We start from the raw sequence: 59,038 nt of genomic DNA on the forward strand, positions 1-59,038 counted from the left end.
TTTATGTTTAGGGTCGTTGTCCTGCTGGAAGGTGAAACCCCGCCCCAGTCTCAAGTCTTTTGCAGACTCCAAGAGGTTTTCTTCCAAGATTGCCCTGTATTTGGCTCCATCCATCTTCCCATCAACTCTGACCAGCTTCCCTGTCCCTGCTGAAGAGAAGCACCCCCAGAGCATGATGCTGCCACCACCATATTTGACAGTGGGGATGGTGTGTTCAGAGTGATGTGCAGTGTTAGTTTTCCGCCACACATAGCGTTTTGCATTTTGGCCAAAAAGTTCCATTTTGGTCTCATCTGACCAGAGCACCTTCTTCCACATGTTTGCTGTGTCCCCCACATGGCTTGTGGCAAACTGCAAATGGGACTTCTTATGGTTTTCTGTTAACAATGGCTTTCTTCTTGCCACTCTTCCATAAAGGCCAACTTTGTGCAGTGCACGACTAATAGTTGTCCTATGGACAGATTCCCCCACCTGAGCTGTAGATCTCTGCAGCTCCTCCAGAGTCACCATGGGCCTCTTGGCTGCATTTCTGATCAGTGCTCTCTTTGTTCTGCCTGTGAGTTTAGGTGGACGGCCTTGTCTTGGTAGGTTTACAGTTGTGCCATACTCCTTCCATTTCTGAATGATCGCTTGGACAGTGCTCCGTGGGATGTTCAAGGCTTTGGAAACCTTTTTGTAGCCTAAGCCTGCTTTAAATTTCTCAATAACTTTATCCCTGACCTGTCTGGTGTGTTCTTTGGACTTTGTGGTGTTGTTGCTCCCAATATTCTCTTAGACAACCTCTCCTCTGAGGCCGTCACAGAGCAGCTGTATTTGTACTGACATTAGATTACACACAGGTGCACTCTATTTAGTCATTAGCACTCATCAGGCAATGTCTATGGGCAACTGACTGCACTCAGACCAAAGGGGGCCGAATAATTACGCACACCCCACTTTGCAGTTATTTATTTGTAAAAAATGTTTGGAATCATGTATGATTTTCGTTCCACTTCTCACGTGTACCCCACTTTGTATTGGTCTTTCACGTGGAATTCCAATAAAACTGAATCATGTTTGTGGCTGTAATGTGACAAAATGTGGAAAAGTTCAAGGGGGCCGAATACTTTTGCAAGCCACTGTAGATCCAATATTTAATTTATTCGAACTGTACTTCTCTTTTAATTACATCAACTGCTAAATGTGAGCACCCCCCCTCTATTTTTAGTACACATAAAAGATTTTAAAAACAATCAAAACCCATTATTTTATCAACATGGGCCTAAGGGTATTGTAGAAAGAATAAGATTTGGAAAATTGTCATTCTGTGGTGCTTGTCGATAACAAATGCAGTCAGGTTCATTTTTTTCAAAATGGAAGCAACGTTCCAAGGTACACAGTAATCTATCATTCCCCTCCACCACCACCACCACACACAGTGGATAAAATGTTTCTTCACCTCTAAAACGTTATGAAAACCCTGATATGGCATTTTTCTACATAATTATTGTATCCCATTATAATAACGTATAGTATATTTTCCGTATACTCTTTCTAAATGTAATTGTTGTGTATTATACAGTATATATAACAAATAAGATTTTTATTTTTCAGGTCGATGCGTAAAATAGCCTATAGAGCATTCACCGTTTGGATTTACACATTCTTGGGATTTTGCAACAGAAAGCCAATACCATCCTGTGTGGTTCGGGAAATAAGAAGCAAGTTTCCAGATCCCAAGGGCAAATATACCGGGTTTCTAAGTGCACGTGACTATTTTGCCGAAGATATGGCTTATGACACCGACTAATTGTTTTCTACATGTTTCTTTCATTACAGTTAATTAAAAATAATGGTTGTGCACTTTATCAATGTTTTTAGTAACATATGTGTATGTTGAAGAGATACAACAGGTATGGGACCTGTTATCATAAATGTGCAGGCTACAGAGTTTTCCTGATAAAGTATTTTTCTGAAAATCTGAATCTTCATACCTTATATTACTGTTTTTATAGTATAAATAAGGAATGAAGATTCCAATTTTCAGAAATAGATGTACTCTGTAGCCCGACCATTCTGGATAACAGGTCCCCTACCTGTACAATGTAAATTACATAGTAAAATTGTATTGATGACAGTTGAAAAAAAAAGTGCAAAGCACCATTAATACATTTGTAAATAGTTTTATTTTGAAACAAAATATTTTCAGTTGTTTGAATGTATTGGACTACTGTGTAATATCCAACAGATGATTGTTATATAAAAAAACATAAGTTGTTAAAAATCTTTGTCTCGTGACTTTTATTACTTATCTACATTACTATAAAGGTAATATGGAATATTTATGTGCACGTTGCTAGTCCTTTGACATATGTCAGGATTTTTCAAAGCGGGACAAATATCGCTCAATTACTTCCGATTTTGCTGGTCTTTCACAAGTAGCAATATTTTTGGGCATCCTTTTTGACATAGAAAGCCATTCATTGGTGATCTCACCAGTCAAGATTTTTATTGAATCTGAAATGATCTCAATATCTTCATTATGTTGTCCGGTTTGCATTTACCATTTTTTAATTGAATGAATATCACTTGGAAATGGATGTAGAACCACATCGGGATATTTTTCTTTTTCACCTGTTCGGTGAGGACACCCTTTCACGATGCAGTATGGCATTTTATCAGGGATCTGTTGAAACAGAATAGGTAAAAAGTGTTATTAACTATACTCATCATGTAATAAGGTGTTTGCAGTACTACCATTATTATAAAGCAACATTTATCACATTATTTTCTAATAACTGACTCCTTATCTAAAGATAATACCACGCGGCTAATTTTCAGGGTACAGATAAATGCTTGGCAATATTCTGCAATTATTGTACTATTAGTCTTTTCCTGCTAATAGACTTGAAAAAGCATCAGGCTTGCTTGCACACAATGTAGACTTATTTAGTAAAAACCATTATTATGCAGTCAGTTTTTTTAACCAGCTATTATGTGTATCTGCTACTTTCAACAACAATGTTTATACAAGAGGAGAAGTACAAGCAGTCCAGTGTGGCAATTAGCAAAAAACAACATTTCTAAGTATATAAAAGTTTAAGAGTTATCAATAGGTTACATTATATATTGATTGGTGATTAATTTTTAAAAAAATTATGGTTATGGTTGCTATGGTAATAGTGTATCAACCTGAGCGTTATAAGTATTAGAAACAGTAATATGGTTATGGTAAGAAAATGGAAAATGGAAGCACACTGTCACACATACAGTGGTGTGAAAAACTATTTGCCCCCTTCCTGATTTCTTATTCTTTTGCATGTTTGTCACACTTAAATGTTTCTGCTCATCAAAAACCGTTTACTATTAGTCAAAGATAACATAATTGAACACAAAATGCAGTTTTTAAATGAAGGTTTACGTTATTAAGGGAGAAAAAAAATTCCAAATCTACATGGCCCTGTGTGAAAAAGTGATTGCCCCCCTTGTTAAAAAATAACTTAACTGTGGTTTATCACACCTGAGTTCAATTTCTGTAGTCACCCCCAATTTCTGTAGTCACCCCCACCCCCACTGATTACTGCCACACCTGTTTCAATCAAGAAATCACTTAAATAGGAGCTACCTGACACAGAGAAGTAGACCAAAAGCACCTCAAAAGCTACACATCATGCCAAGATCCAAAGAAATTCAGGAACAAATGAGAACAAAAGTAACTGAGATCTATCAGTCTGGTAAAGGTTATAAAGCCATTTCTAAAGCTTTGGGACTCCAGCAAACCACAGTGAGAGCCATTATCCACAAATGGCAAAAACATGGAACAGTGGTGAACCTTCCCAGGAGTGGCCGGCCGACCAAAATTACCCCAAGAGCGCAGAGACAACTCATCCGAGAGGCCACAAAAGACCCCAGGACAACATCTAAAGAACTGCAGGCCTCACTTGCCTCAATTAAGGCCAGTGTTCACGACTCCACCATAAGAAAGAGACTGGGCAAAAACAGCTTGCATGGCAGATTTCCAAGGCGCAAACCACTTTTAAGCAAAAAGAACATTAAGGCTTGTCTCAATTTTGCTAAAAAACATCTCAATGATTGCCAAGACTTTTGGGAAAATACCTTGTGGACCAACGAGACAAAAGTTGAACTTTTTGGAAGGTGCGTGTCCCGTTACATCTGGCGTAAAAGTAACACAGCATTTCAGAAAAAGAACATCATACCAACAGTAAAATATGGTGGTGGTAGTGTGATGGTCTGGGGTTGTTTTGCTGCTTCAGGACCTGGAAGGCTTGCTGTGATAGATGGAACCATGAATTCTACTGTCTACCAAAAAATCCTGAAGGAGAATGTCCGGCCATCTGTTCGTCAACTCAAGCTGAAGCGATCTTGGGTGCTGCAGCAGGACAATGACCCAAAACACACCAGCAAATCCACCTCTGAATGGCTGAAGAAAAACAAAATGAAGACTTTGGAGTGGCCTAGTCAAAGTCCTGACCTGAATCCTATTGAGATGTTGTGGCATGACCTTAAAAAGGCGGTTCATGCTAGAAAACCCTCAAGTAAAGCTGAATTACAACAATTCTGCAAAGATGAGTGGGCCAAAATTCCTCCAGAGCGCTGTAAAAGACTCGTTGCAAGTTATCGCAAACGCTTGATTGCAGTTATTGCTGCTAAGGGTGGCCCAACCAGTTATTAGGTTCAGGGGGCAATTACTTTTTCACACAGGGCCATGTAGGTTTGGATTTTTATTCTCCCTAAATAATAAAAACCCTCATTTAAAAACTGCATTTTGTGTTTACTTGTGTTATCTTTGACTAATAGTTAAATGTGTTTGATGATCAGAAACATTTTGTGTGACAAACATGCAAAAGAATAAGAAATCAGGAAGGGGGCAATGCCCCCCTCACTCCTCCCCCACAACCCTTTGCTAGTCCCCCTGCCCCGTCTACACTAACTTTCCTATAGAACTCTAGCTCACCCATGCCCCCCTTGTCTAGTTTAAACACTCCTCCAACCTCTTAACCATTCTCTCCCCTAGCACAGCAGACCCCCTTCCATTGAGGTGCATTCCATCACGGCTGTATAGATTGTACCCCAAGGAAAAGTCAGCCCAGTGCTCTAGGAACCCAAACCCTTCCTTCCTACACCAAGACTTTAGCCACGCATTTAGCTCCCTAAGCTCCCGCTGTCTCCCTAAACTTGCACGTGGCACCGGCAAAATTTCCGAAAAAATGGTCTTTACGGTCCCCCACCTACCGTTCATTTTGTTGTTAGTACCGATATGTACCAAGGTCATGCCCAGCCCCTCCCAATAATGTGTCAACCCGATCAACCACATGCCGAACCCTGGCACCAGGAAGACAGCAAACTGTCCGGTTAAAGTGATCCGCTTGACAGATTACCCTGTCCACTTTCCTAATGCTTGAATCCCCTATAACCACCATCTGTTTAGGCCTAGCTCTGCTCTCCTCCCCACCACTACTAGAGAAACTGGTCTCCCAGCTGTTAGAGAGATTAGCTTAATCTAGAACCGCCAGTCCAGAGTTCACACTCCCATCTTCTTCACACAATCTGGCAAATCTGTTGGGATGTGCAAACCCTGGAGCATAGGCGGAGGATGACTTTTTTGTTTGGGGAGGCTAAAGATGGCCCATACACAGACTGACCTACAGCTAATGTGACACTTAGTGGATTCACTGCTGGTGTAAAAAATTAACCTCCCAACTACCTCTGGCAGTTCCCACTGACTCCCAGGGATACTGTGCAAAAGTGCGGGTGGGGAGGATTTTTTTAACCCTAAAATGCTTAGGATGTAAAAGCATTCATACGTGCACTTCTGTTAGGGGTTCTCTACATTTGTGTTCAGTTAGGTTAAAGGGGTAGTTCACCTTTAAATTAACTTTTAATATGATGTAGACACTGATATTCTGAGACAATTTGCAATTGGTCCTCTTTTATTTTTAATGGTTTTTCGGTTATTTAGCTCTCCATTTGGTATTTCAGCAGCTATCTTGTTGCTAGGGTCTTATATACCAGGTAGTGGTTTAAACAAGAGATGGGAATATGAATAGTTAAGGGGCCTGCATGGAAAAATAAAACTGTAGCCTCACAGAGCAATACTTTTTGGTCAGTGAGCCTCATTTGAAAGCTGGAAAGATGCAGAAGCAAAAGGCAAATTATTCAAAAACTATATAAAATTAACTAGGAAGACCAATTGCAAAGTTGCTAGAAATAGGCCATTCTATAATATACTACAAGTTAACTTAAAAGTGAACCTCCCCATTAGATGTGTTTAAGTTAGCTTTATAGAAAGTGAGGCAGCAGGTACTGACATCCCAGGCACGTTATATACAGCGAGACACAGTCTTTATATACAAAACCAGCACATTATATGCCATGAGGAGCAGTGGGTACAGATGGCAGATATTCAGGCCCTGGCACTATAACACTGGCACTGATACACAACATTGGCCCCACTGTAACTTACTATAAATGAAAAAAACAATGACAAAAGTAAAAAAAAAATAGAATGTGCAAAAAATATACAAATATATAAAAGCACAATGAGCTTTGTCAGGGGAAAAAGTTAACTTACCCTCCATCTGTTAGGGTAGGGGATATTATAAATGTCAGATGACAAAAAACAATTTAATTCCAGCTAGTGGGTCAGTCTTTAGAACATATACAGTATAGTACCTGTGGGATGAAAACTGCAGCAAAGTTCAAAGCTGGTTCATGGGTAAACTTACAGTCTGCAGATTCTTCTTTTTTAAGTCTTCATTTCTGCCTGTCTCCTGTTTGCAAAATTTCCCCTGTCTGCATCTGTGTCTTGATTGGTCAATTTTACTGTCTGTCAAGAAAGCTGTGCTCTGATTGGAGAATATACAAGAAGAAAGATCCAATCAGAGCACAGCTGATTAGAGCAGAACCCGGAGCTTGCAGGGACAGGAGAAGATTTGCAGGACAGCGCAGAAACAGAGCCAGGTTTTTTTATTTTATTTTTTTATTTTTAGGGTGCCAGAGCAGGTTTGGGGAGGCTTAGCCTCCCCTAGCCTTATTGAAAATCCGCCTATGCCCTGGAGCAGCCTCCCTTTTCCTTTTCCCCATGATAGCAGGCACCAGATGCTGAAGAGAAGGTCACGAAACAGGCCGGGTCAAACCAGAAGTCAAAGTCGGAAGTCGAAGCCAGAGGATGAATTGAAGAGTGGTCAATACAAGCCGTAGTCAGAAGTCAAAGGATCGGATCAGGTATACAGGAACGCTCAGTGTCAATTGCAAACAATATGATCACTTCGCAAAGAGACTAGGCCTGAACGTCCTTAAATTCGCAATGCGCGCAGCATCAGTTGTGGCACGCGCGTCAGTCAGTACAACTGTGCGGCGTACGTTTATGAAGTTATGCCAAAACTTGCACAATTTATGTAACTTCTTCAAAAACTGCTTCGAAAGCTACATAACTTGCTTAGAACTTAAAGGACAATGAAAGGTTAACATAAATTAAAAGTAAGTCTAAAGGCATTCTTTTTAAGTACTACTGCATATCTAAATTCCCAGATCCCTGCTTGTTTCTCTGAGATATGGTGCTGGCAGCCTACAGCAGTGTGAAGACTACAGTGACATCACTGAAATCTCTCTGTCCTTCCTGTAGGCTGCCAGCTCCCTCAAATTGTGAAATGATGCAGAAAGAAAGATGCTTTGAAAGAATTTTACCTTCTTAAACATTATATGAGGGCTGCATACACAACCTCTCTAATTAGAAGCTAGAGCAAAATGAAACATGGGAGTGTTGCTTCAGTCTCCCACAGGAAGTGGTCACAGCACTGACTAACAGGCTTTACTCAACAGTAGAAGGGAAAACCCCTCCCAATTTCCTCCTTCTGTGTCTCTCTGCTTGTGCTCCTGGGGGGAGAGGAGCGAATAGAGCAGGAACGGACTGCCCCGCCCACTCTATGCATATTCACTGCACTTTAAAGGAACAGTAACATCAAAAAATTGTTTTAAAGTAATTAAAACATAATGTGCTGTTGCTCTACAAAAAAATTGTGTTTTTTCTACAGAAAAGCTACTATATAAATAAGCTGCTGTGTAGCCATGGGGGCAGCCATTCAAGCTGGAAAAAAGGCACAGGTTACATAGCAGATAACTAGTAAATAAGCCCCATATAATTGAGGTTTGTCTGTTATCTGCTAAATAACCTGTGCCTTTTCTCCTTTGTATGGCTGCCCCCATGGCTACACAGCAGCTTACTTATATAAAATACGGTAGTCTTTCTGAGGCAAACACACCAGTTGTAGCAATGCAGGACAACAGTACATTATATTGAAATTACTTTTATACACTTTCATTTTTTGGTGTTACTGTTCCTTTAAAGGAACAGTAACACCAAAAAATGAAAGTGTATAAAAATAATTAATATATCATATACTATTGCTCTGCACTGGTAAAAGTTGTGTGTTTTCTTCATAAACACTACTGCAGTTATATAAATACCCTGCTGTGTAGCCATGGGGGCAGCCATTTAAATTGAAAAAAGGAGAAAAGGCACAGGTTACTAAGCAGATAACAGATAGCATAGATTCCCATTGTATTCTACACAGTTTATCTGGTATCTTCTTATGTAACCTGTGCCTTTTCTCCTTCTTTCAATTTAAATGGCTGCCCCCATGGCTACACAGCAGCTATTTCTGTTAACTATTGTAGGGTTTCTGAAGCAAACACGCAACTTTTACCAGTGCAGGGCAACAGTACATTATATTTTAATTATTTTAAAACATTTTTATTTTTTAGTGTTACTGTTCCTTTAAGCACCTGAGGCTGTGTCAGTGAAGTCTATCAGGGCCTGCACTTTATTATTCATTTTAACTATTTATATGCTTATTATAGAGTAACATCAGCTGTTAATATTGGGATCCATTTACTAAATTATATCAGTGTTTCCTACATGAAATTTCCAGCAGGGGAATGACTGGTTATTAGGCCCCACAGCAACATCATTGGGCCCCTATGCTTACGAAATTTATGCAACTCATGCAAAAACTTATGTTACTCTCAAAGAAAAGTACGTTACTTAAGTATAAACTCCACTGACCCCTCCAATTAAAGGAAAGGCTACCAAAGAGTTAATATCAAGCTGCAGTTGTCTCAATAGTACCCTTAAGTCTCCCCAAATTGCAATCGTTCAGATGATCAGAAGCCAAACAGGAAAAAACGCTGAGCACAAGCAGGCGCCCCCCTTCAGCCCCTGCACAGACACCAACCGGCACAGTCACACCAACCCCCCCGCCGCTCCCCTCCCCTGCTTGCTGCATCCCCGCTACTGCACAGACTGAAGAAACTCTGTCTCCCCGCGCTTCCCTTCAGCACAAGCGGACATCACGTCGCCTTGGCAACCGGAGCACGCCTGCTTGTGCTGAAAGGGAGCACGTGTGGGGAGACAGAGTTTCTTCAGTCTATGCAGTAGCGGGGACGCAGCAAGCAGGTGCGGGGACGGGAGGGGGGTTGGTGTGACTGTGCCGGTTGGTGTCTGTGCAGGAGCGTGGAGCGGGGGCCGGCGTGGGATCACAAAGACGTAGCCTGCAAGTGCTTCAGGAGGGGGGGGGGTGCTGGCAGACACAGCCCGGCTGGGGATGCATGTGCAGTAAAGAGTAGTGAGGTAAAGGAAGTGGACATCCCTATTAAAGATGGCGGCGCTGTTCTCTGAAAAGAGTCTGTAGTATGTAGTAAGTGTATCTCAGTAAATCTTTCTCTAGGCAAGCCAGAAATATAGCATTTCTACATAGCGATAGTAGTACTATTTAATTGTGTGCTTAATTGATTTTGACTTTTCTTGTCCTTTAATATACTGACTTATTAGCACATTCATTATTTTTACTATTATTAGCTACTACTGACTAGTTAGTGGGTCCCACAGCAAGATCATTGGGCCCCTAAACTTCAGGTGTTTATATTGCACACACGTGGGGCGTGGTCAATATTTTGGTACTGCGCACTTGTTTTCATGGGAGGCCCTGTATAAATAACAAAGTTTCTAATGGCGGCCCCGGTTGCAATGGCCTTGTATCAGTAAAATGTGTTGTTGTTATATGATTGCTTGAATAAATGGATATCCCAGAGTCCAATAAAGGAAATTTGACAAATACTGTTGGCAATTTTAGTTTTCAAATTCATCAGTTCACTTACACACAGTAAAACCCCTAATATGAAAAGCTAATGGGAAATCGCAATAACTTAAAACGATTAAAATCAGCACTAGCCCTTTATTTTATACCTTGTAAAAAATGTGGCTTTAGTTTACATTGGGAAACTCTGATTCTACAGTAAAAAAAAATAATTACCACCTCTGGTTACTCTGTATACCATTGTCTGGTAAACTTTTTAAGATTCCTGTTTGTTTAAATTTATTGTGAACTGCTGCATAATTTTCTGGTGCTATATAAATAAATGATGATGCCCACTTTCCCTTATTGTTGTCTACTAAATAAGCCCTTCCCTTGTTCATAAATTGTAAAACATGTAGCCCTCATTTTCAGATAAAACAGTGATCCTATGCCAACAAAAAAACCTAAAAACTCAAAGATTTATGTTCAAGAAAAAACTCAGAAAAGTCCAGTTTTAGACTTAATTCTACTAGATACTGTCAGAGCATGCATTACTATTCTATTGATAACAATGGGAAGAAAGGGATTAATTTGGGCAACAATGAGTAGCAAAAAAGTCACTATGTTGTGATGGATTGCTTATTGTAGCCAACACAATAAAAGCATTCATATTTTTTTTTTTATATAAGTCTGGAACTGGAGGTGGTCCTTGTAAAAAGGTTTTCTTCACATGAACTTTGTAATGTCTAAAAATACCAGAATTACATTATTGTCCATGAAGTTGTATGTTTCATGTCACGATGATCATCACTGAGAAGATTGGCAAATTTTTCCCAACAACATCAAAAAGGTCAGTGGGTTGTAAAGTCAGCAAGACAGCTCCACAGAAAACCATAACAATCTCCTGAAATGGAAAAGAGGTTTATTGTTGATGATAATGCAAGACCTATGCAAACATTAGTCCTATGTCAATCTAGTGCTACGTAATTAAACATTTCTGTTTTTACTATTTGTTGTGGGGAGGGCACTCACCCGCTCCAAAGGACATGAGCCTTAGGTGCTTAGTGAATCCTAGTTACTGTGAATGCAGAAATGTGGCATATTGCCACTCACTACTGCTGATCTCAATAAAATAAATGAGCATTTTTTTTTTTAAAGTGTGCAACTATTTTCACAGGAAATAAAGAGTATTGTTTGAGATGTTGTTTTGTGTTTGTTTTAACTGTAGTAAAGATTGTAGGTACTTACACGTAAAGTAGTTGTTTAGGATTTCTCCCTCCCTGTACTCTATTACCTCTGTCATCTGCACTTTGTACACAATATATGGGATGATTTGCGTCACCTAGGTCATCAGCCACAAACCCAGGAAATCCATGACGATTGGCAATATTGTGCAGTACAGCAAAGGCTACTACAATTTGTGCCACTTTACTGGGGCTGTACATCAGGCTTCCACCCGACTTGTCCAGGCATCAGAAGGTGATTTTCACAACCCCAGCACAGAAGTTTGACAGTGCCAGGGACAGCATGGCTTCTGCGTTGCTAGTGGCTTCAGATAAGGCTCCAGTACCTCATACAGGCCATAGATTGCTGCTCTATTTAACCTATAGCACCACACTATTTCCTCCTCTGATAATCCCTCTAGAGTTGATCTCTACCTGAAAACTGTAGGATGCATCACTCTAGGACGATCACATACTTGATCCTCTTCTTCACAAGTCAAGAAAAATCCGACTGCAAAGTCAATGTTGTGTTGCCAAACGCTCACGAGGTGCAATGTTGTTTAAGTACCGCCTCCCCCAAGTAGGTGTTAATATTTGCACAGCTTCTCGCGATATTTAGCGCGTTTAACGCTTCATGTGCTTTTGTGAATCATGCGTTAGTGTTCTTTTCATTTGATATTTACCACCATGCGTTAAAAATAACACGTCAGTAATGCGCTATTTAACGCATGCGATATGCGGATTATCGCATGCAAAATTACTTTGACGAATCGGCAGTTATTTATCGCTTTAAGCGGGACAGTCCCGCTTTCTATAGCGCATACTGCTGTCCCGGATAGTTCCCCGAATGTCCCACATTTCCGTAATAGATTACAGAAATGCGGGACATTCATAGAACAATCCGCGACAGCGGGATTAGAGGTCTTAAGCTGAGCGCTCCTACTCCTTGCTCTCCTTCTCCGGCGGTCCCTGGCCCTTTTATAAGGTTGCGCCCGTGCGTAATGACGTCACACGTACACACGGGCGCAACCTTATAAAAGGACCTGGGACCGCCGGAGGAGCCGCATAAGAAGAGAAGCAGCGCAAGGAGTAGGAGCGCGTATGGGGGTGCTCTGTGTATGGGGGGGGTGCTCTGTATATGGGGGGGTGCTCTGTGTATGAAGGGCACTGTGTATGGGGGGCACTGTGTATAAAGGGTACTGGTATGGTGGGCACACTGTATGGGGGCACTGTGTATAAAGGGTACTGTGTATGGGGAGCACTGTGTATGGGGGGCACACTGTATGGGGGGCTCTGTGTATAAAGGGCACTGTGTATGGGGGGCTCTGTGTATGAGTTTCCCGTGTGGGGGGGCAAAACTGGTAGATAGTCAGAACTCACTTATAACTGACTGCCTTCTCTCTATATTTGTATTTTATATGTAGGAGTTGCTATATTGTTTTCCTTAGGTAGTACAGTATGAGGGTATAGCATATTTGCGTCTGATCCCGCCATTTCAACTATATAAAAGGAGTATTTTTAGAAAACAATGGGGTGTGTTAATTGGGGAGTGGCCACAAAAGTGGGCGTGGTCAAGAAAATTTGCTGTGCTGCGTGCGCCAAATCTTTTTGTCCCTCTTTTCGGTTTTCAAATGTTGGGAGGTATGGTGTCTATTGCTTATAAATACCAGGAATATAAAGCGGATCCTCTCTGTTCCTGTAAGAGCCTTGAGCAGAAGAAAAACGCCAACAATTCACTGTTTTAACATTTGCACCTGAATTCAAAGCAATTAGTTTCTTATATTATGTCTTAATATTTAGAGCTGACGCTCTGTCGGCAACTAATACGGCTCACAGCCACGACGTTCTCTGACAAAAATAGAAGCCGTATGCAAATAAATATAAAAATATAAGCAGCCGCCTGTCTTGCCTTGCAAAGTCTTTGTTTAGTTTAGATTATACTTGCTTCCCACTAAGGCCAGTCTTGTTCGTCAGCTACGTGCACGTAATTCTGCTGTGGCGTTCAAGTTCGTGACATCACAGTCTCGCGAGATGGGACGTCTATAAGAGCAGATGATGACATCTGTTAGAACAGAGGCAGGCGTTGATGGGGGTGAAAGATTAAATGGCGGTGCTGCTGGACGTTTCAACGGTGATCCGGGATTGCGTATTGTTTTACGGTTGACTTTTGGGCGGTATGGACATATACTTAGATACCTATTATGTAGTATACTTTTGTAAGTCTACCTTGGTCTACTAATGGGACAAATTGCAGGAAATGAAGATCTTTATTAAATCCAACTTGAATTTGTCTCGAGATCTTCAGGTTCACGGGTTATGGGTTTTTACAATCAAGTATATGGCGCTAAAGCCAGTTAGTTCAAATTTTGCATTTTTTTAAATACCCAATGTGTGTTTACTATGTTGGCACTTACGGAGAAAAAAATTCGGCTCTTTCTGCCTCTACAGTCTTCCTTCAGTGTTAACAGCATTGGTATGAATTAAAATACTCAAAACTATCGCGAAAATGTATGTGTATGTTTCTGTGGTAATAAGCCAAATGAACTGGGCTTGCTGGGTTTTTCTTGAAGACATTTTGCCAATCAGAATGAAATAAGAAAGCCAGTTGGATGACTGGTGAAATGTCTTCAAGAAAAACACAAGTCCAGTTCATTTGACATTACTACAGATATACCATGACCTGGATGAATGAGAATCTTCACAAACATATCACGAAAATAAAAATTGAACTTAAACTCTCTGAAATAAGATACTTAACTATTCAAAGTATAATAAATTAAAAACTCTTTTTCTTGTGTCTCTCTTTGTTCTCTATGCAGGAGTCAGAATTAGATTTTGACTGAAAGGTTAAAGAGTCTGATACATCCTTTGGTTGCGCTCTAATGTATTAGAGGTCACTTTTTCAAAATCCCTGGCTTTAATTAAATCCGGTTGAGTCTATTAATCTGCAAGGAAAGAGAGCCCCCCACTCCTAAAATGTCCAGCATGTGAATCCAAAATCTGATCTTGACTTCTGCATGAAGAGAGACAGGTCTCCGACCGTGGTAAGATAAGTTGCCTGAACCCACAAAAGTATCTTACACTGTAAGTTTAAAGCACCATTATTAGACCTATCTGTTGTAACACACCACTTGCCAAAATAAGCAACAGATATATACAGGAAGGGCAGCGCTGTGAGACATTTGTATACTTTAAATTATTAAGGAATGTCAGTATATTATTGGTTGTGGCAACTAAATTGAACTACTTTACAACTGATGTAGATGGTTCTATTACAAAGACAGTGGCATAGTCATACATATTCATTGCATATAGTAGCACTTTTTGTAAACTATTTTGGATAGTTGTTTTAATGCTTTTGTTTTTCTTATCTCCCCAACTGTAGTATTATTTAATTGTGTTGCAATGAATTTAAGCAGTTATAATATGCAGGCAATTTTTAACCTAAATGGAATTGTACATGTACATGTGGATAATGGGTAATAGATTCATGGGAGGAGAGTGTCACACCTCCTAAAGCACTGGTACTGTCTCATCTTGAAAAAAATTCAGTGCAGTTTTGGTGTCCTGTTGGAAATAGAGAGCTGCTAACCTAATGTAGTGAATAGAAGGTCACTGTTTTAGGGACAGGTTGGCTAAGTTGGGGTTATGCTGGAGAAGAGGCACTTTTAAGGGGGGATGTGATTACTTTGTATAAATATACAAGTGGGGCATACAATAATCTCTAGATCAGTGCTGTCCAACTTCTGTTGTACCGAGGGCCGGAATTTTTCCGACCTACGTGGTGGAGGGCCGAAAATGAAAGCCAGTTTTGACCACTCCCCTTTTTGAAACTGCACCCACTTGAAACCACACCCATGTTATCACATGACCATACCCATATTAATGGTTGTAGTACAGCAAAAACCTGCCATACCTGTGTGTGCCATACTCTGCCTTCCCTACCCTGCCTGTGTGCCATACTTGGCTGGTTTGTGCCATACTTGGCCTGTGTGTGCCATACTCTGCCTTCCCTACCCTGCCTGTGTGTGCCATACTCTGCCTTCCCTACCCTGCCTGTGTGCCATACTTGGCTGGTTTGTGCCATACTTGGCCTGTGTGTGCCATACTCTGCCTGCCCTACCCTGCCTGTGTGTGCCATACTCTGCCTTCCCTACCCTGCCTGTGTGTGCCATACTCTGCCTTCCCTACCCTGCCTGTGTGCCATACTTGGCTGGTTTGTGCCATACTTGGCCTGTGTGTGCCATACTCTGCCTGCCCTACCCTGCCTGTGTGTGCCATACTCTGCCTTCCCTACCCTGCCTGTGTGTGCCATACTCTGCCTTCCCTACCCTGCCTGTGTGTGCCATACTCTGCCTTCCCTACCTTGCCTGCGTGGGCTATACTTTCACTGTGTTTGCCATTCTTGGTTGGTTTGTGCCATACTCTGCCTGTGTGTGCCATACTCTGCCTTCCCTACCCTGCCTGTGTGTGCCATACTCTGCTTGCCCTATGATGCCTGTGTGTATGGCACACACAGGCAGCATACAGTGACACAATGCTGGCACTGCTCCTACAGTCTGCACAATAACTATATATTAAAAAACTTTTTAATTGCAGTACCACCTCAGTATATTTTCTTTTTGTAGTGTGCAGGGATTATTTGTGGGTTTCTACTGCTCCTGAGGTGTGAACAGGGGAACAATGGGAGTGATTACAGCCTGAGCCTGAGGTGTGAACACTGCAGGGGGTGAACAATGCAGAGATTAAAAGGTGTGAACAACACAGGGAATTACATATTTAAACAATACAGCCTGATTACAGCCTGAATCTGAGGTGAGAACCATGCAGGGGGCAGTTAATCACAGTACTGATACCATTTAAAGCTTACACAAGAGTAAGCCATCAAAGCAGCCAGACAGGTGGGGGGCCACACAGAGGGGGGTTGCGGGCCGCATGCGGCCCGCGGGCCGCCAGTTGGACAGCACTGCTCTAGATTATAGGAAAGAAGGTTCCTTTGAAAAATGCGAAAAGGCATTTTTAAAGTGAGGACTGTACAGCTGTGTGGATCTCCTTCTGAGGCTGTTGTATTGGCAGATTCATAAAATAGTTACATGAAAGGGTTGGATGCCTTTTAGACAGTGAGGAAATGCTAAATTACTCATCCGATTGCCTTTTTGGCAATTGGAAAGGAATTATTTCCCCACTGAGGCAAATTGGACATTTCTCTGAATGAACTAGTAGGTGGAATTCACTTAAAGGAGAAGGAAAGGCTAGTAAAGAGTTAATCTCAAGCTGCAGGCATACCTTCAGTTGTCTCAATAGTGCCCTTAAGTCTCCCCATATTTCACCTGTTCAGAAGATCTTAAGCCAAACACGGAGAAAAAACGCTGAGCTGGGTAGAGAAGATTCCCATAATGCAACGCTCCTGCCCAGACTTGGGACTGTAGGCGGCGCATGCGCACAGACAGGAGCGCAGCCGACAGGAGAGGTGACATGCAGACCCGGCAGGCTAAACTCTGGTGGAGCGATTAGCGGGGGGGGGTGACACAGTGGGGGAGCGAGTAGCGGGGTGGTGTTTGGCGGTGGTGACATGGTGGGGAAGCGAGTAGCGGGGTGGTGTTTGGCGGTGGTGACATGGTGGGGAAGCGAGTAGCGGGGAGGTGGCGGCGGTGGTGACATGGTGGGGGAGCGAGTAGCGGGGTGGGTGGCGACATGGTGGGGGAGCGAGTAGCGGTGACATGGAGAACTTTACATGCAGACCGGTGCGGGGAGCAGGGGTTTGTGGCAGAAGGGGGAGCATGGCAAACGCAAGTGTCAGGTAAACATATGAAGGGAGGGGTTTGTGACCAGCTGCGGGGATGTGGGGGGCTGGCTTGTGCTTTTCAGGAATAGCCCATACAGACATGCTGGACAAGATGGCGGCGCCGTTCACTGAAACAAGTATGTAGGTTCTAGTATGTGTATCTCTGTAAATCTTTCATTAGGCAAGCCAGAAATATAGCGTTTTTACACAGCAATAGTAGTACTATTTAATAGTGTGCTTAATAGATTTTGACTTTCCTTGTCCTTTAAAATTGGCAAATAGGTTAAACCTGATGGACGTGTTTTTTATATCAATCTTATCTGTTATGTTACTATGTTAATATACGTATGTTGCACAGGTATTTAGTAATGTACTTTACTCGCAAGATATAGTTTGTCATTTTTCTTATATTGATATTCTGTACACCCAATTTCAATATTTCTTGTTTTTCATTCTATATATGTGGCATGTATTACACTTTTTTTTTTTTCCCCTTAGGTGATCGATGCTGAACCCTGTTCTTTCCAGCCTGTTGTTAGAAAGATGGATAACCGTTTTGCAACTGCGCTAGTGATTGGCAGTGTACTGTCACTGCTTTCTGTGATTTACCTCTCTGCTGCGGTGGGAACAGTATCATGGTATCACTATTTTACCTCATCAGCCCAGGCCAATATCAGTTACACTACTCCTGAAGACTTTACAAGTGATGCAGAAAAGATGGACGAAAAAGCGTATACTGATGCACTTTTCCACTTCAATGGTAGTCTTGGCCTATGGCAGAGATGCATTACAGTCCCACAAGATCACTTGTCCCAGCAGCTCAGTGAGTAAGGTTTTGCACTACGGTGTTCAGTCATTTATCATGCAAAACTGTTTTTTGACTGCAAGTGCAATGGCATATGTAATAAAAAAATACATACAATCTTAAATACCAGTAAATTAGGAAGTTAGTTAAGTGTTCTGTTTAAATATATGATTGATTATTACAAGAAGCAATAAGCAACTTATTGCTGGGAGAAGTATAAGTTGAAATATCCACTCCAACAAGTCCTGCAGTGGACTCTGGGTGGCCAAGTCGAATTCTTAATTATGTAGGGCAAAGACAAATGGGGTGATTAGTCGGGCGTGGCAAATTTCTTGACATAGAGGCTCCTTTATGACTCAATCTTATGTCAAAGAACTGAACAGTGAGATCTCCTGTATGTAGCCTGCAGCTCACCTAATAAGCAGGTGTTCAGAAATAAACTAATGAACATGCTGGTTTGATTCTACAACAGCTTGTAAAGAGAATACTAAAAAAAAATATAGATATAATGAGCACTGTTGTTAAATAGGAGCATAAATATTGTGAATACAGGAAGATCATTTTATTACTTAACCCTTTAACCCACCCAACATAGAATCTACATTCTGTGTATAAAAGTAGCTAAGTGCCACAGAATGTAGGTTCTACGTTGTGCTGCACTTCCGCTCCTTCACTCCCCGCTCATTCCCCTAGGCAATGAGCAGCGGTGGGGAACGAGTGGCCCCTGGGGCGCGATCGCCCAGGAGCCCTATAGGAAATGCCAGGCACGCTATTATTACTATATTACGCTATTATTACTTTGTCTATCATTTTCTTTAAAAACCATTATGTTTAGCATAGCTTTGTAGTTTGCAGTAGAAAGATGTATTTACCCATTTTTGTTTTGTCAGAATGTGTACTTTCAGAAAATATATGGTATTCTTTGGTCTCCATACTGTTGGGGGGTCTTATGGCACATAATACACAGACCAGGTGCAAAAATTGCACCAGCCAGAGCATCAGACGTGAAAATTCATATGCATTATTTTCATCTACACCACATAGTTTGGTAAATCTATGCATATTGGGCATAAAAATGTTCAGTAGACCCCCTGACATTCATATTTAAAATGTTTTATGTTGATATTTTACAAAATGTGGAGGTACATAATGGTGTAAAATGCAAGCTTTGTGACGATTTGCAGAAATGTCATAAAAACAGTTACGTTTAGCATAGCTTTGTAGTCTGCAGTAGAGAGATGTATTTACCTATTTTTGTTTTGTCAAAATGTGTACTTTCGGAAAATGTATGGTTTTTAGGGTCTCCGTACTGTTAGGGTGCCATAAGAGGCACATAATACCCACATCCTGGGAGCTGATATTGCAGCGTATCCACTAACTTCCTTTTGGGGTCTCTAAATACCAGATACTTTGGTGATCCTATGTACAAGTGGTTTCTAATTGTTAAGTGGACCCTTGGTTTTTATATTTAGGATGTGTTTTCTTGGTACCTAATGTTATGTTGGAGATAAGGTGCTTGAAAGTGGAAGGTTTGATGCCATTTTCAGGTATTTCATCACAACCACCAATTTTGGGAAAGCATTTGGGAAAATGACTCTGTAGTTTGGAGTAGAAAGACATGGGTGCCCATTTTGAATTCACATGAATGTGTATTTACCAAAAATATATGGTTTTGGGGGATAAATGTGTTTTTTTTGTTTTTACCCCACAAAAAATGCAGTAAACGTGTTGAATTTTCAGTAGCTAAAGAGATCTCCAGGTCAACTTATATGTACTAACTTCCTTTTGGGGTCTCTAAATGCCAGATACTTTGGTACTTCTATGCAGAATGGGCATCAAACTGTTCCGTGGACCCTTGGCTTTCATATTTAGGATATGTTTTCTTGGTAGCTTATGTTATGTTGGAGATATGAAACTTGAAAGTGGAAGCTTTGAGGCGATTTTTATTTTTTAAATTTTTTTAGAATTTTCATAATTTTTTATAGGAACTGCTAAATTCAGGAAAGCATTGCTGTTTGGTACTTAGAAGTTGAAAGACATGGTTACCCATTTCGGATTTGGCAGAGTACTTTTCAAAATATATATATGGTTTCCTGGGGTAAACCTAATATCTAGTATAAATAAATGTAAAGCAACTGGACTTGTTTGGTAATCATTGAAGACGTTTCACTACTCATCCGAGCAGCTTCTTCAGTTCAACTGACTGGTATGGGAAGTCCTCAGCATATATACTCTTCCACTAATCCAATCACAATGGCACTTTGTAACTCTTCAGAGAGGGTAAACCTAATGTTTCAGGATTTTTCGCTTTGGAATCTAAATTCCATATTCTGTTGTAATGCTTTGAAAAAATTTTTTTGTATTTCAAGCTCTAAATCTTGTTCCAGAAGTGGAAAGCTCAGGTTCTACTGTAAACTTAACCCCCCCATTAAATGCCCCTAAAATAAGAGAGCACAGAATGTCTACAAAACGTCTGGCACTGAGGGGAACCGAAATGTAAAATTCTGCTCGCACTTAAAGGGTTAAAATAAGATATGTATATGTGTTTGTATGTGTGTGTGTATGTATATGTGTCACATGTAAAGTAGGCACTCTCATATAAGTAAATAGATAAATTGCCTGGGTGCAGAACCATGTCCTCCATGAGGGATTTGTATGAATTAAGCGAAACAAAGAAAGATGGGCGTGCTCATAGCATATGGGCAGCATAACAAGTGGCACTGCTGCTCATTCAGTATAGAAAGCAGATTATCGGCTTTCTGAATCTGCTCATTAGCTAGTGTGGCAGTTAGTGATAGGGTTAGTGTGGCAGTGGAGGGGCTAGTCAATTCCCATAGGTATTACGTGTAGTCGCGGTATAAACGATATACCCATAGGTAGTCGCGGTATAAATGATACTTATAGTATATGTGCTGACTCTCTAAGCGACGGAGGAACTCAGTATGTGCCCTGTTAGTCAGCATAACGTTCCAATTATGCCCACTAAATGTAATATATAGAGAGAGTGTAGCGCCCATTATAGAAGTATGTATTGGCCAACACAAAAGTAGGAATAACAGAATATTAAAGTGCTTACAGGCTTTGAGTACCAAAAATGGAACATACATACAGGTTGGAGGTGAGAACTGTGCCTACAGCGTGTCACTGGAAAAGTGATTTAGTAAGAAAAGAAACAAAAGGATTACAGTATACAGGATACTTCGTAACATAGTTAGAAAAGTGACAAAACAAGAAAGTAACTTTTGTCCAACGTAACCAGATAAAGTAGCCACAGTTACAAGACAGGATTTCATTGTAAATTCATTCAAGGTAATTAAAAGGGAGAGTAAGAAATCAATTCAAGCCAAAAGGGCTAATCATATTGAGTCCATGAATCCACTGCAGTTACCTTTTTAGCTGCAGTTTGTCACGGTCACCCCCCCCCCCCCCCACAGGTGGAGGAATATAGTCAATCAGCATGGAGCTTAGACTTGCCAACAAATGCTTAAAGTTTATAAAGTGTGCAGCAACTGGAGTGTTCGCCTTTTCAGTGGCCAAATCTGAGTGGATGGCCGATCTATGATTGGCCATTCGATCCCTAAAATAAGTAATAGTCTTTCCAATGTACATAAGGCCACAAAGACACTTAATAAAATAAAAGACATATTTCGAGGTACAAGTGTTATTTGGATGCTGTAGCCCATGTGGGGCAGAATCCTGAAATTAGGTAGCCACAAGTTGTACAGTTGGGGCATCCCAATTTCTGATTGGGTTGATTGGGTAGCCAAGTGTTTGGAGTGGTAGTCTGATAATAGTGGGAGGGATCCATCTTAACTAGCAGGTCAAGCAAGCTCCTGCCACGTCTATAATCAACTCGTGGGTGTGATCTAAAAATAGGGGGAAGGCACCTGTCTTGTTCCAAAACTGGCCAGTGATCATGTAGTGATCAACAAGTGGTTTTTTTTTTATCAGGAGTGTAAGTGGTGAGAAAAGTGAGTCTCTCCTCATTAGAAATAGGACTAGAGTCATTGGTCTTGTATAATAGATAATTTTGTGTCAATTGCATGCCAATAAATCTTGTAGTGGGTAGCCCCTCTGCATGAAACGAGTTACCAGTTCATCAAGTTGTTGGATCAGAAGGTGAGGATTAGAATTGTTCCTGACCATACATACACCATTTGGGAAAAAGGAACACTACACAAAAGATGTGGGGGGTGGCATGAAGAATGGTGTAACCGGGTATTCCTGTCTGTAGTCTTCCTGTATGTAGTCTTATGTAGTACAGTATCCAAAACTGTGATGGAGAGGTCGAGGAAGTAGATGGTTGAATCATCAATTGAATTCCTGTACCATTGCCAAGCATTGTTCAGTGGTGCCAGTCCATAGGCTAAGCAGATCGTCAATATAATGGAAAAGTCAATATATGCACTGAGCATATATGGGTGATATGTATGTCTGTTCGTAATGTGTCGTATATAGATTAGCAAAAGCAGGGGCAACATTTGACCCCATACTGGTGCTGCTGATTTGTAAGTAGTAGGACAGCTCAAACTTGAAATAGTTTTTTTTTTTTTTTTTTTAACCATTGAGTTTTATTAAGAAACGGATTACAGACAGGTTTCCAAATCAGAACATCAAAATAGAGATCTTATGTTACAAGCATATATCAAACATTTGTGTTATAACATGTGGTTTGGTGGATCTCACTGTGACATTACATACCCTGTAGTTCTGTATTCCACTGTTTTTGTGCTTTAATAAATCTACATTTAACTACTACTTTAACTCAACCATAAACTGTGCATTGTTGGGGTGGTATAAATTTTCCATATTATGTTTGTCTAGCCATGGGGACCAAATTTTCTCAAATTTATTTGGGCATACTCTTCTGACATATAGCAGCCTATATGTGGGCATTGCTTGGTTGACTTGGCTTACCCAAAATTGTATGGATGGAGCTGAGTGGGCTTTCCATTTCATTGTTATAGACTTACGGGCGTATGCTAGCAGAATAGAGATAAGAGCTCTTTCCGCATTTGTTGGGGCTAGATCAGTAATTTGGTTTAGTAGCATTCCGGATGGTGTTACCGGATGGTTAGATGGTTAGATCAGATATATAGTCTGCCACCTCTGTCCAGAAGTTCGTTATTTTGTTGCAGGTCCAGACCATGTGGATGAAATCTGCTGGGGATTGGTGGCAGCTGGGGCATTCGTCTACCTGAGATGGAGATATCTTTGCTAGTACTTTGGGTGTGATATATGCCCTGTGCAGAAATTTGTATTGTATTAGCCTGTCTCTTGAGGCCACGATATGGTCAAAGACTGAGTCATGGGTTTCCTTCCATTGTTCTTTATTCATGTCTGTTATATCTATTAGCCATTTGTTGTAGAGTTTGTTTAGTAAGGTATCATTAGCCAGTGCCAAGAGGGCGTAGGAGCGGGAAAGGGCCTTGGCGTGTGTGCAGTTATGTGCTTGTTCTTCTATTCGAGAGGGGGTAGTTTGTATGGCTGTTCCTTGGAATTGGGAGTGTACTGCATGTCTCAGTTGTAAATATCGGAAGAGCATCCTATTTGGTAGGTTAAAATTGATTTTTAGGGTCTGGAAGTCCAGAAGTTTCCCATCCTTAACTATATCTTGTATATATTTGATTTGAAAGTTAGCCCATAATTGGGGGTCCGGTATGGTTTGAAGGTGCTGTAGTTTGTGGTTGCACCAGAGTGGGGTAAGTTCAGAGCAGAAGTTCTGTGGCTGAGGGCGGTATTCCAAGCCCATACTACTTCTTTCATGAGTGGGGTTGCTTTTGGAGTGTAAGAGCAACCCCTATATAGGAGGTTCTTTAGCTCTTCGTATGAGCCCACTGTCTGGGCTTCAAGGCGTGTGGCTGGGTTGTCCAGGGTTGGTGTTGCCCACCAGTTGGCAGTGGTTAGTTTAGCGGCTATATAATATAGAAAAAGATTTGGGGCTGCTAAGCCCCCCACCTGTGTTGGGAGTTGAAGTTTAGCTATACTGATTTTTGGTGTGGATGGGTGCCAGTATAGTTGTGTAAGGAGCGCCCTGATATTGGTGAAAAAGCTGTTGGGTATTTTTGTGGGTGATTGTCTGAATATATACGTGAATTTTGGTAGCATTACCATTTTAAAAAGGTTAATGCGGCCAATGAGGGATAGCGGTAGGCGGATCCAGGACTTCACTTTCTGTTCTACTGTTTGCATTAGGGGTAGTAGGTTTAATTCCACAAATTTGTGAATATTTCTTTGGATTTTAATGCCCAGATACTTAAATTCCCCGGTCCATTGAAGGCCTCCAGGTAGTTGGGGTGGGGGTAGTGGTTGTGGGTCTATTGGAAAAACTGCCGATTTGCTCCAATTTATTTTAAGGCCTGAGTAGTTAGTGTGCTTGTTTATAATATCCAGGGCTGTAGTAAGTTCTGTCTCAGGGTTGGCTAAGTAGAGCAGCGTATCATCTGCGAATAGTGATATTTTTTCAGTGACCCCTCCCAGTTTGAGTCCTCCTATCCTGGGTGATTGCCGTATAAGTGCCGCTAGCGGTTCCATAGTTATTGCGAAGAGTAAGGGTGAGAGGGGGCAGCCCTGCCTGGTACCCCTCTGCAGTGCAAAGGGCAGGGATATGTTTTGATTTGTGCGTATAGTTGCTTCTGGATCCCTGTATAGTGCTTGGATCCATTTCATATAGTTTTCTTTAAACCCCATGCTTTGCAAGGTTGCCCACAAGTAGGCCCATTCCACCGAATCAAATGCCTTTTCATTGTCTAGGGTAGCAATGACTCTAGAGCCTGCATTGTCATGGGTCACACTAAGATTTGTAAATAGGCGCCTGATATTTATGTCTGTGGTCCTAGTTGGAATAAAATCAGATTGATGTATCTCTATTAACTGTGTTATCACTTGGTTGAGGTGTCTAGCAAGAATCTTTGCTAGAATTTTTGCATCACAGTTCATTAAAGATATAGGTCTGTAGGATGCGCATTCTCTAGGGTCTTTGCCTGGCTTAGGGAGGACTATGATCATTGCCCTTCTCATAGAGTCCGGCAGGGGGGCCCCTCCTCTAACATCATTGAATAGGCTTACCAGGGAGGGAGTCAGTTCTTTTTGGTATTTTCTATACCATTCTATGGGGAGGCCATTTATTCCTGGTGTTTTGCCTATTGGGAACGTTTGGATAGCGTCAGTCACCTCCTGTGCTGTTACGGGGGCTTCCAACAGGTGTCTGCCCTGGGCATCTAGGGTTGGTAGGTTGATCTTGGCTAAATATGCCGCTATGTCACCGGGCTCAACTGTTAGTTTAGATTTGTACAGAGTTAAGTAGTATTCCCAAAATGCCTCATTAATTGATTTGGGGTGTGAGGTATGGTTACCTGTGGATGTTGTTATATTTGGTATAGCAGTGTTTTGGGCAGGGTCTCTGCTCAGGTATGCTAACAATTTGCCGCATTTGTCCCCTGATTTAGGTTTATGGTATAATATGTCCTTTTTTACTTTCTGTGTTTGCGCAAGGAGGAGCTTCTGCCTGCGAATTCTGCCATTCTGACACTGTGTCAGGACCGGGGTTTGCTACGTATTGAGCTTCCCTGTCTAGTACTTGTTGCTGGAGTTTGTCAATGTGCATGGTGTGCTGTTTCTTAAAATAGGCTATATGGGTGATATATTCCCCCCTAACATAGGCTTTAAGGGTGTCCCAGACAATTGGTTTGGTTGCTGTACCTTCGTTCAGTGACAAGAATTCTATGATAGAGTTAGCCATTGGGGTTTCTATGTCTGGGTGGTTTATCCAGTATTGGCTTAGTCGCCAGGTTCTGTCTTGGGGTTCTGGGTTTAATTGTACTTTCAATAAGATTGGCGAGTGGTCTGATATTCCTCTGGCCATTATTTGTATGTCGTTTGTGACCTGAGCGATATCAGGGGACCCTAAGGCTAGGTCTATGCGAGATAGGGTGTTATGGGCCGCATTGAAACATGTGAATTGTTTGCTCCCTGCATTGCGGACCCGCCATAGATCTGTTAAATGGAAGGTGTCTAACCACCTTGAAAGGGTCTGGTCAACTCTGTTGGGTATAGGCTATCTATAGCACCGTTCAGTACGTTATTAAAGTCTCCCATTATTATGATGGGGGCAAAACGCATTTTGGCTATTTTGTCCATGATGGTGTAGAGTAATTCGTCTGTGAAGGGTGGGGGGATGTAGACATTGGCTATAGTTAAAGGTTTGCCCATTATACAGATATGGATTATAAGGAATCTTCCCCCCGGGTCAGGGATTACATTGTGCAAGGAGTATGTGCATGTTTTTGCGATTAAAATGGAGACCCCCTCTAGAATAGCTTGAGTATGGTGCATGATAAGCTGCTGCCACCCATGGTTTTTTAAGTGTTGTAAGTTTGCTGCCGTCCAGGTGGGTTTCCTGTAGGAGTACTATGTGTGGGTTGTGTTGTCTTATATATTTGTTGACCAGACCCCTTACATTCCATGACATTAAAATCACATTTTGCATTATCATTTCCCTTTAGTTATGTTGTACCATATTGCGGATTCTCTATCCCTCCCTCCTCCCATTTGTTTTCGTTGGATATACAATTCCTTCCCGATGTTGTTCGCTTTGTCTTTGTTGTTTGCTTTAGTTCTGAGGTAGTGGTTAGTATGGCAATGCTTAACTCCCTTTCCCCCCACCCTATCCACCACCCTCCCCAACTTGTAGTGGATTTAGTCACGAATTTGAACTTATTCAAATAAGTGTTTGAGGTAAGACCAGAGTCTTTATGGCTATGGACTTAGTCTGTGCCCGGTGTTTGTGTCTGGCTAACCAGCACCGGTGCCCTTGCAGGATATATATGCTTGCATCCTAAGGGTGTCAGGTGTAAATGACCTTGTATGGCGAGGTGTCCAATACTTATCTGCAGGGGGATCTTGCAGGTCTGTGTTCCAGCCATGTATTTGCTTCTTGGGGTGAAGTAAAAAGGAATGTTTGGCCGTTGTCCACCACTCACAGCTTGGCCGGGAAGAGCATAGAGTAGGGGAGTTGAAGTTGTCTTAAGCGTTTCTTGGTGTCTGTGAATTTCATACGTTGTTTGCGGATTTCCACTGAGAAGTCTGGATAGATGGACACTCTGGTGTTTTCGTACATGAGGTCTCCCTTGGTGCGGGCTTCTCTCAGGATCCTATCTCGGTCCCTGAAGTTTAGGAGCCGTGCTATTAGTGGTCGCGGTGGGGCACCCGGTGGTGCCGGTCTACCTGGTACTCTGTGGGCTCTTTCAATTGCAAAGGCGGATGAAAAGACCGTTGGTCCAAATGTATCTCGCAGCCATTGTTCTAGGAAGAGTTCTGGGCGTCCTCCTTCTGCTCTTTCGGGGAGCCCTACTAGTCCGATGTTATTGCGTCTGAGCCTGTTTTCCAGGTCATCTGCTTTGGCTGCCATGTTTGCTAAGTGTTGTGACATAGATTGGATTTGCTCAGGCATGGGATTCACTGTGTCTTCAATGTTGCTGACTCTCCTCTCGACTTCTTGTGCGCGTTCTCTAAAATTTTGTATATCATAACGCAGTATGGTGAAGTCTGATTTGAGTTCATCAATTTTACCAATGGTCATGGCGTGGTTCGTGTTAAGTAGGTGCCAGAGTAGATTGGTCCATCAGTGCTTGTTGTGCAGGGGGTAGGTGGGAATCTGTATCTCCCTGGTGTGCCTTACTGCTGTGGCTGTGCACTGTGGATGCAGGGGAAGGGGCCTTGCTCAGGTCTCCCTGTTCTGTCTGGGTGTCCCCCTGTGTTGTGGTGGCAGGTGGGGAGTCAGGCTGTGGCTCGGCATTGTGTGAGGAGGTGTCCCTAGCATAGCGCTCCAGCTTTTTAGCTGCTTGCACACTTATCTGCAAGCCGGCTGTGTCTCCTGCGCGCTTACCAGGGGATCCGTTCGGCGCTTCAGTGTGGCTGCGGGCGCCATCTTGGATTTCTCCTTCGCGCCGTTTGTTCGTCGGCTGCGCTCTGTTTTTCCCCATTTTCGCTGCGGTCACCTTCGGGGTAAGTTGGAGGTGTTATGGGGAGTCCCCCTGGAGTGTTAGTTTCCTTAAGATGCGAGTTTTCCCTCTGAATTTCGGGCTCAGTTCAATGCGTCCTGCTTGCTCTACATGCGGCCAAACTTGAAATAGTTAAGCGTCAAACAATGTTCAAGGAGCAATGACAGAAACTCAGTAGGTGGTCAGGACAGGTTTGGATGTAAGGTCAAAAAGTTCTTAACTATTGAAATCCCCTTGTCTATTGGAATCACAGTGTAGAGGGAAGCAACATTCATTGTGGCAAGTTTAATCCCAGGGGGCAAGAATTTTCAAATGTACAAGCAGATCACCCGTGTATCTCTTATGTAAGTGGACAAGTCGTTGTACAATTGGGGTTGTAATAGTGAACCTGTGGCACTCGCAATCAAGCACCCGGGTGGTATTGTACTAATCTTGTGAATTTTGGGCAGTGTGTAAAAAAAAAAATGTAACGTGCAGTCAATACGCCTTTTAAAAGTCATGGTAGGATCTCCCTCAAGCTTACAGAATACTGTCACATCAGAAAATGATCTCATAATTTACAGTCTATAGTCTGTGTAGTTCAATCAGGGCCGCCATCAGGGGGGCACAGGGGGTACAGTTGTCCCGGGCCCGGGCGTTTAAAGGGGGCCCGGCCGGGCTGTGTCACTGTTATCGCTGGTGTCCGCTGTTATGTCCCGAACTCCCCGCTGCATGTGCGCTTTTATAAGGATGCACCCTGTGCGTACTGACGTCACACACACGGGGCGCAACCCTATAAAAGCACACATGCGGCGGGGAGTTCGGGACATAACAGCGGACACCAGTGATAACAGTAACACAGTCCGGCCGGGCCCTTTTTAAACGCCCGGGCCCGGGACAACTGACAGAGTTGACGCAGGGGAAGAGGAGCCGGAGGATGCAGAAAAATTCTGGCGGCGGGGGGAGAGGACTGGAGGATGCTTGGCGGGGCCCTGGGGGATGTTTGGGGGGGGGCCTGGGGCAAGGTGGAGGATGCTTGGGGGGCCCTGGGGGAAGGTGGGGGATGTTTGGGGGGGGCCTGGGGCAAGGTGGAGGATGCTTGGGGGGCCCTGGGGGAAGGTGGGGGATGTTTGGGGGGGGCCTGGGGCAAGGTGGAGGATGCTTGGGGGGGGCCCTGGGGGAAGGAGGAGGATGCTTGGGGGGGGCCCTGGGGGAAGGAGGAGGATGCTTGGGGGGGCCCTGGGGGAAGGAGGAGGATGCTTGGGGGGGCCCTGGGGGAAGGAGGAGGATGCTTGGGGGGTCCCTGGGGGAAGGAGGAGGATGCTTGGGGGGGGGGGCCTGAAGGAAGCAGCAAGATGCTGGGGCTGGGGGGAGCTGAAGAATGCTTGGGGTGCCCTGGAAGAAGCAGGAGGATGCTGGGGGGAGCTGAAGAATGCTTGGGGGGCCCTGGAAGAAGCAGGAGGATGCTGGGTGGGGGGAGCAGGAAGAAGCAGTAAGGAAGCAGCGGAGAGCGGGCCATTGTATGGGGACACTGGGGGAGGACCACCAATGTTTTAGGGGGCCCTGGGCTGGCACCAATGCAAAATGTAACCCTTGGCCACAAATGTTTTAGGGGGGCCCTGGATACCAATGTTTTAGGGGCCCCCGCTACCAATGCCTGTGTGTCCCTTGTATTGATGGGAGGGGCCATTGGGGGCGTGGGAGGGTGGGGCCCAGAAAATTTTGTTGTGAAGGGCCCCGCGATTTCTGATGGCGGCCCTGAGTTCAATACCACAACCCCCCCCCATTTTGTAGGCTGGTCTTATCACAATCTTAGGCTGATGCCACACGTGGCGTAGGGCTGATTTTTTCGGCAAGCGGAAAAACCTACAAGTAGCAGACGTAGGGCTGAATTTTCGGTAAGCTTTTTTCCGCTTGCCGAAAAAATCAGCCCTACGCCACGTGTGGCATCAGCCTTAGGATTCAAGGAGAAAGATCTAATAGCTGTATGTTCTAATTTAGTCAGATTGCTTTAAGCAGATCTTGTAGGATAGTTTTTGCAAGTCTTATCAATCAATAATCTTGTAAAAGCTAGATTTCGGAGTATGTTGGTTCGAACTGACTGGGTGTTGTGAAAAAAAGAAGGTGTACGAAAGTGTTCTTTGAGTTTCAATGTATGTTGAAATCTATCTATATCAATCATTATGGGTGGTATTCAGGACAAGATGAAAAAGGTCGCCCGGGTCTCCTGCCTCTACCCCCCCCGCCCCCGTACCCCGAATGGTGTGTCAGAGGAGGTGGTTGTATAGGTTGATGAATCCATATGGTCAAAGTGAAAGTCAGGACGTGAATCAATGTTTCTGCAGCGTATGTTTACCTCTCCCCCTGTCAACCACCTGTATACTCTCCTGTTATAATCTGCAGATACTGTAACCACTTTGTTTCCTAAATTTATGTAGCTCAGAAGTGTAGTGTGTGAGTTGATTTGTAGTTTGTCAATCCTCTTGTGTTTAAGTTTGCAGGAGCTACGCCGTTGGCAGGGAAAGGGTTAAACCTGCTGCAGAGTTTCATTAAGTGACACACTTAATGAAACTCTGCAGCAGGTTTAACCCTTTCCCTGCCAACGGCGTAGCTCCTACGTGCTGGCATAAAAAAATGTTAAGCGCCAATCGCAGAGAAGGAGTGCAAGGTAAAGAACCCCCTAGAGAACGAGCAGAGGGGGGTAAATAGTGGCCCCTGGGGCGCAATCATCCAGGGGCCCCATGGGAAAAGCCAGACACGTAGATTCTACGTGTCAGGCTTTTGCTGCTCTCCCCCTCCCTTTCTGAGCTCCCCCCTCACTTCCTGTACCACCGGACCCAACTCCAGCTGCTGTGCCTGTGATCTCCTGTGTCCCTCCTGCTTCCTGCTGTCTCCAGCTTCTTGACCCCAGGTTAGTGCCAGATACACACACAAACACAGAATCACACACTTATTACACTAATACACACTTATACTTACACTTATACACACACACTTACATTTTGGGGGGTTGGGGGGTTTCACACATTCACAACACTTACAGCACTCACACTTACTTGAAAACTCACACAAAACGCATTTTGCCATGTGTTCACACACACACACTTATGCAATTTTGTTGCAAAAATGTTTTATTGCCATTGCAGATAGCGTATTTGCTAACTGCACTGCGCAATACCTTTTGTGTATTATTTTGGTGTTTCTACTACATTTTCTGTGATTTTGGTGCATTTTTAGTCATTTTATTGCATTTTTTGCCATTTTATTGCGGCTTGGTACTTTGGAGTAGAAAGACATGGGTACCTAATTTAGATTTTAGGGAATGTGTACTTTCCAAAAATATGACTTTCTGGGTGAGTGTACTTTTTACTAGCTTTATAAAATGATGTAAATGTGTTGATATTGCAGAAGCTGAAATGACAGATCATATGGGGGTTTTTTCATATTGGGGCCCCTCCATGCCACATACTTAGGTAAACCTATACATATTGAGCAACAAACTGTTCAGTGCACCCCTGGCGTTCATATTTAGGGTGTTTTTTTCTTGGTACCTAATGATATGTGGGAGATAAGATACTATAGACTGGAAGCTTTGAAGCGATTTTTAAGAAATTTCACAAATTTTGATAAAAACCAATAACTTTAGGAAAGCATTGCAACTTGGTAGTTTGGAGTAGACAGGCAGTTCTATTCTGGATTCCCCAGAATCTGTTCTTTCTAAAAATGTATACTTTTCTGGGATAAACCTTCTGTTAGTGGAATTTTTGACCTTGAAATCTAAAGTATGCAGCTTTCTGGAGCAGTGCTTTGGAAATTTGGTAGTGTACTGCTGGGAGTTTTTGACCTATACAAGTGAAAAATCTCCATAAAACTATATATATTTGGTATTGGCACGTTCAGGAGACATGGGACTTTCCAGATCAGTTGTATTTTCATGCATAAAATAATTTTTGTTTCTGGTATATGTGTTTATATTATAAAAAATATTTTTTTTTCATTTTTTAGACATTTAGAAGCCTATATCTTGTTACAGAATTGGAATTACACAAAAATTCCACCATATTTTGAAAGCTTAGGTAGTCCTGAAAAAAAAGATATATAGTTTTCCTGGGTAAACAAAAAGTGCCCCCAAGGAAAGGCCCCTAAAGTGAAACAGTGCAAAATGTTCAAAAACTGTCTGGCAGTAGAAGTTCCACGTTGTCCAAAATGGCTGGCAGTGAAAGGGTTAAGAGAGCTGAGAAAAGTTAGGGATGACGGACAACGCAAAACCTAGACCAGAGAGAGAGGAGGGAAAGTGGCACAAGACCTCAGAAGGAGTTTAGTATCTTAACAGTTGGAGCGAGACCACAATTTCACTTTTTAATTTTTTAATCGGTAACATGTATATTCTGTGCATAGGTTAAATAGCCTGACATGTTTAACCTTTCTTTGACAATGTGAGGTAGAGGGTCAATGGAAGTGTGACCAGAGTGAGAGCATCAGAGCATTCAGGACTGGAGAGGGAGGGTCAGGGGAGTGAGACTGAAGAAAGAGCCAGCACAAGGAGCAGGCCGGGTGAGCGAGACCTCAGAGAATGGGTGGAAGCTAGTTTGGTATGATGCCGCAGAGTTAACTGCAACGTGATTGGGGAATCAAGACCAGAGAAAGATTGGAAACAGGAGTGGGAGGGGCATGGTGAATGAAACCTAAAGGAAGGACAGAGGCACCGATGTCAAAGAGGGGAGTAAGACAGGAGATGTGAGTGACTGTGCTGCGTTTAGTAAGGAAGTGCTGATTTGGAGAATTAGCTGCTTGAAGAGAGCAGCAGCAGCAGCATGTGCTAGTTAAGTGGTAAATGGCACAAGTGATGGCACAGGACCCGCGGGCCGGGCAGGTTGGGACCAACAACGCAACATCAAAAGTGGGTCAGGTAATGTAATTTCTGTCACATGACTCACTGAAACTTATGTTTTATCATAAAGTACCCCGTTGAAAAATATGAGGATATTAGAAGTCACCATGGAATTCCATGACCTTTGCCATTGTGCTTTGTGCTTTTATATGGTCATGGAACTCCTCCGTAACTTATTGCCCCCCTTTTGTAAAATATCCTTGTATATTAGAAGGCCCCCTTAAAGTTCCATGACCTGTATTAAAGCACTTATTACCCCCTATTGTAAAATATAGGGGTATTATAAGTCACCGAGGAGTTCCATGACCATAAACAGTTGGCAGTATTCATATGGCTATGCAAGGACATATGCCAGTATATGCCAGTTGGTTCAAAGGCTGGTACGTATCTGGGGTTTTAATGTTGTAAATTGGGCTATAAAAGCATGCCAAAGACGTAGGTAATGAAATTGAGAAATGTTTTGGGCCTGGATTACTTTCTAGGAGTTGTGTTATAAATTGGTTATCTGGGGCCTCGTCTCCAAAAAGTTCTAATACTTTACCTGGGCCAGGTAAAGTATTAGAAAAAAAAAGGTTGAAAAAAAGACATACGTCCAACATGTTCAACCATAATGCCTATATGTAACCTGCCTAACTGCTAGTTGATCCAGAGGAAGACAAAAAAAAACATTTTAAGCCTCTCTAATTTGCCGCAGAGGGGAAAAAATTCCTTCCTGACTCCAAGATGGCAATCAGACCAGTCCCTGGATCAACTTGTACTAAGAGCTATCTCCCATAACCCTGTATTCCCTTACTTGCTAAAAACCCATCCAGCCCCTTAAAGCTATATAATGTATCAGCCAGGAGGACTGATTCGGGGAGGGAATTCCACAACTTCACAGCTCTCACAGTAAAGAAACCTTTCTGAATATTTAAAGGAGAAGGAAAGGCAAAGTCACTTGGGGGTGCCAAAATGTTAGGCACCCCCAAGTGACTTTAATCGCTTACCTCATACCCCGGGCTGGTGCCCCTGTACGGAGAAAACAACACCAGCCTGGGGTGCCTGGAGCGCAGCGCTTCCTGCTTCCCTTTCCGAAAATTCCAGCGGTCCGCGCATGCGCAGTAGAGTGAAAAGCCGACTTTTCTGTTAAAGTTCGGCTTTTCACTCTACTGCGCATGCGCGCGCAGGGAACCAGGAAGGAGGAAGCGATCACTGCTACACCGGGCTGGTGCTGTTCTCTCTGAGCAGGGGCACCAGCCCGGGGTAAAAGGTAGGCGATTAAAGTCACTTGGCTATTAACATTTTGGCACCCCCAAGTGACTTTGCCTTTCTTTCTCCTTTTAAATGGAACCTCTCTTCTTCTAAATGGAGTAAGTGCCCTCGTGTCCCTTGGAAGGACCTACTGGTAAATAAAGCATTAGAGAGGTTATTATATGATCCCCTTATATATTTATACATAGTTATCATGTCAGCTCTTAAGCGCCTCTTCTCCAGTGTAAACAAACCCAACTTGGCCAGTCTTTCTTCATAACTGAGATTTTCTATACCCTTTACCAGCTTAATTGTCCTTCTCTGGACCCTCTCTAATTCAGTAATGTCCAGTTTCGGCACTGGAGACCAAAACTGAACAGCATATTCTAGATGGGGCCTTACCAGCGCTCTGTAAAGGGGAAGAATAACCCCCTCCTCCCGTGAATCTATACCCCTTTTAATACAGCTCAAAACCTTGTTTGCCCTTGCAGCTGCTGCCTGGCATTGCTTGCTACAGCCAAGTTTATTACTACAAGGACTCCAAGGTCCTTCTCCATTATGGATTTGCCTAGTGCAGTCCCATTAAGGGTATAAGTTGCTTGCATATTTTAAGCAGATGAGATTTAATGTGGCTTGCATATTTTTACATTCCAGGTGCATGACCTTACATTTGTAAGGTCATGCACCTGGAATGTAAAAATATGCAAGCCACATTAAATCTCATCTGCCAATTAGCCGCCCAGATTGCCAGTTTGCCCAGATCCTGCTGCAAGGATTCCACATCCTGGATAGAATTCACTGGTCTGCAAACACTGATACATTGCTTATAATACCCTCCCCTAAGTCATTTATGAACAAGTTAAACAAAAGTGGACTCAGTACAGAACCCTGAGGGACCCCACTGAGAACCTACTCCAAGTAGAGAATGTACCATTAACAACCACCCTCTGTACCCTATCCTGTAGCCAGTTTTCTATCCATGTGCAAACGACTTTACTAAGACCTTAGTTTAGAAAGCTATGGGAACGGTACCAAATAGATTACATCTACTGCATCCCCACTGTCCAGCTTGTTACTAACCTCATCATAAAAAGCAATTTAATTGGTCTGACATGACTTGTCCTTCATAAAGCCATGCTGATTACTGCTCATAATGCTATTCTCCAGTACATAATTTTGTATGTGATCCCTTAACAAGCCTTCAAATAACTTGCCCACAACGGATGCCAAACCTTCAGGCCTATAATTGGCAGGCTACTGTACAGTGCTGTGTACATAATTAGCGCTTTATAAATAAAGATACACATAAATACAGGCTGAGATCTTACTCCCTTTTTAAATATACAGTAGGAATACCCTTCTTCCAATCCATAGGTACCATACCTGATGAAAGCAAGTCTGAGAATATCAGAAACGGACGCCACTGTAAATCTGACCCTAGCTCTCTCGGTACCCAAGGGTGTATTCCACCTGGCCCTGGTGCCTTGTTCACATTGTATGTATGTATAATTTTATTAATAAAGCGCCACAAGGGTATGCAGCACTGTACAATCTTACAATATAGAGAATTATACACAGGGAGGACAAGTGTTATAATAAATACAATAAATACGTATAAATACACAGGGAATAAGTGCCATGTGGTAAGAGACACAGTAGGAAAGAGGTCCCTGCCCTGTAGAGCTTACAGACTAAGTGGTTGGGTAACATACAGGCACAAATTGGCAGGTAAGAGTGCACAAGGTATGGGCATTTGGCCTTAAGCGCAGGACTGGGCAAAATAATGTTTTAGTGCTCAAGAAGGTAGCACCTGAGTTTAATCTTAAAGAATGTGGGTGAGTGTTTCCTACGGAGAGATTCAGGGATAGAGTTCCATATGTAAGGGGTAGCGAGATAAAAAGGTTTAAGACAAGAAAGTGCAGTGGGTGTGGATGGTGTAAAAAGACGGAGACTCTGAGAGGAGCGGAGAGGAGATGACCAGGAACGTGCAGAGAGACCAGTGAAGAAATGTAGTGATTAGCAGAGGAGTGAAGGGCTTTGAATGTTAGCAGGATTTTATAAGCTATCCTTTGCTTAACAGGCAGCCATGCCAGAGAGCTTCAGTGAGGCTGAGCAGGTTCCCTCTTAGGAGAGAGCATGAGGATCCTGGCAGCAGAGTTTAAGATTGATTGCAGGGGAGAGAGGTGGGAGTCTGGGAGGCTGGTTAGTAGTAGAAAAGGATAAGGGCATGGATTCCTGTTTAAGCTGTTACTTGTGAAAGGAAGGGGCGTATCTTGGCAATATTGCGGAGGAAAAAGCGGCAGGTTTTGGCAGTGCTATTAATATGGTTAGAGAAGGAGAGGGACTAGTCAAAGGCAGCGTGCTGAATTAACAGGGTTAATGGTCATGCAGTCAATAGTAATGGTGAAAAGAGGAGAAGGGCTAGGTTTGGGTGGGAAGACCATGAGCTCTGTTTTAGCTAGGTTAAGTTTGAGGTGGCGTTGGTTCATCCAGGAGGAGATAGCCAGGAGGCAGTTAGCAATCTGGGTTTGAACATCAGAGGTTAGTGCAGGGGTGTCTAAATATATCTAGATGTCATCTGCATATAGGTGATATTTAAGACCAAAAGAAGAAATAAGGTCTCCTAGAGAGAGTGTACAGGGAGAACAGTAGAGGACCAAGCACAGAGCCCTGAGGCACTCCCACACTAAGCTGAACCAGGGTAGAGGATTTGTTAGCAAGAGCAACAGAGAAGGAGCGGTTAGAGAGATAGGAAGAGAACCAGGATGCAGCCTGATCCCGGGTACCCAGAGAATAGAGAATTTGCATAAGGACAGAATGGTCGACAGTATCAAAAGCAGAGGAAAGGTCAAGGAGAATGAGGACTGAGTAGCGTCCTTTGGCCTTGGCAGTTTGGAGATCATTTGCCACTCTACATAAGGCTGTCTCAGTGGAGTGCGCAGGCCAAAAACCAGACTGCATAGGGTCCAGCAGATTATGGGTGCAGAGGAATTTAGTGACATGAGAAAAGACAAGAAGTTCTAGGAGTTTAGAGGCTAGGGGCAGGAGAGAGGCTGGACGATAATTAGATCGGCATGATGGGTCCAGTGTAGCCTTTTTAAGAATGGGTTTGAATAGAGAGGGAAAAGTACCAGAAGCCAGAGAGGAATTGAATATATGAGTAAGAGCTGGAGTAAGGACAGGGGCACACTGTTTTAGTAGTGATGAGGGCATAGGATCCAGTGAGCAGGTAGTAGGCGGAGAGGAACGGAGAAGCTGAAAACCTTCAGACTCTGTTATGAGATCAAAGGAGTGAAATATATGGAAAGAGGAGATTCTGGAAGGCTGAGGTTACTGGTATGTGAAAGTTGGGAAAATTGTTTGTGAATAGAATCAGCAAAGTCCTGGGGTGTATTTTCAGATACGATTGATTCATTAGGTAAAGGATGAAGTAGCGAGTTTAATAGGCAAAATAATCGCTGTGGGTTTGATTTATTATTATTTATAAGTGTGTTATAGTATACTTGCTTGGCCTGGGATAGGGCAGTATTAAGACATACCATAAGAAATTTATAGTGGAGGAAATCTGCTTTTGTACGAGATTTCCTCCAAATGCGCTCAGTGGATCGTGCACAGGAGCGCAGAAATCTTGTCCGAGGGTTAAGCCAGGGATGGGGATTGTGCGCACGACTGCAGGGGGGCATGGGTGTTTAATGTGGATGATAAAATAGAGTTGTAGCTATTTACCAGTAACTCAGGATCAGAGGAAGCACAGAAAGAGGAGAGGTTAGAGCTAAGAGAGTTAGAGAGAGCATTTATATCGACCCTTCGAGTGTTGCGAATCAGGGTTTTAGGCTGAGCGTTAGAAGGAGGAGAAGGAGACGCATGCAAGATAGAAAACAAGATAAGATGATCTGAAAGAGGAAAAGGCTCACTGTTAAATGCAGATAGATCTAGATTTTTTTTTTTTAAAAGACCAGATCTAGGAAATGACCATCCTTATAGGTAGCTGTATTAGTCCACTGATGGAGATCAAAGGAGGAGGTTAGATGGAGAAATCGAGAGGGCCAGGGCTGAGAAGGGTCATCTATGTTGCAATTGAAATCCCCCAAAATAATTGCATGGGATGTCAGAACATAGAAAAAAGAGAGCCAGGATTCAAAGTCAGAGAGAAATGTAGCCAAGGATTTTGTAGAAGGAGGTCTGTAAACAACTGCCACCAGCACAGAAAGAGAACAGCTGAACTGCATGCACCTCAAAAGAAGGAAACTTGAAAGAAGGAGGTATAGGGATTAGTTTAAAATGGCAATGAGGGGAGAGCAGAACACCAACCCCTCCCCCCCGGCCAGTAATGCGGGGAGTATGAGAGAAGGAAATACCGCCATAAGAGAGAGCTGGCTCAATCGCATTATCATTCTGAGAGAGCCAGGTCTCTGTTATGGCAAACAGGTGAAAGGACTTGGACTTGAAATATTAGTTGGAGGTGTTAGATTTTTCAAAAAGTTATATAGATTATAAGAGCAGTAGTGTGTTGAATGGAGCAGAGAGGGAGATATTACTATGGAGTAGGGACAGTCAGCTGGAGGACTAAAGGAAGACTAAAGCTACCTTTGGAACCACAAACATGAAAGATAAAACTAACAAGGGCAACAACATTATGTGAGTAAATCCTGGAAACTGGGTCCCCAAATCACATGGACAGAGGCTGGCCGGTCTTCTGCCGTTGCTCCCTAGTTGCTCCTCTTGTTGAACTTGTTAAACTACGTTTTCAGTTCACTTGTGAATGATTCACTTTGGAAGGATTCACTCTTGCGCTGCTACCCTTGCGCTGCTTTCTCATTAATCTTGTATAAACCTTTAAGCACCATATCCTGTGTTAAAGGAGAAGGAAGTCAAAATCCATTAAGCACACTATTTAATAGTACTACTATTGCTGTGTAAAAACGCAATATTCCTGGCTTGCCTAATGAAAGATTTACAGAGATACACATACTAGAACAGGGGGCTCAAACTCAATTTACCTGGGGGCGGCAGGAGGCAAAGTCAGGATGAGGCTGGGCCGCATAAGGGATTTCACAAAAAATTGGCTTTCAAGGGATAATGCAAGGCACGGCGGGCGGGAGCTGCTGATTGCGGAAATGACGTTATGCCATCATAACAGTTATTATGGGAAGACGTTCTGTGTGCACAATTAGCTCCTTAGCAGCTAATTGTGCACACAGAACGTCTTCCCATAATAACTGTTATGATGGCATAACGTAATTTCCGCAATCAGCAGCTCCCGCCCGCCGTGCCTTGCATTATCCCTTGAATCGCAATAAAAATCGCGATCCATTCATTGCTTTTGAGAAGGCGTTGGTGCGGGCCACAAAATATTGTACAGAGGGCCGCGAGTTTGAGACCCCTGTACTAGAACCTACATACTTGTTTCAGTGAACGGCGCCGCCATCTTTAACAAGGGATGCCCACTCTATTTCCCTCACTGTCTCTACTGCGCATGCGCCCCCCAACATCCTCCATGCGCCCCCCCCGTCCTTCTGTGTCCCCCCAGCAGCTGCAGTATGTGTGCACTAGCACCACGGACCCCCCCTGCCGTCTTTTGCCTTCACAGTCCCTCTCTCTCCCCAGCACCTGCTCCGCTTTTAGTGAGAGAGCTTCCTTCAGTGCCGGCATCCAGCAGCACCACCACTAGCACCAACCCAACCCCCGCCGCCGCCACCAGCTTCTGCCTTCACAGTGTGCCTCTCTCTCCCCAGCAGCTGAAGTATGTGTGCACTAGCAGCACCCCCGCCGGCGTGTGCCTCTCTCTCCCCAGCAGCTGAAGTATGCACTAGCAGCCCCCCCCGGCCCCCCGCCTCTGCCGGCGGCTTCTGCTTTTACAGTGTGCCTCTCTCCCCAGCAGCTCAAGTATGTGTGCACTAGCAGCCCCCCCGCCGCGGCCGCCGCTGGCTTCTGCTTTTACAGTGTGCCTCTCTCTCCCCAGCAGCTGCTCCACTCGCGTCCCCCCTTGCCTACTTTCGGGACTCAAAGTATAAATGCTTTCAGTGAAAGAGCAGTGAATTTATCACACTTAAGCATTAAAACACATTTTGCCATAAACTCTTTAGCATAAATTCGCGTCCCCCCTTGCCTCTCCCCCTACCAGCACCTGTGTCTCATGCTGCCGCTGCAAACCCTAGGGGGAGCCTCCTGTTTCTGCGCATGCGCTGCCTATAGTTCTAAGTCCTGGAGTCTGGGGGTGAGCGATGCATTATGGGAATCTTCTCTACCCAGCTCAGCGTTTTTTTTTCCCTGTTTGGCTTCTGATCTTCTGAACGGGAGAAATATGGGGAGACTTAAGGGCACTATTGAGACAACTGAAGGTATGCCTGCATCTTGAGATTAACTCTTTACTAGCCTTTCCTTCTCCTTTAATCACTGCGTAGTTGCAGCCGAGGCAACAGTGCAGCTATTGGGTGGGACTTGGCACTCTGGCTCCTCTACTGTATGCACAGAAGAAAAGAACAGTTTTGCACATCTGCCATTTCTGTATCCTCTGTAACAATAATGTTACTTTAACTCAATGGAGCCACACCCTCAACCTGCATCTTTTTACTATTAATAAAAAACTTTTTGGGATTAGTTTTGGCCTCTGCTGCAATGCGCTCCTCATTTTCTATCTTTGTCTTCCAGATTGCTGTTTTACAACACTTGTAATAGTTTTTATATTCATTAAATACCGTTATGTCCCCTCTGACTTTTTTTCCCCTTTTAACTTCTTTACCTCAGAATTAAGCCAAAGTGTGATTCTTAATGCTTCTACATTCTCTTATTAATGGAGTAAATTGAGAACAGTAATGATTTAATATAATTTTAAACGACAACCATTTCTGCACTGTGTTTTTAGCAGAAAACATAATGCCCCAATCTAGGCTCTGAAGCACTGCCCTTAAGGATCTAAAATTTGCTTTTAGAAAATTCAGGGTCTTTGTTTCCCCAGCATATATGCTAGAAAGCGGAGGGGATATATGCAGTACAAATAATGCTATTTTGGTGGGGGAGACTGATATACATTGTAGGCAAATGTAGCCTTTACATGTCCTTTAATGTCATTCAGCTGTATAGGGCTATTTAGCAATTCCCTTAGCATGCATGAAGACACTGGGATAGATATTTCATTCAAATAGCGATTGAATTGACCAGAGGTACATTCAGCTCTGGTGGGGTATAAATAGCGGGAGAATGTTTTGGCAAATTCTGATGGGACTGCATAGCTTTAGTAGTTTAAAGGAGAGGGTTTTCCTAATTAATATAGGGGTACCACTTGGTGGAATGAAAATGTAGAGTGGTATGTATCAGCTACTTAGTGGTGCTTAAGCAGTGTTCCATTAAAGACCAAGAAATAATCTTAAGTGTGTCTATACAATGTTAGATAAGGTCTATTGGAGAAGGACAGAGATATAGGTATGGATAGTGAGTACTGTACCATGATGGGGAAGGAAGAGGTGGGAAAAGGTGAAACAACCAGAAGTAAATAGTAATTTCCCAAACTGTCTGTACAAGTCTGAAAATGTGATGGGTCTCAGAGCCCAAAAATCTTGCATTGTGCACTGTGTGTGAATTGCTGTGCCATTAACCAGGGGAAAAAAGTGGTAGGGTGTAGTGGCATGTATCTGCATGTAAATTAGCATTGCATACCATTGTATAAAATATTAGACCCCAGTGAATTCCAAGGTAATATATACATATAACACTATATATAAGTTGGGGTTATTAGTACTAAAAATGGTCCAGGTGTCTGGTGGTAGGACATCAAATGTACTCCCAAGGTGTGCAGTAAAAAAGGCGTGTTTAGGCATGAAAGCTCCAGAGTGTGTCACTAGTTAGGGAGGGCAATATACTCCTGGCTCCTAGTGGTTCAGGCTGGGTGGGGGATTATATTTGCCATCCAGCCAGTTGCTAGTTTCTTTAGGAGATTTAAAAAAAAAAAAATGCTTTCCCCTCCAAAGTATGCAGAATTTGGCCAGATAAAGCGTATTTGCCGTGTTTCATTTTTTCCTCTTAGTCTGCAATTAACTTCAATAAATGAGGTATGTTTTTTCTGTATAAGTAAAGGATCTTTCTTTTTTATAACAATTGATTGTGCCCTATAGAATGTGGGTGATAATTGAGAGTTATCACTTGTAGGAGCATTTTGTTAAGATTCCGGACAATATACAGGTTATGTAAAACCTTCTGTATAGGAAGGAGTCAGGCTAGGCTCGATCAATCGATCGTCGCATAGTAGATGCTGATCCTTCCTTGGCCGTATTGCCGTATTTCAATTGACAGGAAGCCAAGTTTTAGCAGGTATTTTCTATTAAAGCATTCAAAATACTAAGTGGTTTGCAGCATAGGGCAGTTATTGGTGCAGGGTAGAATAGCTTTTTTTACTTAAAAAAATGTTAGTGTTACTTTTCCTTCAACGTTTTCAGTTTTAGAAGAAAGTGCTGAGCGGCAGTCTGTTATTGCCCCCAACAAAAGCTGTACCGCTTGATTAGCAATAGCAGGTGGGGTGAAGGGGTCTCCCACTGATCTCTTCACCACTAAGGCTGCCGCCATCCTGCCCAGCATGTCTCGCAAATTGTTTGTGAGAGTGCTGCGGCAGGTTTTGGGCTGCAGTCTTTATGCTTTGTCATCTCCCATGTATCTAACAAGGGTTTGTAGCCTCTAGAGATTACTTGGGACTTACGATATGTGTGCTAATGTAAATCAGAGCAGGTCAGTGTGGAACTCAGGGATATACGACCGCTCAGTCAGCCATGGAGACCATGCCCCCACAAATTGTTTTTAATAGTATTTGTTTCAAGTAATAGGATCATCCTGTATTTATTTATTATATTTATGCACTTCTTTATTTCACCACAATAACTTTGTTTTTTGTAGTTCTGTATTTGTGTTTTGTTTGCCAAGGTTTAGACGACCAGTTTAACTATTTAAACTCTCCTTCAAAGAATCCAATCTATTTGTGGCTTAGTGTTGAAAAATACAGATGGAATTAAATGTATCATGACTACTCATTTCTGTAGCACCAGGAAGTTATGCAGCACCTAATAAGTACTTGATGAAGGGAACTACAGTTAAAATATATCAGGGGTTTTTACAGTATAAAACTACACTAAAAGCATCTACAGGCAAATTTGTTATTTTGCACCTTTATCCTAAGGAAATCTGTTTTTTAAATTTTACTTTTATATTTTTTCTTTCAGGTGCTCTCACAGATTCCCCAACTTTATTTAGTTGTGTATTCCTATCGCTTTCTGATCAGTTTTTGGAGAAGTATCAAGAACCAGGAAATCACAACTCTGAGATTGATATAGTGCGGACTTGTGAGTAGCAACACTCAGCAGTTTTTCAAAGAAGTTTGTTTTTTTTCACAGTAGATCTTGTAGCCGGGGATTGCAATATGCTACAAATAGAGTCCATATAAGTCGCAAATGATCATAACCCATGCATATTATTTTCACACAGTTATTGTAATGCCATTGGTTAAAATTACATCTACGATGCAGGATGAAATTGCTAATAGTAGAACATTACATACTTATTACATACTAAAAGTTAGCATAGAGGTGAACTTCCCTTCCCTAATGCTGTTGGTTTCATATTTCCAGTTACAGCTGAAAGGCCACCAGTTTGTGTATGCTTACTTTCAAAAAATGTAATAGATTTTTTATATTTCATTTTGAAATTTGACATGGGGCTATAAATATTTTTAGATTCCCAGGTGCCTGCAGTAATTTGACTTCTGCTCTGATAAACTTCAGTCGCACTTTTTAATGCTGCACTGCAAGTTGGAGTGATATTATCCCCCTTCCCTTCCCTCAGAAGCAGTAGAACAATGATCAGCTCCTTCTGAAAACTCTGGATCAGGCATTATGCACTGAGATGGGCTGCCTACACACCAGTATTACAGCTAAAAAAACATTTATTGGTTCAAAAATAACATTTTAAATTGTATAATGAATTATAGCACATGTGAACAGTGTAATATATATATATATATACCTTTAAGGTTATGGCAGCATGTGTGTTTTTCTGTATCTGCATTTTCTTCAATGACCTTTTGTATCTGTATAATTGCTCAGCATTGGCAAAATTGTGCTTGGTGAATATTGTACTTATTGGTAGGAAAATAGATTAGGCAAAGTCTTTTTAAGTCTGGATTTTAGAGCCTAAAAAAGATTATTCACCCCCTGGAAGTTTGTTTTTTGTGCCATAGAACACTACACATTGAATTGAATTTCTCAACACTGATCAACAGAAATCAAATGATTCATATGAAAAAGCTCATGCTTTGAATTGCATAAATATAAACCCTTTCATATAATACACCTAAATCATCACTGGTGCAGCCAATTCACATTCAAAGTCACATAATTTAGCTAAATTGAGATCTCCTGTGTGTAGTCAAAGAGTTTTAAGTGATTGTAATATGAGTACATGTGTGTCTACACAATGAAGACAAAAGAACACTCCAAGTAACTCTGAATAGGTCATTTCCAAATCACTGAATATTCATTGAAGTACCGTTAAATAAATCATGAAGGAACAGGAGTACAGCACATTTGTCAATCTGCTAAGAATAGGACATCCACCAAAAGCAAATGACTATACAAGAAGGAGGATAGTAACTGAGGCCACCAAGAGACCTCAGAGCTCTAGAGGCTGCATGACCCAGTTGCCATCAAGTTTAACCCCTTCAAATGAGGTGTGCCTGCACTTGTCTCCAAAAAAATGCATATGTTTGGTAAGGGACCACACTCTTAAACAGTCCATTTTGTGAATATTAAAAGAGAATTGACCAGCTCACAGAACAGAAGCCATGAACCTCAACCACTCTGCACAACAAATTCCTGACCACTACGCAAAATTTTCCTTTCAAATTAGCTTGCACCTACATCAATTACTTAGGGTTACATTGAGAATAGGAGATATTTTTAAACCTAAGGGGCTAAGCTTACAACCCCTAAGTCCACAGGGAGCCTAGGCCTTCCACCACTAGGAAAATTATTTGAACGCCTCCGTTCTAAACCGAAGCTTAGACAGGGCATTTCACAGATCAGATAAGTTTTGGATTAGTGTTGAACAGGAATCAGAAGTAACTGCTTTATGGGCAATTCAATGATTATCCTGAAAAGGTAAAGTATACCAGGATAAAAGACACTCGAAATTACTTTATACATTGCAAACATGGGACAAGCTAGTCAAGTTAGGTAATTGGATAAACAACCCCTCTCCAATGGCTTCAATCCTAGGCATCCAAAACTTTCCACCAGGATTAGACCTAGACCACTGGCAAATAAAACTGCATCAAGATGCTTCCTATTTTATATCTAAACCAAAAAAAAAATATGTAGACAAGATCCTACAGTCAAGGGCACTCACAGCCATAGAAATTTGTTACAATCGGATTCAGCACTTCTACACACAAAAAAGCTTATGGCCTCAACAGCTTAAATTCCCACACATAGTTACATAGGGTTGAAAAAAGACCAGAGTCCATCAACTTCAACCCATCCAAGTAAACCCAGCACACACAACCTACCAATCTATACACTCGCATACATAAACTATAAATACAACATTTTATTGGACCAGCTTTAGCGTGATGACACACAGAGCTACAAAAATAGACAATGCTGATAATTTACTGATATTTGTCTCTACATGTGTTTTAACAGGCAGTTCTCAGTATTTACCATGGCAGGGTATTTTCTGGTGTTTAGTATGACAAGCAACTGCTACTAAATAGCTCTGTGTGTCTTCACTAGGGATGCACAAATTCATTCACTGTGCGATGCTTCGGCTTCTGACGCATGCATTTTTTTTTTTTTGACGAGTGCGTCATTCTATTGACACTGCGTGTCAAAGGAAGTGAATTCCCATCCCTAGTCTTCCCCCTTAAAGAATCCGAACACTACCAAAGATTAATTGAATGGTGCCTTCTAAGGTTCTAACCTGACAAACCTGTAAGATTACTTAAATCACTACTTCAGTCACACTGACACAGCCTTATGTCGTCCTCCGGACAAGAGACACACTCAACATCTAACTTTGAAGGAAATGGAAAGTATTGTGAGAAAATCTGGAGACAGTGGTGATCCTCAGGCGCCATCCCTCCACCCCCAGTGACACCTGGGGCCCTCGCCCACCAGCCTGGCTAGTGAAGTTAATGTTACTTTTATTAAGAAGACTGCTGCGCTTGGCTAACTTAACTTATAATTTTTTATGTTTTTATTCATTTTCATCTAACAAACTGTTGTTAGAGTTGTACCACTATATTATCAAACAAAATTTGTTTTTGTAATTTAAAATCAAATATACACAGTCAGTTTGCATAATCACTTTTTTATTTTAAACAAACAAATTTAAAGCATTTTTAGCCATAGTTAGGGTTTAGTTCTCCTTGAATTGTACTTACAGTTAAAATAAGACATTTCATTAGGTTCACCTTGACTTTTTTTTGGACTTTTAGCATTAAGATATTCAATATGTGCTGATGTTAATTAAGGGAAGTTACTTGGCAGCACAATTTGAAATTGATTGCTTGAGGCAGATGTCATTTATTACAAACAGATTTGCTTTGCATTAATGCATTAAAAGAATTCAAACTTTGCAAATTTCTAGAAATACACATTACTTTGCTTTATAAGTAAGAACATCTTTCTCTTTTTGCCACCTAGATTTATGGAGGTGTCAGTTCCTTCTCCCATTAGTTGCCCTGGGGCTAATATTTTTTGGTGCTCTTGTGGGCCTTGCTGGATGTGTATGCCAAAGTTTATACCCTGCCCTGGGCACAGGGATTCTGCACCTACTAGCAGGTATGATTAACTGGTTACAGCATTATATATTACATATCCACTTAATCTTCTATGTATTAATAAACAGTTTACGGTTTATTTTTTTTGTTGCCTTTGTCCAATCTATCCTTTCTGCCTTTTTTTTCTTGCAGGTGTATGTACCCTTGGTTCAGTTCTGTGCTTCTCAAGTGGTATACATATGCTCGAGCAAAGACTCCCTCTCCCTACTGGAATAAGGGGTGAATATGGATGGTCTTTCTGCTTAGCTTGTGTTTGCTCACCCCTACAGGTTATGGCTGGAGCTCTGTTTCTTTGGGCATCTCGTGCAAGCCGTCGAGAGTACTCTCTAATGAAGGCTTATCGTGTTGCATGAAAGTAGTTGTATTTATGAAAACAGTTTGATAGGCACCTGTAAATCTAGCCTTGTTTTATATTTTAAGGCTTTTTTTTTCTTTTAGCTTCCTCATTCTTCTAGTGATGAGCAGGTAAAGAAAAAAAAAAATTAAACAAACTTGTCCCTTACTCTTTATTTACAACCATTTCTGGCAGTGTCCATCCATTTTTTTTCCACAAATTGTAGATGACTTTCATGGGTTTCTGTCACCCACTTATCACTTATTTGGTACTTTACATAAATGGTTGATTCACAGTGCAGCTCTGGATAGGAAGATATAAAAATATTTCTTATGCATGGTAAAAGACCATATTTTCTTGATAAGACTTGGTACAATTAATACTGACAATGCACTTTTAGAGCCATCCTTTATATTAGTATAGGTAATTGTAGTTAAAAGGACATTGTTATCCCTTGTGGCAAAATTGCTCCCAAGCAGCAAATGCAGCCCTCTGCTAAATACTGGGGGCACCCATGGCAGCTGCTGTTGGTGACACACTGTCCCATGTTAGCTGTCTTTAATCTATTAAAAAACAAAGGCATTCAGAAATTTAGTGCACTCAAGATTTAAACTTAAGATTCAAGAAATATTTTTGTGAATTCCCCATTGTGTTGGTTGAAAATGGGCATAGCTCCACCTTTACTTCTAAAACAATCGTTACCTGAAAAAAAATTCTGCTAGAAATATGATGCAACTTTTATTAGCATTGTACACTGATACCGTTTATCCTTATTACCCTTGTGGTAAAATATTAACTCCTGCTTCTTTCCTGTAAGAGAATGCACTGTTCATATCTGCACTTACAGGTAGTACAGGTATCAGACCCCTTATTCGGAAACCCATTATCCAGAAAGTTCCAAATTACAGAAAGGCCATATCCCATAGACTAAATTATAATCAAATAATTCACATTTTTTTCCTTTTTCTCTGTAATAATAAAACAGTACCTTGTACTTGATCCCAACTAAGATATAATTAATCCTTATTGGAGCCAAACAATCCTAGTGGGTTATTTTTTGTTAGCAAACTTAAGGTAGGTAGATTATTATTACGGAAAGACAACTTATCCGGAAAACCCCAGGACCCAAGCATTCTAGGTAACGGGTAACATGTATGTCACAATGGTTATTCCAGCAGAAATAAAACCTCAAATACATAATTTAAGTGAAAGAGTAGCAAAACAGTGTATGTATATTTTTTCTAAAAAAATGTTAACTAGATTTATGAATCTATGATTCTATGGTATGATTTAACTAATATGCATTCTGCTGTTTAAAGAAGTAAACCTCTTTTTTTCCCTATCTTTAAAATTACTCTAAACAACCCTAAGAATAACATACCTTAAGGTCCCCATACACGGGCCGATTCTAGCTGCCGATATCGGTCCCTTAGACCGATTCCGCAGCTAATCGGCTCGTGTATGGGCACTACCGATGGGTCTACCCGACTGATATCTGGTCAGAAATTGGGCAGATCTCGATCGAGCAGGTTAGAAATTCTAGTCGGATCGGGGACCCCATTGGCTCGTTGATGCAGTCCCCAGACCGACTTTTCCTATGCCCGTCGTTACAATTCAATTGTCAAATTATCCTGGATTCTCCCGATATCGCCAAGCGAGCGGATCTGCCTGTGTATGGGGACCTTTAGTCCTTGCATTCAGTCTGATCTGGTTTATGATTTATAAGCTGAAATCTCCAGCTTCCTCTTCTTCCTAGTACAGCGTAAAGCCCCGCCCCCTCTTCCTGTTTAACTTTTAAATCTGCTGATGCTGCTGTGCACTGGCTTCTCTGTGCATTTCCAGAAAGCTGCTTCTCGGTCACACATGCACAGAAGGCTCTCTTCTTGGACTACCCTGTAGTCAGAGAGATAAGGAGAGCTGAACAGGAAGAGGGGTTGGTGCTTCACGCTGTACCAGGAAGAAGAGGAAAGGAGTTGGAGATTTCAACTTATAAATCAGAAACCAGATCCGACTGAATGCAAAGACTGTGTGTTATTCTGGGGGTTGTTTAGAGTAAATTTAAAGAGATACTGACACCAGAAATGAAACCTTTGTTTATATCTATCATAACATTGTCTTTGCATGAGCTTTATCATTTTGCCAAAAAGTATTTCCTGACACTTTTCCATTCCTTATCTGATCCCCCATGTTCTTCTATGAGGGGGCGGCCATATTTGTGTTAGCATTTGAAGCTATAACTGACAGACGGAGAAGGGACAGTCAGGTTGGCAAAACAGTCAGGTTTAAGAACTTCAAGCAACAATTACATACAAAACCAGCCCTAACAGTGAAAAAAGATCAACATGACCTATAGGTAAATTTTTATGTAGATTCATAATTTGAAAAGTAATTTTTTCGTGTTAGTATCACTTTAAAGATTGTTTTATTGGTGAACTTACAGGCATACTATCATAATTTTCTTATTTTAATAATTTTTTAATACTGAATATGTATCTTGTGTTGTGTAGTTTTCTGTTAGAGACACTTTTTATAATAAAAAAATGTAAGAAAAAATACTATGGCTTTTTTGCCTCATTTTTCTTGTTTTGTTTTTAGTACAGGTATGGGATCCCTTATCCGGGAACCCACTATCCAGAAAGCTCTGAATTACGGAAAGGCCATCTCCCATAGACTCCATTTTAATGAAATAATTCATAATTTTAAAACAGATTTCCTTTTTCTCTGTAGTAATAAAACAGTACCTTGTACTTGATCCCAGCTAAGATATAATTAATCCTTATTGGGGGCAGAACAATCCTACTGGGTTTAATTAATGTTTTATTGATTTTTTTAGTAGACTTAAGGTATGGAGATCCAAATTACGGAAAGACTCCTTATCCAGAATACCCTTGGTCCCGAGCATTCTGGATAATGGGTCCTATACCTCTATATGCATCCTTAATTTACAGGGAAGACTTCTCATCTTTAGCTTTTCAGCAAATTATATGAAAGCCAGTTCAACCCTCTACTAATAAGTGTTATGTGGTACAGGGATAGATTTTAATCAGGAATGAACTGCAATGTCTCTTAACTTTATTTTTAGTTTAACGTATACTGGCAGGATATTAAGAATACTGCAATGCCATTCCCAAGACCCCAGTATAATAAGAATGGCACTGCAAATAGAACACTGGAAGCTCTGCATTTTACAGAGCTGAATGTTCAATGAAGCATACAGCAGGGAAAATAAGTATTGAACACGTCAACATTTTTCTCAGTAAATATATTTCTAATGGGGCTATTGACATGAAATGTGTACCAGATGTTGAAAACAACCCAAGTAATCCACACATACAAAGAACTCAAAACAAATAAGTACATATATTAAGTTATGTGTAGTAAAGTGGAATGGATAAACTAGTTGCATGCATTGCTCAGGTGTGGTTTTGGCCCATTCTTCCATACAAATTGTCTTCAAATCTTAAAGGTTCCAGGGGCCTCTTCTATGAACTCTGATCTTCAGTTCTTATCATAGATTTTCAATCTGGGTGATTTCCTTGTCTGTGTGTTTGGGATCATTGTCTTGCTGAAATGTCTACCCTCGTTTCATATTTAGCATCCTGGTAGATGGCATCAGATTCTTATCAAGACTGTCCTGGTAAATTTCTCCATTCATCCTTCCTTTAATTTATATGAAGTCTTGCCAGTACTATATGCTAAAAAACAGCCCCACACAATGATGATCCAACCTTCAAATTTCACTGTTTTTGGTTGATGTGCAGTGCCATTTCTCTTCCAAACATGGTGTCATCCAAAGAGACATCCATAGTCTGGTCAGATGAGACCAAAATTTGATCTCCCAGAATTTCTTTGGCTTGTTCAAATGTTGTGCAGCTTCAACATACTTTTTCTTCAGCAGTGGAGTTTTGTGCAGTGAGCGTGCATAGAGGCCATGTTGGTTGAGTGCATTACTTATTGTTTTCTTTGAAACAACTGTACGGGCTTATTCAGTGTCCTTCTGAAGCTTTCTGCGAGTGATCCTTGGCTCTTGGACAACTCTAATGATTATTCTTTTGACTCCTCTGTCACAAATCTTACGAGAAGCACCTGGTCATGCCCGGTTTAGGGTGAAATTATGTTCTTTCCACTTCTGAATGTTCCAGTGAAGCACCATCGGGGCCATAATCCAGAAGCTTAGAAATATGTCTGTAAACAATGCCATCGGTATTTTGCAACAATTTGTGTCAATAACCCCATCAGAAATATATTTACTGAGAGAAACATTGACGTGGTCAATCTTTATTTTTCCCCACTGTATATCTTTAGCTTTACCTGGACACCTGATTTTGAGTGTTTATGATCCTATACTCATCTTAATTACATAGTACAAGAAAAATGCAGTTAGATAGGGTTAAAAAAAAAGTTCAACCCTTCCAACTAAACCCAGCACACACAACCTATACTTACCAATCTATACTATCACATACATAAACTACATATATATATATATTATATATTATATATATATATATATATAATATATATATATATATATAATATATATATATATATATATATAATATATATATATATATATAATATATATATAATATATATATAATATATATAATATAATATATATATATATATATATATATATATATATATATATATAATATATATATATAGTTTATGTATGTGATAGTATAGATTGGTAAGTATAGTTTGTGTGTGCTGGGTTTAGTTGGAAGGGTTGAACTTTTTTTTTAACCCTATCTAACTGCATTTTTCTTGTACTATGTAATTAAGATGAGTATAGGACCATAAACACTCAAAATCAGGTGTCCAGGTAAAGCTAAAGATATACAGTGGTGGAATATTTAGGAAAGGCAGTCCCTAGTCTAATTGCAAAATAGGCCAATGCTTTTTTATAATACGATTCACTTGATCGCCTGCTGGTGTAAAATCAGTAACAAATACCATTCTCTGTGAGGAGTCTTGTTCTGTACCTTTCGCTCTCTGTTCCTATTCGGATGTCTTGCGAGCCTTATCCAATGCCATATTTAACGAGTCCAAAGAGTATCCCCGTTCCAGGAAACGCTCAAGCATTTCCACTGCCTGTAGTTCTGCTGCTGCACAATCGGAATTAATCCTAAACACTCTCAAAAACTGAGTATATGGAATGGATTTGTTAATTGAGGGGGGGTGAAAACTCTGGGAATGTAATATCGTATTACGGTCTGTATCTTTACGGTACAATGTAGTACCTACCCCCTGCTCTGAACGAAATAATCTTACATCCAAAAAGTCAATGGTATCTACATGCCAATTTAAAGTAAATCTCACAGGTGTAGGCTGAGCATTCAATTCTGTCACCAGTGTTTGTATTCCTATGTGGTCCCCTCGCCATATAATCAAAATATCATCGATAAATCTACAATATACCATAAGTCTGTCTTGATATTTAGGGTAAATGAAAGTACGTTCATATAACCCCATAAATAAATTCGCATATGAGGGGGCCACATTAGAACCCATCGCCGTTCCGGTTTTCTGCAGATAGAATGTCTGCTCAAACCTAAAGTAGTTACATGTAAGTGTCAATTCAAGTAAAGAGCATAAAAATTCAATGGGTGGACCCCCTGTGTGCCCCCCTACTAACGCTTCCCTACATGCTGTCATGCCATCAATCAAAGGTATTATAGTATATAGGCTACACACATCCAATGTTGCAAAGATAGTATCTGATGGTAATGGGCCCATACGCTTCACAATATTCAGTAAAGCTGAAGTGTCAGCTATATAGGATGGCAGTTTTGCACACAGTGGCTGTAAGAAACTATCTATATAACAAGCCACATTAGAAAACAATGAGCCACACGCCGCGATAATTGGACGGCCAGGTGGTCTAGATAAATTCTTGTGCACTTTAGGAAGTGTATACATGATTGGACACCTTGGATGTTCAACCAATAAATAGTTGAAACAATCCTCGCTTATCCAACCTGCTGTAACAGCTGTATCCAACAGTGCTCTCAATTTTAACTTAAATGTGTCAGTTGGATCTCTCGACAATTTCTCATAAGTTACCCCATCCGATAATTGATGTAATAGCTCCTGTCTATAATAGGAGCGGTCCAATAGGACCACCGAGCCCCCTTTATCCGCTGGCCGTATAATTAACTCACGATCATGTTGTAAGGTTTTAATTGCTTCTTGTTCAATCTTGGTTAAATTTGAATAAAATTTTTCTTTCCCTTTAAATAGTTCCTTACACTCCTGTTGTACAATACCAAAGTAAGTTTTGATTGATGTCGCCAAATTCGGAGGATCAAATGTACTAACAGGGCGAAACTTCTCAATTTGTCTACCATTATAGGTCTTGTCTTTGAAGTGATCTCTCAGCTTCAACTTGCGCTGAAAACGAAAGAGATCCACCTCAAAGTCAAATGGATCATTTCTATTCACTGGAACAAATGTTAAACCTCGTGACAAAAGGGAAAACTCACCGTGTCAACACATGTTGGCTTAAATTAAAAATCACAGTGTCGGTTTTCTTGGTGGTCTGCCCCTGCGAGTGCCTCCCCCCCCGCCTGGTATGTTGCCTCTTCCTCTGGTTTCTCCTAAAAAATTCATCCGTGTCTGCACTCCCACCGGAGTGCTTTCCTGTGTAGCACATACTGTGGCAGGGGATGACCTGAACTATCAACCGTGGACAATATCCTATTGCCCTTATATCTACGTCTACTCCACCTTGGATTTTCCCCTTTTCCAATCAGCCACCCATACACTCTGCGATCTTTATAGTCTTGATCGACCTTAATAACTTTTGATTGTTTAAACGTGATTAACTCTTGGCGATACTGCTCCAGAGTAGATTCAAGTTTACTCAGCCAATTCACAGAGTGATCTGTTTGTAAAATCGCTAACGACTTAGCCTCTAATTCAGAAATTTCGGCACGTACTTTAGCTAGTTCTTTTCCAGATTCCTCCACCACTAACAGCATAAGATCCAAGGAGCATTTATTTAATATCCCGCACCAGCGGCTACAAAAATCGGCATTAGAACGTCCAATAGTTGGTACGTTACGTATTCTAAAGCCCCTTGGTATCTTACGCTGTCTGTAGTAATCTGATAGGAAAGAGCCATGTAAATGAAAATCAATTTCCCTTTTTCTGAGAGTGTTTAGTTGATTAAATATATCTTTCGGCAGCTTACCAATCCGTTGCGCAACAGCAGAGTCGGCAAACAGGATGCGGGTGGCGTCTTCCTGTGTGAATGCGAACTCTCGCGTTGCATCCACATCAAAAACGTGGTGAGCACCCGGCGTGTGGCCTGTGATTGGTGAGTGCCGTCAGTGGAACAGATGCATTGGAACCAGATTACTGGTATGGACTTAGCACCCCCGTTTTTTGTTCATGTACTTTTGATATTTGGCACATTGACTGAATTGTAAATGCCCACGTGGGACTTCGGAAGTCACGGTATTTTATATCACAGAGGAACCCGCCGCTTGTGTCTATGAATGGAGGAACGTCTGACCTCACACGTTTTTGATGTGGATGCAACGCGAGAGTTCGCATTCACACAGGAAGACGCCACCCGCATCCTGTTTGCCGACTCTGCTGTTGCGCAACGGATTGGTAAGCTGCCGAAAGATATATTTAATCAACTAAACACTCTCAGAAAAAGGGAAATTGATTTGAAATTGATTATATATATATATATATATATATATATATATATATATATATATATATATATATATATATATATAAAATATATATAAAATATATATATATATAAAATATATATATTGTTCCAAAAATCGGCACTCACCAAACAAAGAACGCCAATGGCCGGGTGCTAACCATAAAATTGTATATAGTCTCGTAGAAAGCACTCCAGGGACATATAAAAATCAAAAAAATTTATTTAGACACAAATGTCTACGCGTTTCGATCCATACGGGATCGTCATCAGGACAATATCAGGAAGTGAGGTGTGTAGTTAAATAGTGACATGATCCAATCAGTGCATGCATACGATTGAACACAATTAACCCCTTGTGTGCATATATAAAATCCAAAAGTTAAAAAGCCATTATTATAAAATATAATGATATGTCTACCGTCTAAAGTGCGTATAACCACCAAATATAATTCGTTCAGGTCATAAAACACCTGTAAATATTGTGATAAAGTGATTATGTCCAAACAGGACATAATAAAAGATCTCAAAGGTGACATATCATAATCAATTGACATGTTATAAAGTGACTTAGTATAAAGTGACATAATATAAAATGACATAGTGACTAGGTAAGAAAATCTCCAAATATCATAGCGTTAAAATCATGTATATAAAAGTGGAGGAAACCTATATTTTCAAAGCCAAAAATACTGCTTTTAAATCAAAATAGATATTTTGGTAGTATTGGCCCTCATGGGATCACCATAGTAGATACAAAATCACATAAACCTATATATAGCAAGAGCATCCCAACCCTTACAGGCCCTTAGATATAAAGAAAACCTAGGCATAGAAAAAATCCATCTAATAAAATCAAATTAATTCATATAGATCATTAAAGAGCAAAGAAATCATAAAGGCGTTGAGAATCACCCCAGCCAGTTTGCAAATATTGAGTGATCACTCATATATGGTAAGTAATAATTGGGATTAAGTCTCGCTGACATAATGTCAAAAGTGGCCAACATAGTCCAAAAAGCCACAGCTTGTAGTAATACATAAGAGTCATGGAGGTATCACAAAGAAGATGTTATGGACATCATATAGCATAAGCTGTTCAATCATATTGAAATCCATAGTCCGTTAAATTAATTTATAAAAAACAGGAGAGTGAAAGTAGCTCGTTCAAGCCCCGTGGGGCAATCGTATCCAATCTACGAATCCACTGAGCCTCTCTCTGTAAAAGGAATTTAGATCTGTCCCCCCCGCGTGACAGAGGGGGAATATGATCAATCAGCATAGCTCTTAGCATCGGCACTGAATGTTTATATTGCACAAAATGTCTCGCCAATGGGCTATCTGAGTTTCCTAACGTCAATGCAGAACGAATAACAGATCTATGGTTGTTCATCCGTAATCGGAACGTGGTGATACATTTTCCTATATAATAAAGGCCACAAGGACACATGATGCAATATATAACATATTCGGATGTACAATTTAGCCTGTGTCGGATTGAATATCTTTTCCCAGTATGTGGGTGGGCAAACGTGGTCCCCGTTATCAAGCATCCACAGGTCTTACAGTTGCCGCATCTATAGCATCCCAATTTACCTGTCCTCAGCCATGTCGCTGGCATTTCAGGTTTCAAATCAGTTATCATTAGCATGTCCCTCAAAGAGCGACCCCGTCGGTAAGCACATACGGGAGGTGGCGTTTGGGTGAAAGGTAGACTAGAGTCTAATTGTAAAATAGACCAGTTTTTCTTAATTGTCACATTGACCTCATGACTTACAGGAGTAAAATCACTCACAAAAACCATGCGATCTGTATGAGAGTCCATGCGTTTGGCCTTCGAATGTCCACTCCAGATGTTCGTCTTTGCCTTCTCCAACTCAGTGTTCAAAAACTCTAGGGCATAACCCCGCTCAATGAAGCGATCACGCATTTCATTGGCTTGCTGTAATGCAGTTGCAAAGTTAGTGTTAATCCTGAACACTCTTAAAAATTGCGTATAGGGGATAGATCTAATCACAGCTGGTGGATGGAAACTGTGTGCATGAAGAACAGTATTCCTATCTGTATTTTTACGAAATAGTGTGGTCCCAATACCATCAGGTGAACGAAAAATCCTGACATCTAAGAAGTCAATCGTTTCCGCATCATAATTAAGAGTAAATTTCACTGGTCATTGACTAGTCATTGAGGAGTCTGGCAAAGAATTGATTAAGGTACGCGCTGACATAGCGGACTTAGAAAGTAAATCTCTCTGCATACTAACATCCGACCAGTCAGTTAATTGGTTACAGAAACTGGAGGTGGGAGTACGACAATATAAACAAGATCTCATAGCATTTAAGCAGGCTAAGACTATCAAAGTGGATCTCGACTATAAGGATCGGAGGGTCTATGGTTGGCTGATGGGGAGGGGTGATGGTTTTAGGAAAACCAGACGTTTTGTTAGGAAGGAGAGGGATCTCTCCACAGTTGATAGTTCTGGTGATTCCCCCGTATCTGATATAGAGCCTAGTGGCTCGTATACCTCTAGTGCCACACAGGAGGGGGTGGGACCTACCACTCAATCTCAGAATCGTTTTTTGGGATTAGGAAAAGGAAAAGAAAACATACCCGGCGTGGGTGTGGCAAATCGAAGGGGCAGACCCCCCAAAAAACCGATACTGTAATATTTAATCTAAGCCAGCATGTTCTCACAATGGGTGAATTTTCTCTTCTCTCTCGTGGTTTATCATTTGTGCCTGTGACCAAAAATGACCCTTTCAATTTAGAGGTTGATCTATTCAGATTCCAGCGAAAATTAAAGCTGAAGGATCATTTTAAAGATCAAACAACAATACAGAGAGAGAAGTTTCGCCCTGTGAGTACTTTTGATCCCCCAAATACAGCCACTTCTATTAGAACATTCACTAAAAAGGTGCAAATGGAAAGCAAGGAAATAATTGGGAATTCCAGAAAGTTCTTTTCGAACTTAAACAAATCTGAGAGGGAGGCTATTAATACGTTGCGGAATGATAAACAACTCATAATACGTCCTGCTGATAAGGGAGGCGCGATTGTACTTATGGATTTGATGTACTATAGGTGTGAGTTATTGCAACAACTCTCTGACCCTGTGGTATACGAAAAGTTGACAGTTGACCCTACCCTGCACTTTAAGCTTAAACTTGATACTGAATTAGAGCATGCCATGACAGCTGGATGGATTAATAAGGCTTGTTGTGAGTTTCTAATGACACAATTTCCGAAATGCCCTATCATTTATACCCTACCTAAGGTACATAAGGACCCCCTGACTCCTCCTGGTCGCCCCATTATATCAGCTATAGGGTCTCTTTTCTCTAATGTGGCTTTATATCTTGACAGTTTTTTGCAACCGTTGTGTACTCACATGAGATCATATTTGGCTGATACCTCAGCGTTACTAGACATTCTGCGGCGCTGGGACACTTTACCCACTGATACATTACTAGTGACACTTGATGTGCGGAATTTATATACCATCATCCCCTTAGACGAGGGGGTTGCCGCATGCAGACAGGCATTGGTGGATGGACATAAGGGTGCTCCACCCATTGAGTTCTTGACTTCTTTACTATATTTGGTTTTGACATGTAACTATTTTAGGTTCGAGCAGACCTTCTTTTTACAAAAGACTGGCACGGCGATGGGCTCCAATGTGGCCCCCTCATACGCAAATTTGTATATGGATTCATTTGAGTGTAATTATATTTTTTCTAAATATGCAGACAATCTGCTTTTGTATCTTAGATATATCGATGATATCTTTATTATTTGGCGTGGGGACCACATTGGAGTTGAGTCGTTTGTTGCCAGTCTAAATGCCCTACCTACCCCAGTGAAATTTACTCTTAATTATGATGCGGAAACGATTGACTTCTTAGATGTCAGGATTTTTCGTTCACCTGATGGTATTGGGACCACACTATTTCGTAAAAATACAGATAGGAATACTGTTCTTCATGCACACAGTTTCCATCCACCAGCTGTGATTAGATCTATCCCCTATACGCAATTTTTAAGAGTGTTCAGGATTAACACTAACTTTGCAACTGCATTACAGCAAGCCAATGAAATGCGTGATCGCTTCATTGAGCGGGGTTATGCCCTAGAGTTTTTGAACACTGAGTTGGAGAAGGCAAAGACGAACATCTGGAGTGGACATTCGAAGGCCAAACGCATGGACTCT

General features: G+C 41.6%; 1 protein-coding gene and 1 long non-coding RNA gene across 5 annotated transcripts; one reads left to right on the top strand and one right to left on the bottom strand.

Annotated features, from left to right (window-relative positions):
- Window positions 1-2,263: 2,263 nt before the first annotated feature.
- On the bottom strand, window positions 2,264-11,220 carry LOC108648198. Its single transcript, XR_004223542.1, has 2 exons — window positions 10,839-11,220; window positions 2,264-2,665 (listed from the first exon to the last, which is right to left on the bottom strand). It is a non-coding gene; the product is annotated as an uncharacterized LOC108648198 (long non-coding RNA).
- Window positions 11,221-13,340: 2,120 nt separating this feature from the next.
- cldnd1 (claudin domain containing 1) lies at window positions 13,341-48,492 on the top strand. Of its 4 annotated transcripts, none has more exons than XM_018095391.2 (6): window positions 13,341-13,470; window positions 14,116-14,380; window positions 17,580-17,904; window positions 43,194-43,313; window positions 46,671-46,808; window positions 46,940-48,492. In XM_018095391.2, exons 3-6 carry the CDS (start codon window positions 17,625-17,627, stop codon window positions 47,158-47,160), a joined length of 759 nt encoding a protein of 252 aa, XP_017950880.1. In that variant the 5' UTR covers window positions 13,341-13,470; window positions 14,116-14,380; window positions 17,580-17,624; the 3' UTR covers window positions 47,161-48,492.
- Window positions 48,493-59,038: the final 10,546 nt, after the last annotated feature.

Source organism: Xenopus tropicalis, chromosome 7, assembly GCF_000004195.4.
Source record: "Xenopus tropicalis strain Nigerian chromosome 7, UCB_Xtro_10.0, whole genome shotgun sequence".
Taxonomy (NCBI): Eukaryota; Metazoa; Chordata; class Amphibia; order Anura; family Pipidae; genus Xenopus; species Xenopus tropicalis.

Excerpts from the sequence above, each read along its gene's own strand:
- cldnd1 (XM_012968378.3), top strand. The coding sequence starts at position 14,314 with ATGAAGAGAGACAGGTCTCCGACCGTG. Across the intron at positions 14,341-17,579 it reads GAGACAGGTCTCCGACCGTG|GTGATCGATGCTGAACCCTG; the intron begins GTAAGATAAGTT and ends TTTTCCCCTTAG. Across the intron at positions 46,809-46,939 it reads GATTCTGCACCTACTAGCAG|GTGTATGTACCCTTGGTTCA; the intron begins GTATGATTAACT and ends TTTTTCTTGCAG.